This window comes from Caloenas nicobarica, chromosome 3 (assembly GCF_036013445.1).
Source record: "Caloenas nicobarica isolate bCalNic1 chromosome 3, bCalNic1.hap1, whole genome shotgun sequence".
In the NCBI taxonomy this organism is placed as follows: domain Eukaryota; kingdom Metazoa; phylum Chordata; class Aves; order Columbiformes; family Columbidae; genus Caloenas; species Caloenas nicobarica.
The window spans coordinates 41,778,317-41,850,405 of record NC_088247.1 but is presented as its reverse complement, the minus strand read 5'-3'; the positions used below and the strand labels follow the sequence as shown (position 1 = coordinate 41,850,405).

The following is a 72,089-nucleotide window of genomic DNA, read 5'->3' as shown; positions in this document are numbered from 1 at the left end:
AAGAAGGGTTCACATGAAAGGAGCTATGTGATATCAAGTGTTGTGGGAGGATAAAGATAAACCATACATAGTAAAAGATCACTGAAACATTGGATCAAAAGGATGTTAGATTACTCAAGACATCTTTTTTTCATTCACTGTTTACACATTATAGCAAAATAATATAAAAGCCAATTTATCTCACCTTAACCTCACTGATCTGCTAAGGCTGTAGCCAGATCCACACAGAAGTCTCCTGCTCCTGTTTTTTCATGCTGTGAGCAAGACACAAACATGAGAAGCACAGAGAACACAAGCAGGATGCTAGATTGATTCTGACAACGGTAGAATTTTCGAGAATGATCATATGTATACGAAACAAGAGCCAACAGAACTGTTTGTAAAGAGAATAGTATGGAAAAGGAGAACTTGGGGTTAAGGTTATCCGAGTAGTGGGATCTAGCCTGGGTCTGGTGAAACATTTATTGCAGTGCTTGTTGAATTGTGCTGACAGCTTCTTGTTGTTGTTTTTGTTGGTTTGGTTTTTTTTGTTTTGCTTTCTGGTTTTGTTTGGTTTGGTTTTTGGTTTTTTGATGGTTTTTGTTTCTTTGTTTTTATATGATGCATGCTGGTATATGGAAAGCTTGCTTTCGAGAAGAAGTTTGCTAAGCTATGGAGGAGCACTTGAAAGCTCAGGAAAGTAAGGAGGGTGACAGAAGCGGAAAGGGTTCTGAGTGGGTTGTCTTTCAAAATAGGTTGTACATATTTAAAGATTTGATTATACAGATGGCAATATAAGACAAGGTCAAGTCTAGTGTACATTTCAATTTTAAAACCCAAATACATTGAAATTTCCTTAGGAAAATGTTTGGTTTATGCAGAAGTGTCAGAGGGTTCTGCTGCTGTATTTTTTGTTTAGTTTATACTGTAGTAAGTCACAACAATATTCAGGCGTGATATATTTCCTTAGAAGAATACCCTTTTTTGGTGAACTTCATCTTTAGACTGATTAAGAGGGTTTTGTGAGTGTTCTTTGCACATCAAATGCAATGGAGTAACTCTAAATCATGGCTTTTGGGGGAGCTGGTTTTCTAGAAGCAAGTATGTTGGTCTTTGTTTATCCTATTTGATGATGCATACCAACACAGATCACAGCATTCCCTCTTACAATAAACCTCTAAACATGTGCATTCCAGAATTTCATCTAGTGCACAAAATGGCATCCTCAAAATTACTTGGATAAAACACCACACCCGCTGTGTACTAAAATGAATTCACACATGCAGTCAATACGGGACATAAATATATGACTTCCACTTGGAAAAACTTGTTCACAGAGCAGATACTTAATCTTTGACAATTCAGTCATGATACCCAGAGGAGACTAATAAAATACTTTCAAAAGACAAACCTGGGAACTAGAACTCATAACGCTACCAAATACCTGAAGTCATAGGCCCAACATAGATCCGCAGAGATACTTTTGTCAATGTAATAAACAAAATTTCTTCCTTCTATTCCAATCCTGAGGTAATTCCTCAATGTTTCACATGATTTAGGTGATACTTCTTGCTCTTTTCCAAGACTGGGACCTAATGACCCTAGCACCAATTCTTTTTCAAACTGCCTGCTTTGCTCTACACATGCTTATCAGAATTGGGTCATACCAATTATCATATGGAAGTTTCAACAGAAACCACTTATTCTTGCTCATCATTCAATTTGAAAATTTTCTGTTTCTGCTTCCAATCTAGAGAAGAGACTGTGTTTTTTCAGGCTCTGTCAGTTGGTCTAATAAAAGATATTATTTCTTTAATACAAACTAGTTTCACACAAATTTTTCGACAATTGTGGTTATAGCAGTACTTCTGGCTTCTTTATTGCTTATTATTAAATCATAACAAGGTTCATATATACTAAATAGTCCTGTGACCAAATATAGCCATTCATTATCCCGATAATTACATTGTTAATGTATACATAGCAATCTTCCCATCCTCTGAACTTGTAATATTTCATGGTTTTATTTTCGTCTGGCTTGTTCCTTGCTCTGGAAATACCTTTCTAATTTTGTCATGAAATACCTGTACCAAGAATGCAAGATAACAAAGCCCACAGGCCTGATCATGGCACTGTCTTCCACAAGGTCTGAGCTTTGCTGATGCCTCATTTAGTGCTATACCTTTTAAAGTTGTTTAGAAATGAAATCATTGAAGTGAAAAATACAGTACTCTGTCAGTATGCCTGCCAGTTTATCATTGACTCTGTCTCACTCACGTGAACATACCTATGAGCAGTAAGTCCCCTTTTTTTCACCTTATGTTTAAAAATATATTCCTATTTTTTTCCTTCACTGACTGTTGCTCTGCATCCCAGATTGCTTAATTTATCAATGGTTCCCATTTTCCTGAAACCTGCTTATGGGGAGACATCAACATAATAAATTCTTCACTAGTTCAGAGATCTTTGGACTGAGAGATCATTACAGAATCAGAGCTTTGGGCTGTGAGATATTTTACAAGGACCTTTTTCTACAGAGACCTCTAAAAGAACCTGTACTGAAGTACAGCTTCCCTAGGACAGAACTACTCAGAGATTAAATGGTTCTTACAGTGGCTGCCAGCTTAATGAAAAGACGCTGATTGATAGGCACCTGCCACGAAAAACTGGTTAGATAGAAGCCCGTCTTTATGAACCTCCAAACACATTAAACTGGCAAATGCAAAGTATGTCTGTGTTGCACAGTCAGACAGGACACTTTTCAAAGGGAAGAGCGGATAGAATATTGGTGCTTTGCATCGCTGGTGCTGTCAGCCAAGATGATTAGCACTTTGATCTATCTGCAATTATGACTACACATTTAATCAACAGGATTTTAATGCAGAAAGTGTGCTGCAAGTTGGTTCTTTCTGTATGCATGAAAGAATGGGAGGTCCTTCTAAGAAACCTCTGGTATATTAGGGCTCTCTGAGCACCTCTGAAATGGTGGTAACTGTTACATAACTCACTCTGAAGTGTGAAATGCAATGAATGTTACATCAAGGCATAGGATAAGGGTAATGCAAACTTTCTTTTCTTGACTAAGTCCTTCTTTACAACTCCCTGTGTTTTCTTATATTAAAATGCACCTGAATCTGCCTATATGATAGTTTCACGGACTTGTGAAATTGTAGACTTGACAGAACCCTGTTTCTACCTGAAAATCACACAGAGGAGTTGTAGGGTGTTTGCTTTAAGTCTCCATGTTGCTTCTTCTCTGGAAATAGATTAGTCATGTGCATCTTTATTCTCCAAGTCAGAAGCCACTTGAACATCGTTCTTTCTGCTTGCCAAAGGGTTTTCATTATTGCCTGCCAGAAGAGATTATTCTCTAGTGAGATGGCATTTAGTGTCACCACTCCCCAAAACAGTCCTTTCACTGGGATGGAAAGCGCAAGCCTCCATTCCTGAGAACTCTCTAATTCTGCCTCAGTAATAGACTCGCTGACAGTTGCCAGTTCACCCCAATAAAAGGTTGATTGTCCTCCATTTGTGAGCGCACTTGGTGATAATGACTGTTAGGAAAAAGGAGTTTAAGAAAAAGAATAATTCAATTCTATCTACCATGACAAATAAACATTCAATAGTAATAATAAAAGAATAAAATTTATTTCACTAAATATTTAACTATAATTAGACCACCAAGAAATTGCGAATAAAAGACTTTTCTCAAAAAAAAATATTGTTTCTGCCCCAATATTAGCTCTATTCACTTTCTAGTTCAGGATCTTTCTACAATGGTGGTTTTGAATTGTTTAAAGCAAGGACAATGAATTCCAGCTAGATTCTTTTGCTCTTCAAGCCCCTTTCCCATGGAGGCTGCACCTTAAAGAACTGATCAGAGGTTCTCTCAGCTCTTCAGAGTAGGGGGAAATCCTTCAGCAGATTCTCTCTCTTCAATGTTACTTTTTGGACATGAACTTTCTGTCAAGAATGGGTTGTGTGTAGGGGCATTAAAAATGTAGATAGCTCAAAGGGACTGGAAACATAAACAACACAACACTGGGGATGAGCTATGAAGAAAAGTTCTCTGAAAGCAGCATTTTTCTATTACACAAAATCATTACTGGGAATGCTGCAGTCTCAATACTCTGAGATTTCTCTCTCTTCCTTTGCTGAAACTTGAATGAAACTATTTTTTAACCACTGGACTTTACTCCATCTAGCATGAGGATATCATACAGAAAAGCAGAATGTGATGAAATGAAACATGATGCATAACGCTATACAAGAGGACAAGGTGCCTGAAGGGTGAAATATCTATGTAATCTGTATGAGTCAAGGACCATTTTCGGAGGATCCACTTGCAAAAACCAACAATTGTTTTTAGCATTTTTATGGTAGGTCCTCCGTTGGAGATCTCCAAGCAGAATGACACAAAATATTGTTACTTCATTTTAGCAATGAGAATACTGCCCTCAGGGACAAAGGAGAAGAACAGAGCTGGCAGATCTTTTAGGACACGTTCCATAGAGTGCAAGAGCTCTTGATCCCCAGGTGTAAGAAATCAGGAAAGGACGGCAAGAGACAGGAGTGGATGAGTCAAGACCTGCTGGTCAAACTAAAGGTCAAGAAGGAAACACACAGCCAGCGGGAGCAGGAACAGGTATCCTGGGAAGAATGTAGGGACACTGCCTGGTTGTGCAGAGATGGAGTCAGGAAGGCCAAAGTGCAGCTGGAGCTGAACTTGGCAAGGGCTACAAAGAATAACAAGAAGGGCTTCTACAGCGTAGGTCAACCAGAAAGGAAAGGTCAAAGTGTGTTCCCCCAATGAGCAAGACAGGTAAACTGGTAAGAATGGACGAGGAGAAGGCTGAGGTACTCAACAACTTCTTTTCCTCAGTCTTCCCTGGCAAGCTCTCTTCCCACACTTCTCGAGTAGACGGAATGCAAGACAGGGACTGGGGGAGCAAAGTCCCTCCCATGTTGTGTATTATGTTCTTATCAGTGCTTTGTCAAGTCTAGAACCTGTACCAGGAGAGAGGAAGGATAACAGCTAGGGCACATTTAAAGTGCCGATGAGAGTGGCTGTTTGTAGATGTTACTGGCTGTGGAGGTGGAAGAAACAACAAAACCTCAGTACACAGATTTTATCTACCTTCACCAATTTACTGTGCTTGCATGAGATAACATAGGCATTACGGACTAACTTGTGTAACTAGAAGGATCTCAGCTTGTCAACATTATATTTTCTGTCATTTATGCAGAAGCAATGCAAAGCAGAGTTGCCTAATATTAAGCAGATTTTTTCCGGGGAGTCCTACGCCATTGGAAAAAATATACTTCATACTAAAGAAGCAAGTAATCCAACCTGGACAGGTGTTTAAATGGGAATGACTTAATACTTGTCCGACTGGGAAACGGCTGTAAGTTTCTCTATGAGCATTTCTCCATGTGAACGGAATCTGGTAAAACTGACAGAGATGTTCAACATTTTTTGTTTGGTTGGTTGGTTTGGTTTTTGGTTTGTTTTGTTTTTTCCTATTTCCATTCAAATTAAGGAAACAAAGAAGCTTCCTTTACATAAAAGCGTAACAGACGTTAAATACAAACACCTAGCAATAGGAGATGTACTGTTCCTGTGGTCCTGGCAATGGAGTGCCATTGCCACTGGCCAGACTGTGAAATGGATGGAGGGTGAAACTACTGCAGCCTCTGATTAGTCTTTCAGGTGGCTTTTCTTCCTTGCTAAACATCTAGATAAAACAGCTCAGAGGTTTTCAGTACCCAGTAGCCCTGAAAGCATTCCGACAAGAGCTGCGACTGCCAAAGCACTCCAAAAGTCTATTTGTAACTTTAGAAGAATTCACGGATAGACACATGGCATAAGGAAAGGGGGAAGAACTGAATTTCAGTTCTGAAAACAGGGAAAAATTAATGCATGAAGGAGCTCTGATGGCTAATGAGATGACATCAACCGCACTGAAAAACACAGATCATTCCTGGGAAATAGCATCATAAAAAGAAGGAAGGTATTGCAACAATTCCCATGGACCCATCGTCAGCTGAATCTTTCGCAAAAAACCTGAAGTCCTGGCTGCCTTCCTTTAGTGACTGAAGTAGCAAATACATGACAGAAACAAACCTCCATAATTAATTTCAGGTCCCAGTTACATAAATCTAGATGAGTAATTAGATTTTAATGAAACTGAATTGTAATTCATTAGATTTTAATTGCATTAATATACATTTTCATATGACATATTGTCTATGAATTGCATTCAGATAGTACCTGTATTTTAGAAAAAACATCATTAATCATCAAATCACCTTGACAGTTTTATATATTATATATTATTTATATATTTTTCATATTATAATTCCCAGTTCATTTAATAAGTTAGAGATTTATCCTCAGGCTTTGTAAAACTAGATGAAGTATAGACCCTCCAACCTGAAGTAGCCTTTATGAATTTTCTGTGTCTACCTGCATGGATAGGTATACAGATATGAAACCAGAAATTATCATTAGGATGATCAAATCTGAGCTCAGATATAACATAAACCTTTAGGTTTTCCTTGAATTAATTATGCGTGAAGTAGGACACAACAGCTAGAAAAAAATGACCATTCCAATCTAAGATTAAATCTCATTATTCTTTAAAATGATGTACAGACACAGTTTTGCCATAACAATATTTTTCTTCAAAAGAAGAAATTAACAATTACTTTATTTCATGTGGCAGGAGAAAAAAGATCACTGTTTCTTATAATCTTAGAAATGCCAAATTTGTCATGAATCAGTGCAAGTCCCCATCTGAGCTGACATTTCTTTGCTCATACTGATGCCTCCATCTGTTTCTCAGTGCTGCCTATTATACCTGAAAAAATATATACCTACAGAACTAGAAAGATACAGTTGCCAACTGTGATGCTGGTCCATAGTGTATATATACCATTCTCGAGAAAGAAAATTAACTATTCTTGGCTTAAGACCTCCCTAGTTGACTCCCGGGAGGCAAAAAGTAATATTTAGTTTGTGGGCTTTTTCCTTTTTTTTTTAAGAAGCCTTAGAGAAGCTATGTGTGCCACATGAAGCTCCAGTTTGTCCATGAAATAAAACTGCAAAGCAATCCTATTGTAGTGGGACTGATACTGCTTAAATAAAAGTTGATGGTAACCCCCCATTAAGTTCTTGACTTAAGTGAAATTATCATTATTTACTTAGTTCTCACAGAACTGGGACCAGAAGAAATTACCAAAGTGAGGAATTTGCGTTGAAAGCATGGCCAGTGTCTGAGGGTCCCAGGTGATTTAACTTTTATGTAAATTTGTTAGCAATAAGGCATTGATGTAATAAGGAAGAAAAAAGTGAACCCCCCTCCCCCATGTAAATGTCCAGATTTCAGATCAGGGTAAGTCTGCGGCCTTAAACTCAAAAACATTAGTACAAATTTTCTTAACATTTTCAAGGAATATTCTCCTCTGTCTCCACTGTAAACACATCACTTTAAAAACAAGGTGGTATTTCAGGAGTGTGCAACAGGACATATAATATAAACTACTGTTAGACTTTGACCTTGGTTCAGGACTCTGCTTAGCATACCTAGAAAATGGGTGGCTTAAAAGTGAAGCATACCCTTCTGAAGGATGGCAGCTCTGGGTTGGATGTCTTCCAGAGAAAACACAAGATGAGTGAACAACATCAATTGGCAGGTCCAAAGTATGGACCGTGGATATTATTTTTCATTCAGTTTGAGGGAATTTCTGCCCAAAAGATGGGGGTCTGTCATATAAAACTCAGCATATTTTATGGTTGCAATCTTGTGTGAAAGTCTGGGTCAACTAAACACATCTATGGGTGGCTGAGATAAGCAGGCACTTTAAACAAATCTTCACTTCAGAAGAAAAAGCTGATAACATAGGTGCCATATGGGCTTTGATTCTGGGCATTCCTGAATATTGAAGAAGGACAGACTGTAGTTTACAACACACTCAAAGCAAAAAAAACCCCACACTGCACATCTGCACTGGCCTGGAAAGCCAGAAAATAAATTACTAATAGCGAATTGCACCTCTGCTTCTATTTTGTTTGACGAAGCAGAGGAGGAAATAAGCATGTTCAGCTCTTGCAATGCAGCAGCCTCATTATCTTCACAGCCAGCGCGCCCATGATGAAGAGCAAGTGCTCTTTGTGCCACTCATGTCCTGCGTGTTCACAGAAGGGGATGTGGATCAAATAGCTCCTGATATTCTGGCTTAGAAGAACGTGTTTGAACAAGACCAAGCAGTGAATGCGTAAATGAAACGGACTCTCCTCTTGTCCCAGGCTATGTAAAGTGTGGTGACAATCCCGTCCTTTCCTGCTAAATATATGAAAAAATCTCTTCTGATTATATCTTTGTGGAATTTGGCACACAGCTTTATCTATGTTTTTTCTACATTTTTGGACCAGATAGAAACAATAACTAATACTTTTTTAAAAGAAATATTTTTAACTATCGATATATCTATTTTTTGTTTGGTGTTTGTGAACCCTTTACCAAGAAAAGACAAAGACGTGCTTCACTTGGAAAAAATTGTATAGTTCTAAAAACTCCTTCTATTGTTCCCCTTATTACTCAAAGGTTTTTGATTTGAATACTTTCTGAGAATGTCCAGCAGATTAAAACACATCCATGTAGATTGCTTCAGCACTCAGTTTTTAACACTGTTTGTCATGGCAGCTTGGCACAGGTGGGACAGGAGCCAACTTCCAGTAACAGCCTCTGGAAAGTACTGGTCAGGATATCTGCTCAATAACTTACACAAGCATTATCAGAGAAATTGACCCTAAATATCCCAGGAGCACTTAAAAAAGATATAAACTCCTTAAAAATCTCTATCTTGTTCATCAAGAAGTACAAAGAAGTAAGAAAATTTATGGTTAAGGTTAAAAATGCAGGGCTGTTGTTCTTCAATTTTATGTTCTTTAATTTCATGTCGTTGCTGTCGTTTGATAGCACTTTATACATGTTCTTCAATAATAGAGGGTAATGCTCAGCCAGCACCTTTGTGAAAAGGCCAAAGTCTCTCTTAAGAATGACAAATAAGATTTTGAACAGGGCAGTGTAAAGGAAAGGTCTTCATATACGCAAACTCTGCCATTTATGCTCTTTCTGTGGTCACTTGGAGAACTAGAAGTTTTAAAACAACATGGATTCATGTCTTCGTATTAATTTTCTTGCCGCTTTCCCGGTCTTTTGTTTGGTTTTTCTTTCCTGTGGATTTGAACATTTCCCAGTATTCCTACATAGTTCTCTATGATAGTAATTTTTCTCAAAGCATTCAGTAAACTAATGATTGTGCAATTCTCTGCTCATTTTGACCTGATTTTAACCAGCAAATTAACATTGTATGAAACTAGGGTGAATTATATAAATCTACAAATCTGCCTGTGAACAAAATACGTATAGACCTCAGTGCTGACAGAGTATAAAGACTGCTTTAAAATCGTGTTTTAAGAAAATGGTATTTGCATACTGTGTTAGTGCCATATGGCTTGTGCTTGGAGAAACAACAAAGAACAATGTATGTTTAACTTCTGATTTTCTAAAAGCAAAGTGTCTCCAGAGTCAACAAGCTTTTAAAATGACAAACGTGGGCTTGGAAATGATCATAGACATCTTTAGCTCTGTGTACAGGTAGAGATTCATGCTGTCCTTTGCTTCACAGCTTTACCCAGGCATGGCGCTAAGGAAAGGCTGACACTTCTTTAGCGCCCACACTACTTTCCTGTGGAAACATTGTGGGGACTATTCTGGGATGCTTCAGAATACAGGGCAGCTACCGTGCTTTTCAGTAGCCTCAGCAGTCTCTGTGTATCTATTTGTCAGGGTTCTGAGTGTATCTTGCTCCTTGCTGTGTCCCTGCAGACGAGGGTGCTGCCCTGCCAGCCCTGCTGTCAGCCTCGGCTCCTGGCTCACCCTTATCAGGGAGCAGGCGGGTTCTGCTGCCTCCTGTGCTGTTTGCCCTTTTGACATCACTTTATGAGGGCTGGGGATGGCTCCCTGCAGCACCCTGGCACGGTCCTCCTGCGGGATAACCTACAGCCGCTGAGAAGGCGCAGGGGCTTCGCAGCACTGGCTCTCCAGAGCCACCTGACCTGCAGAGCATCCCAGGATTTGGCCCCTCCAGTATGTATTTTAATACCACCTATTTTGTTTGGGTAAAAGCAAACATATTTACAAGGTCTTTACCTTCTGAAATGTATCTCTTCTATTTGAAAATACAGTAAATAAGCATGCTTTGATACAGTACCATGGAGATCAAGCTTACAAAGTGCAGCAGTTTACCTCTTATAACAGGAGAATGCAAATAAACAATACGTAAACTCCTCAAGGACAACATTTAATTATGTTGCATACCAAACAGGACACTCACTGCTACTGCATGATAGATGGCAAAGCTGCATGAGTTCATTTTAGCTCTTACCTCCTAATCAAATTTAGTATGATGATTGGCAAAGTCCATTGTGTTGCTGGAGAAGATAGCAGATTAGATCATCTTGGATTTGTAAATTAAGCAGCACAAATTTTCAAAACAATATCTCTGTATTATCATGATCAAAGGATGTATTTGCTTAGGAATTATGACTTAACAAACTGTGAACAACAGGCTCTAAAATAAATGCATACATACAGTAAACTGACAAACAGAAATGGGCCGGGCAGTGGAAACTGTAAGGAAAACTATCCCACATTTAGTTAGAGTCACATAATTTAAATATTGGATAAGAATCTACCATACTTGCTCTCAAGCAACCTATTGGACATCAGGTTTGTGGGTTCACAGGCAGTGCAAGGTAGAACAGGGAGAAGAATTCAGCCCACAAAGCATTACGAGTTCAGATTTTCCAACAGCACTCCTGAGCCAGGCTTAGATATTGCAGAGAATGTTTACTCAGTTACTGAATTTTGTTTGGATCAATGGTTTAGGAATTGCAGCCTTCTGAAGATATTTTTATAAGGACAATACAATTGTTCACGTTCAAATCATCCAAAAGTAACAAATAAATTGATGCTTGTCTCACTAGACTCAAGTGAAAATTCAGTTCTGCATATTTTACTTCTTATTTTGAATAGGTGGTATGTACAGTGGTGCTTCAGGGGTATTCAAAGATATGCCCTGTCTTGAAGGCTTTGTTCTGACAACGTGTATTTTCATCAAAGATCTGTTTAATAAACTTTTCACTGTATCTGACTGCTCAAACTGTTTGATCAAACACTTTGTTGCATGTTATTTCTGTCAGCTGTTTAAAAAATAAAACCCCAATTTCCTGGGCAAATATTGCAGAATGTGAATCGTACGGTTAGTTCACGTGACTGGCTAGACATACGAGTTTTACATTTCCTTTCACAGGTTTTGTAAATGAATACAGAAAACAGCTATAAAGAGATGCAGTCAGAGGCTTAACACAAGTTCTTCAGCCACCTGGACCATCACTGCCGTAGAAGGACTGACTGAGGGTAGAAAAGATCATTGATTCAACATACGCTGTGTTTCCTTTCTAGGCTACTTGTTTTTATTATGGCACTCTTTTTTTTTCTATAAAAATACTTTTGATATTTTTAATTAAACATAGATGGGATGTTGGGGTTTTTTTGCCAATTTTAGCAAGAAGGAGCATCTTCTTTCCTGTTTGGTAATGAGAAGAAATAAGATTTTTCTGTGTCATTTAATTTAGATGAGAATATCCACAAGCTTGTAGCATTACAGGGGCCATGATAGAGGCACAAAGAACTCTTCATTGCATACATATTCATTACTTTGCATTTTTTACATAAGAGGAAAAATTCCATCTGTCACCCTCACTGTAGTTTACGTTCCCTGTTTCATATTCTCTATTTTTAAGCAAATAGTGAAACTAAGACGCCAACAGTATAACACTGCATAGATTGAAATGAAACTATGCTGCCTAAACCAACCTAATATAAAGGAGAGTGTTTAGAAATAGAATAGCATTGCTATTCAAGTGATTCGTGCTGACATGGCAACATCAGCTGAATCCAAGGGCAAGAATTTCTGCAGGCTCCTTGGAGCACACTGTTTTTAAATTTTTGAAATGCTCATAGGTCTGACATGGTTGCCCCCTGAGTTTCCTTGTAGCTATGTCACTACAGAGAGAACCAGGATTTTACATAATGTTTAATACAGAGTTCAGAGAACTGCTGTGTGGCTGTGCTATATCTAGAGGAAGGGTCCACTTAAAACTAACACCTGCAACAGAAGCCCTGAAGCACTAGACTCCTTGAAGGCCTCCTTTAGGACTTTGGTTCAGCATAAAGGTAGAACCGATTATCCATAGAGCCCCAGAATAATCACAGACAAAATATTCTTTATTTTATTTGCAAAGTAATTCTTAAAAAAAAGTCCAGCTGCTCCATATATCTTCTTTGGCTGCCTCAGGACAAGAACCAGAATAAAAAACCAACCAACCAAACAAAAAAATTGGTCAATTTACTGGAATTTAGGTGGAAAATTGGTATCAAAGGCCAAAATTACCTCCCTTACAACTGTGCTTTGCACCTGTCAGAATTCAATAGGCACCTGACTTCTTATTAAATGAACTTTAATGTTCAATCCGCTGCCCAAAGGCATCACCCACTTCCTTTGCTTGATAGATGGTCTGCAACATTTTTCCTCCATGATGTCCATGATGCCTTTGACAAAATAATTAAAGGAAGGAAATGGCCCGTCTACCATGCTCCCTTGTGGAAGTTCTTCTCCCTGTTAAGCCCAATGAATCTTGATGCCTTTTTTGCTCTGAGACATAGCTTTAAGAGGGAAGGTAGAAAGTGTCCTTTATTAATTCAAACAACTTGTAGCACAGTACTAAGTATGTCTTTCTACAACAATGTCGGTTACATGGCATCCTCAGAAGGGCTGGTTCTCTCACTTTCTGGGCAAATGTTTAACTAATAGGCTGAAAGGGAGTTTCAGTGACTAGTTTTGGAAAAGGAGAGCAGTTTTCTCTCCGGTCTTGTCCTCAAAACAAAGCAGTTGTCATAACCACATTTTTAAAGCAGGCCAATCCCTCTGCTGTGTCTTAAGGATGCTCTGAGATCTCTCCTTCTGACAGATCCTTTTGGACACTGATCCAAACTAGGCACTGAACTAGTTGTCTATGCCATGGTTAGTGCACTCTGCTCACACAAAAAGTGGGAACTTTAGCCAGTACAGAGGCTTGAGGATAAAAAAAGAAACAAAATGCATGTTTATTCATGCAAGATTAAGCAGCTGCCATTTGGGTGGAGGAAGGGGAAAGGAGTTCAAGTTGCAGTTTTGAATCTGGTGCCTAGCTTTGCCATAAGAGCATCTGCCCTGTTTCTGGATTTTATTTGAAAGCTCTGCCCATATGACAGAGTTTCAGTGGTGAAGGCTCTGAAACCATGATTGCATCAGAAGAAACCAGGCTCCATCCCCAGGACTGACCCAAAGCCAGAAGCAGCTTTCCTGCTATTTTATGTCTCTGACATAAACTTAGGAAACAAACAACCAGACCTTCAAGGGAGCTTTGGAAACAGTATGATGTAGTGAACTCTTCATACCCTCAATCAATATAGCTGAGTTGGCAAAAGCTCTGTGGCATGGCTTCCCTCTGTGCTCTTGATAAGCAAGATGACCTGAGCAGTGGCTCAGGAGACAAAGCCACAAGTACTGAATGGGCTACAAGAAACAGCAATAGATATTTATAAAAATATTAAAGGAAAGTAAGATGAAGGGAAGAGTGGGTCATCGTGGGGGTACTTCTGGTCATGCTTAAGTGCTTAACATACAGTGTTGTCCTGAGCGCTACATCTAAGAGCAAAGTGGAAAAGGCAGAAAGCCATGCTGTTACTCTGCCTCCAGGCAAACAGGACTTGAGAAATTGGTGAAATTCAAATGGAAGAAAAATCTATTTCTTGGTATCAGCTACATGCACCAGAGAGTAGGAAAAGGGCAGAGAGAAAGACAGAAATCAAGCCTGACACATTGAAAATTCATTTGGGATGTGCAGACAGTATGAGAACTAAATGTTATCTTCAGCTAGGCTGGCTGTACAAGCTCAGCCTCAGCAGTCATTCCCAAACAGCAGTCCATTAGCTGTCCCACCGTCATGGACAGACGTGCACGCATACACACACGCATAAACAAACACACTCACTTGACAGTGAACATGAAAATAAATCACAGTAGGGAGTTAAAAAATGACAAATCACCCTAAATCCTGCAGGTGTTCAAGCACAGGTGCAAACTGTGAATTTCCATTTTTGGAATAATGATCATGGACAACAGTCCTGGCATCTGTATTCTCTCATGCTACAGCGGAAGACCATACTGCATCTGAGCAGTGTGGTGACTGAGACAAATAAGAAGTGACATGCTCTAGAGAATGTATGAATGTACAGAGAAGGTCATCTGAGCACTCCTGCTCATCCTTCCTCAGAGCCTTGCCCTCAACAAAATGGGCTGACCCCATATTCAAAAGTGGTGAAAGGAATGTGCTTATATACAGCAGCACTAATCTGACTTTGAAGCAGAGTACAATGGGATTTCAAATGCTACTGTAAGAATAAAAAAAAAAAAATAAATAAACCAGGAGCCAGTTTAAAATGCCTGGTGAATTCAAACCTTTATGCTCCTTTATGCTTTATATATCATGTACTAATTGCCTGGGTTTAAAAAGAAGCTGTTCTGTATATATGTTGTGGTATTGTTATGTTATTATACTAATAATTATTCATAATATTATAATTACAAACACTTATCTTATGATGAAGCTGTATATGTACCCCTAGTATCTAGGACAGGCTGGATATACTATTCAGAGGAATTTGTTTGCCTTTTCCTGCATTTCTTCTGCATTTCTGCTATACACAAGATTTTTCACAAAATAAAAACTGGTAGTAGAAAATTAGTACCCAAACAAGCAGACGAGGTTCTATACTTTATGTGCACATTATTTTCATTCAACTATTCAAAACTACATTTCTCTGATTTACAATTCTATTTTTTTTTTTAATATTCTTCTCTTCTCTTCCCTTCCCTTCTTTCTTCTCTTCTCATTTTTTTTCTTTTATTTTCTTAGACACAGGGCAGATATTGGTAAACTTCAAGGAAAGGCTCCAGTGTCATACTATTCTATTTAAATATATTTCAGGATTTACCTCCTATAACATGCAAATATTACTTTCATGCTATGATATTTGCATTTGTTGTACTCTTAAATGCCAAAACTTCATTAAACATGGTTCTGCAAATGTTGTTCAGCTTTTCCCAAAGCCAAGAACAAGGCTGAGCATATAATGAGGTCATCCACAGAAGGTCATCTGACCAGAAGGTCATCATGACTAACGAGGTCATCCTCTTTGATGTGAAAGAGCATAGAGGGATTCAAAATGCTACCCGAATATTAACAAGTTTATTAGTGGTCTCTGGAGATAAACTAGATTTTTTGGGTTACTGTCAGGAATAAAGGTTTAAGTGAAAAAAATCTGCAATATTGCACATGAGCTTGGGAAATGGTGAGTATGGGGTGTCTCACTCAGTTGCACACATTTGCTATCTCCATCTAATCACGATTCAGAAAGTCAGGGCTTCTCAACATGACCTGAAATGGAAAGTATTTGTTGCCATATTTGGCCATGAAGTTCAGAGGTCAATGCACTTTCTTAAGGGATTTTGCTCTCCTTAGTCTGAGCTCAGCCTCTTACTTCACTGTGAAAATTGATTCTCTGGCTTGAAAAATGAAGATGTACTTGGCAAAAGAAGGTCTCTAAAATATCCAAATGTAACCTCTACAATCAGGACCAGAACACAGGATATCACCAGCCCCTATCCTCTCTGCTTGAATTCTGTGTGACTTGATTTCAAGTGACAAATAGCTTTCCTCTCAACCCAAGATATGTTAATAGTCTGGCAATTAGAAGAGATGCCAAAAAACCATGAGAACAGGTTTGAAAACCAAACATTCAGAAGAAACTAGATGCTAAGGCTCTTTCTTCCTGTATGAATGCTGGAATTATAACACGCTTAAGTAAAAGCTGGTGTCCCTTCTTCCACCTATGCTTTGTGTTCGAATGAAAATCTGTCTCCACCAGTAAACAGAATACACTCACAATCCTTGTCTGTTACTGCTGCTGGCTGACAGAGAATGGCCTGCAGCCATACTGCTAAATGTTATCACCATCCACAATAAGGTCACACCTGAACTACCTTTGCAAATGTTCTACTGATTGTGTTGATGCTCGAATTATGCCCAGAAGTTGTTGGGGATATGGAAGCGGTAGGGACTGGGAGGCAGAAATTAGCAATGGCCAAAACTGTGTCAGGCCCACCCTAAGGCATTAACACCATAGGTGATCAATCTGCAGCACCTAGAAACGCTTCCTAATATACTTCATTTTACTTATACAGCACAGTCTCTGAGGGCAATTTGGAAATGGGAGACTTCAATTTTTCTCCATTGTCTGTAGAGAGGGTGCAGGGAATTGAGGCTTAGCAAAGTGCCTATGATGAGGAATTCCTCATAATGAATCCAGGCTTGGCTGCCTACTTTGAGATGGGAGCAGCAGACCAGGACATTACAGAGCATATGTGGGATCTTAAGGTCAAATATCTAAGAAATTTTGCTGACTTAGGCTGAATTTTTTTAATTCTGTGTACACTTAAGAGTGGCCCAACTGCCAACAAGCCACACACTGAGGTTCAGTCATGACTGTGCTTTGTCAGATCCAGAAAGCATCTTCTACCAGTGATTGAATTTGGCAGATGTTTTCTGAAAACTGTGCCGCATGCCCAACATGTCAACCCTGCTGGCAGGTGATGTTCTCTCTCTGAGACAGGTTTTGCAGCCCATGCAGAGCTTTGTGCCAAAGCAGCCAGCCTGCAGTCCTGCGACTGCAGCACAGATACACCTCAGGGGAGCCGCAGGTAGGATGTTTTCCTCACCAGTCTTACCCATTTATTTTACTAGACAAATGGATTAACTAACTCTGAAATACTAAAGGTCTCTTTGGGTAGCACACTGCCCTTAACTTCACTGGTTTCTATGAGAATTGACATTGCTCAGTATCTCTCTGGGTTCGCTCAGCACCTTGCAGTACTATGTTCTAAAGATTCATCATGAGTGTGAACTGAATGCAAAGCAAGACCCGTGACATTACGAAATTTATATTGTAGATATATCTTTTCGAGATGTTACAGAAGCAAATGCAATCTATCACAATATATGAGAAAAAAAGAGACACCTTGTCTTGACATTCACATGTGTCAGAAAGATCAGAGGTGGGAAGAACAAATCTGTAGCTGATGTTAAGTAAGCTATGAGCATTTTGTCAATAAAAGATTGAATGACCTTCAAATCTGAAGTCAGGGAAAATAGAAGAACACATGTTATTATTAGGGCCTGGACATGTGACTGGGACATAAGGATTACCAGAAAAAAAAAACCAACCCAAACTTATAAGAACTAAAGCTTCAGACAACAGCAATCACAAGAACTACCTATGGCAGAAGTTTGTTTTTAGATACACTCACACTTGAAAAATACTTTCTACACAATCAACAGGGAAATTTAATTTATTATAATGAAAACAAAGTATTCTAAATCCATAATAATAATAATAATATTATTAAGAACTCTTAATTAAATAATATTATCATAAATCCTGGGAAAGAAGTGTAATAACAATACCACATATCATTTTGAGTTAGCTAAAGCTCTAGTTCAGAATTTAAAGAATAGGCATTTACTAACTCATTTTGCATTTAAAATCAATAGCTATTTTAATTAAAGCAGCCAAATAAACAGTCAACTGAATTTTGTTTTGATTTTCAAAAACCAGTTGCAGTTCAGCAAATATGAGAAAGAATCCATTATTAAAACAGTTTCCCCTTTCTATCCTTATCTCCCACTACTGGATTGTGCTTGCTTGTGCCTCTACGTATTCATTCATTCCTGTAAGCTTAGACCATTGTTTGCTTAGCAGCATAGCTGCTTATACTAACCTGAGCTTAGCCATGTCCCAGCTTTCTAGATAATTTCTGCAGAGCAAAGCCAGTAGTTTGACACTGCTCCCCCATACAGACAGGTAGCTGAGCTATATAGCTGAGCACATGGTAAAAAATTAACCACATCAAGAGGGACTGTACCTCTACTTGTGACCTCAGAGTAAGAAAATATGCCGAATATGCCTTTTTTTTTTTTTTTTTTTTTTAATTTAGGGGCTTTCTAACCATCTTTTCAGTAGCATGACACATATTGCATCCATCAAGCTAAACTCTCTTTTCAGCCCCTTCAAAAATGTGGTCTTATTCGTATTTTCTATTGAGAGCAGGTTTTGGCTCATTAGTCTCCAAACTGTGGTTAACGGTGTATTTACAGATAGCTAAACACAGAGAATTCTGATATTCCAAGTCACAATTCCTTCATAATACAGTCCTTATGATGCAACACTTATAAATTAGCTTTGGTACAAAGACAATATAAAAGACTGGAGATGAGGATTGTGGTTTTCTATCTACTGCTATGTGATCTAGCCTTCAGTCCAGTTCAGTAATTGTCCAGTGCTGCAACTCCTGTGTGTGTGTTTTTTTTTTTTCTTGTGCAAAAATCCTGGAACAGCAAGGTCTTACAACACGGACAGATGCAGCTGAAGTCTGTACTCAGCCCTAGAAGCTGGGAAGTACTCTAGTCCTTCAGCAGCAACATGACATTATGGTACTGACTGATTGACAGTAATTTCTAGTGTAATAAACTAACATTGCAAGCACAGAAAGCAAACACTAACAAAAAAAATAAAGTTTTTAAATACAGAGGCTAGTTCTTGATGCATTTTTTTCAAAGCCTTGAAATGTTTGTCTGTGGTCACTGAGATGTTCCTGAAGTCCATGAATAGGATTACATGTAAGCCTATGGATCTGCTTTTATCTTGGCCTCTGCAACATTTACAGTTGGTCGGAAGTGAATTTGGGCACATCTCACTTATAACATTTACATGAGCACTTCCAGTAAAAGGAGATAAAACTAAACAGGCAAGTATCTTTTTTCTTCCTCTTCTTTCTTGCCTTAGCTCATTATAAACAGTGATGCACAGAGATTTTTGTATGCCAGGCTCTGCTTCGCAGGATATTTCATGTACGGTAGACTTTCATATTTTGTGATCTGTTTATAAACCAAAACTCAAAGCTTCTCCCAGCAATTTCTCTCTACCTCTGACTTGAGAGAGAGTGGTCTACATAGCATGGTCTCATATTACTGTGTTTTTATTCCTTTAACAAAGTAAAACAGGCCAGTTATTAGTGTAGTCTGAAGATTCATAAATAATGTAATGATAGCTCAAGGAAGTTCCCTGTTTATTAGATAATAATCATACTGAGGTTAATCTCTGAGGCCAAAAGCCTTACAGTTTATTAGAGCAGGATAGGATTATCACTGCTAAATTATCAAGAAGCAACCTCAAGCTATTATTAGGATGAAATTTTAATTAGATATTAAATTTCAAATGACATTAAAAAGACGTGCAAAAAATGAACCATCAGATTAGAAAAGAAAGTAAAACGTAGTTTAAACTCTAATTCTATTTTTTGTGTTTTATTTTGTTCTCATCCTATTTTCTTCAAATTTTCTGTATTTATTTTCCCTTGATTTCCATCTCTTTATGCCATTCACATTTCTCTACTTCTCAGCTGAGCCGTTTCTAACCCAGGAAAATGTAATATACTTGGAATGGGATATTCATGGAAACTACTTTCTTCTGAAGCTGTCTGCTTTTACCAGTAACTGTGCAAAGAATCCAGGCAACAAGATTTTTTTAGTTTCTTCATAACACTGTTTCTAGATATGTAAAATTAAAATGATGTGAATATTCCTTCATTATTTATCATCTGAGCTGGGACATAAAAGCTAGGATTTCCAAATAAGACAAAATACTGTCAACAAAGGAATGCTTTTGCAAAGCATCAGTCATCTGTAGATCTCACAGTGCTGTATAAAGGAGAATCAGTATTATTAGACTCAAATGCCTGGCCAAATCCTGAGGCACAAAGTGGGAAAATGTTTTTCCAAAAGCCACGCTGAAGACCAGTGCCAGGGTCAGGAACAGGGTACTTGACTGCAATAGTTCAGCCCTGCAAACATGCATCGCATTTGATGCTTCCAAGGTATACACTTGTTTTCTTACCCCTCCACTGAATGGCCACCTTGCGTATGTGCTATAAGGCCAACGCTTCCAACAGGCAGCCAATCTGTAGTTTGTATCCAAGTTCACTGTGTCATGTGTGTGCCATTAACACGGGTACTTCTCTGAAGCCACAGCTACTGTGTGCACATGCAGTAGACTTATCATGTAGAACAGGATGAGCTGCGGTATGCAGTCTCCTCCTCTGTGAGAATAGGAGGTGATAAACCTACTAATGTTTCTGGAACAGAAAATTGTAGAGATTTCAGTCAGACACTACAGCCCTAAAATACCATGATTACAGCAATGAGTCGGCAGTAACAACTTCAACACGTTAGTTACAAAATGAGCTACAACTGCAGACAAAGCTTCATCTGGACTCAGTAACAAAACCAACAGAACCTGTAAAACCATCAGAATTATTTAAAATGAGAGAAAGTAAACTGAAGCACTTGGCTGTAATTAGGAGCAAAATAAAAAGCTGTAGGAAATACAAAGAATTAAATGAGTCTCTGTATCTATATAAAAAGTCTATGAGAATAAGGATCTATGTGTGCATAAAGCTATTCCACATTTACGTCTTAAAAATATCATTCATTTAAAAGCTTAATGAGCAAAATTGACTATGTTTACCACATACAACCAATGATTGTCTTCTTACAGTATGTGAGTGTAACATGCTAAGGACATTTAAAAACACAGTACCCAATGACCCAGTCATTCAGTTCATAACCTACGCTAGGAAGAAGGAAGACAGTTCATGTCTCAACCTTATCCTACTCCCTTTAATCTGCTTCCTCAGATCCTCCCCACCCATGCTCTGACAGAGTTTCTGAATTTCACTGCACAATTTCTTGTCCATAACGTATTTATCTGATTTGCTATCTCGTGAGCTAGTTTTGTTCAAGCATTAAATGCTGCCTGAGGATGCAGGAAGGACCCATGCTCAAAATTTTGTTCTTACTGGCAGGTTAATATCTAACCAGAAATTTCAAAAAAGCAAACTATACTTTGGTTTTAAGCTGCTGGCAGTTCAAGGTCATTTTTCATCCTGCACTTAAAACTGGATTTGTCTGCGAGCAAAGTGCTAGAGTACAACCTCTTACTTTATGCACTGCACCCATAGGATTTAGTTTTGTAGCTATTTGCCTGGGTAACATGGTGCAGTCCAGTGCTGAGGCATCTTCCACACCTGCACATCACTCCTCAGTTCATACATTGCTCACTGTCACTTTTCCATTAAAGAAAACAGAAAACGTTATTTTGAATTTTTCTCAAAGATCTGCTCCTTCACTCCAGAAGCCCCTCCCTATTATTTCTCACTGAAGCAACCTTCGCTGTTTGAAAACTTAGAAAATCTTAAGCATGGAGTAACTGCAAAGTAAGCAGGAAGCAGCAAGAGTGGGATTTGGCATGGGGCAGTGAGATAGGAATGAGAACCACAGAACGGATAGGTGTTGTAAGCCCTCTCCCCCGTGGACTACAGGAGCAGGGCATGAAGCAGATAAGTAAGAAAAAGGGAAGTTCTTCAGTCACCTGAAATAGTCGCTACAGTTCTGGAAGAAGCAATTTTGAGATCGCCTTTTCCTCATGTGATCAGCACATGCAATTTGCAGTGTTCCTTGAGCCCCTTTGGGCCTCTCATGTCTCTCTGGCCTAAGGGAACTGCACTATTTACTTGTCACCTCCCTCAGCAGCCCAGTTGGTATAGCTATAGTACCTGCTGATAAAAGAATTCTGCTAGTATCTTTTTTATCTAGTTTAGGGAAAAAAATGTATTGCTTAGACAACCTACATTCTCGTGCAGCTGCATCTAAAGCTGAGCTTTAACTGCTCTAAATACAAAGCAGAAACATCAGGCATCGCCAGACAAAAGCCTTGTCTGAGAATTTTAGCTTATAAAGACAGCTTATATTTTAGCAGCATCTGGATAAGCATGTGACAGTGACAGGGTATCCATTGTGCTCTGCACACAAATCAGCATAAGCAACAGCCTTTTCCTGAAAAAAATACTTTTGACAACTGAATAAATCAGACAGCTGGATCATAATAGATAAGGAATATTACTTCTGTTTTACACATGGGAGACTAAGGCAATTGCCTGAGGCCAGCAAGTTTCTGTAACACAGCTGGGAAACGAATCTTGTATCTTGAGTCCCATTCAGAAAAAAAAAAAAAAAGTCACCCTTCCTCTAAGAATCTCAACAAAAGACATTTTGTAGTTATTTTTCTGCATCTGTGGTACAATAAAATATGCAGCTGTAAAGATGGAGAGAAAGGGAAGGGCTTATGGGAAACATTTATGAATAGCATAACCTCTATAATTTCATGAATTTGGGTTAATAATGGAAAAAAAAAATACAACAACAGTTCAGATCTAAGCTCAAAATTTTTCCACACATCTTACCGTAACACATCTCCAGTACCATTAGATTCACATTACATACTGACATGACCCCACATCCTGTCAGTTCTGGCAGAGAGGGCAGAGCTCCACTTCCCTCCATCAATTGCTTCAATTCCCATCTGCTCTACAGATCACTCAAAATCAGCTGCTCTGCCCTGCTCGTTACCAGTTTTCCCCGTTCTCTCCCGAGGAGTGCCTTCTCCCCACCTCAGCTGTTTCCCGTGTGACAAACTTCATGTGGGTGTGCGTTGGCTTCCAGAGTACATGCCCCAAATACATTCGATTCTTCCTCCTGTTTCTTGTGGAACTGAGCTACAAGTTGATGATTTAGCAGGGCTGTTTTGCACAGGCTACATCTTTTCATCCAGTACTCTGTAGCTTGCACAAGAAGTTAGCTACTGGGAAAAAAGTGCCCGTTCTTGTCTCAGTAGAGTGTTAGAGCTTGCAGACTGCTGGTGACACTTGCGTTTTGTTCTGCTGATTTATAACTTTGATTTCAAAAGTACTGAATTTACTGTATGCTGTCTCTAATCTGGATGTCACTTCCCTATCGAGGCTGCTCTTATAAAGGTGCTGGCTCAGGTAAGACAGATATCATATTGTTGCTCTGTCGTGTGGATCTGTGACTGACACCTTTGAACCTGTTATTTGTGCTAGGTGATCTCTCTTTATGTATACCTTCTCAGGGCTTTGCCCAATACCAGTGACACCAGCAAGCAGTAAATGCATAAAAGCTGAGCATACTGTCATTACATGGAATAAGGGCTTAAAAACTGAGATTTTAGGATTTCGGATTTTACTGTAGTTTAAAACCACAGGAACATTTCATCTAGCCACCTCTAGCTTTTTGGTCACTAGAAAGGAATGATTAAAAATAGGGTTTAAGTAAGCAAAATAAACATTTATACTATTTATCTTTGCTCTGATTTTAAATGCTTTTTAGTTGTTGCTGCCATGCTTTTATGCACAGCATGTTAATATTCTTATCACCCAAACATATATGGTGGTTTCTCTGTTATTTTAGATTTTGGAAAATCCATTTAGGGCTTAAATCAAAGCTCAAAAATCATAATTAGGCCCTAGTATTCCTATGGACTGTACATGCTACAGGTTAACACTTTATGAAGTCTCAACTAAAAGAATGATTGAGTGTGTAGGGTTAAGGAAACAAATTCTATATCATATGACAGCCTTATTTTGTAGGCTTCAAGCACTGGCAGAAAAAAAAAATTAAAAAAAAAGAACAAAAATCCCCATATTCTGCCTTCTCTGCTTGTTCACTTTTTTTCTCAGAGGTTTCTTAACTAAAGGCTGAATCCTGGCAGAGGAAAAAGCTTTTATAATTATACCAAGTATGAACAATTTGCAAGCTAGCTCCAAGCTTTTTTTTTTTAAATGTATTTCAATTAGTCTTACAATTTAAAATTCTTATCTATTTTTTGATCAATACAGAATTGCCAAAGTACTTTAGATTCTGAATTACAAAAAAGAGATCTAAGTACCTGTGAACATGTATTATATCATTTCGAAAAGAATGCAGAAGACAATATGAATATCATTGGAGAAGTACATTTCTTCGGTATTGCCACTGTTTATGTGTTTACCGAATAGACTTGGTTGTACCATATTTAGTAGGATATTGCTGCAGTGAAAATTTGTTGAAGCATTACATTTTCAGAGAGATACGTATGAATTGATCTCTGTGAAATGAAAAACACCCCCTTTGTTCCTCCCCCAGTCCCATGTATTATACATATTCAAGCTGCATCTATGGGACATGCAATCCATTTCCCCTTTCTGATAGAAATAAAAATAAACCAATATAGATCCCTGTAATGAACAAAGAAGTACTTAGACTCAGGAGAAAACATTTGGACCTGGGAAGAAGCAACATAAAACGTAAAACTAAGAACAAAGGCATTTTCTGCATGAATCAGTCTCAAACGAAAAAGGAGAAAACAAGAAAAAAACCACAACAAACCAAAAACGAAGAAGGAACTACTTCATCGCTGAAAAACACTTTACAGATAAGCTGTAGTAAAAATTAACAATGACATTTTCTAAATTCTTAATAAGCATACATTTCTGTTACAGATAGCTATGCAAACATTCCTTCCCAAGTTTTGGAAATTGCTACGATAGTATTGAGTGGCATTTTCAGAGATTATTGAAGGAAACTGTTATAAGCTCTCTCATTTTTTCCTTTGTGATGATGGAAAATTTCCCCATTAAATGTCAGTGTATTACATAATAAGAGCTAATTTACACGTTTTACATGCCAGCTGTAGTATTGCCATTCATATAACTAGCCAACTTCTCTTTTTTTTTTTCCTATTTTCAGTGTTTTATAGGAAAATTATTTCCAAATCTGTGACTTAGTTGACAAAGTTGATAGCCTAATCATTAATTTTTGTAGATTAATTCAAACAGCCTTTGGATCAATGGGAAATACGGTTGAAAAATCTCACATTTAGAAAGAATTTGCTACTTCATGTTACGTTCATAGTTTCACATCGCTCCTGTAAACCTGTGTTCCAAAGACCCGTCATACTTCCACTCCCACTGAATTAATTTAATCCAGTTTCTCACCTCAGATGTAGCTGAAGATGGCTTCAGTCACGTGTTTTATTTTAGAGTAAAATATCCTAGAAGTGATTCCACAATGACCTACCAAGCTTTGTCACAAGTGGTAACCAGCCATCAGCAGACCAAAGACTTCTGACCATAGTAACTAAAGAATCTATTTATGCTTTTCATGGACTAGGATCAGTCACAGGCCAATTTGCAGAATGGCAAGAACTCTCTAAAAAGACTTTGAGACTGAACTTTATAAGGAAATAAAAAAGCAGATGAAATTCAATGTATAAACATAAATGGGTACATAAGGGAAAAACAGTTATTAACTTGTACAAAGTTCTCCACTACTAATCCGAAGAGAAATCTGGGGGTTTATTAAGCAAATTACATACTGACTTTACCAAATCACAGTCTCTAGGCTGGATCCCCTGGGAGTCTTGTGATTAGTGCTGTGGTTTTCCCCTTCGTTACCTCTATAATCTATATTCAAAGGCCCCTAAAGCCACGGAGGCTCTTGCTAAGCTCCAAAACTTGCTGCAATAAAACAGATTGTCTATAGCACCAGGTGGAAGAAGCTGGACAGGGATAGGCTGAATTTTCCTACAACATGCGGGGTCTATTACCAGCCCCTCCAGAGTTTACTTTTCATGGTAGGCAAGCTGCAACACCACATTCCTTTAATATATTCAAGAATAAAAGGCTTAGCACAGGATATTCCTATGATGTTCCACAGTTTCAAGCTAACAACATTCAATCTCACACAAACAAAAAAATATTAATTAGTTGCAATCGAATCACAGTTTCTTGCCCTCTCCTCTCTTTTCTGCTTCCAATTTGAATATCCTTCTTAATTTCAGAGACAGATTAAGACATTTTTTTCTTTCCATACAGAAATGAATACAGACATTGTCTATCCAAAATACCTAAAGTAGTATACAAAATAGAATTCATACTCATATTTACTTCCATAAATACTTTTTCTTGCCTTCTGACAATAAGCTGTTTAGAGACTTCTTGAGGCAAAAGTTGTACCTGGACCACTCTGTTAATGTAGGAATAGTTCTATGTGAATTTGCACCTACTACACTTTCAATTTCTACAATATCCTGTAGCAATGAGTTTAATAATTTAACTGTATTGAATAAAAAAAAAGACAATTTTCTTTGTTTAAACAGGGTATCTGAAATTAATTAGATGCCACTCTTTTGTTATAAGTAACAGAAAATTGTTCTCTACTCATTTTCTTATTGCTGTTCAATGATTGTAGTCCACCAGCACATTCTGAAGAATTATTTTTCTCGAAGCCGAATATTTTTAAATGTACTTTTTCCTTGTTTTGAAGCATTTTAATCTGTGATTTTTGTAATCCTTCCATGTATCTTTTCCATTTTTTTTTTAAATGGGGATAGACAGTAGTCCAGACACAAGCACAATGCAAATTTGTAAAATGGTATAGTGATACTTTCATTTTTATTTCCTGATAACGGGAGCTTAGTTTTTTATAGACTGCCAAAATGACAACCAAATCTCTATTTTAAGCAGTAAGAGACCACTATCATGTAGTACAGCCTTGTGTATATGTAGTGTTTACTGATAGGCATCTGTCAACATTGTTTTTCCAACTGCCATTTTATCACCCAATTTATTAGTATTACATAATTACGTTTCAAATGTTGATTATCTTCAAAAAATTTATATCACTGGCAAATATATATATATATATATATATATAGGATTACTTTCTGAACAGCTCAAATGCCAATACAGGCTTATTTGGGACCTAACCAGTACCTGCCCACTGCTATGAAAGTTAAACGTTTTTATTACCTGTTTCTTAGCATTTACTGGCAGTTAATCTATTAAAGATTCCTCCCTCTACTTACTTAACAATTTAGTATAATTTGAAGGGCAAGTACTTTGCTGAAAGCTTTCTTGTCCTTGACCACATTTTCAACTGCATTTTCAAAAATGTAATCGATTTGTGGTGCATAACTTTGCTTTGTAAAAGCCATATTGACATTGTCCAGTACATCTATCTTAAATGTCTATTCTTGCCTTTTTTTTTCTTAATCCAGCATGAATTTCAGAATTGTCTACAGTTCCCAGCATCCCTCCTAGAAGTCTCTTTAAGATTAATACCATATTAGTCCTATTTGCCTCACATAACTACCCAAGTTAAAAAAAAAAACAAAACAGAGTATACAATATTTTTAACAGTTTAACAATTTCATATTTGAATTCCTTGAAATCCTGAGTGAGTACTATTCAAAAATCACTTGTATGACATTTCATCTTAGAATACTATTTCAGATTAATCACTAACAAATACTGAATCCAGCATGGAAAACTCTCTAACCTCTTCTACAATAAACATAGGTATGAAACACTTCAAACTTCTTTGCTACAGTCCTATCTTCTTTGAAAGCTCCTTTTATTGCTCTGTTACCTGCCAGCTCTACCAGCACGCTACCAGCTTTCTGTCTGCTTGTGACATGTTTTAGAAATATGCATTAATGATGCCTCTAGTATATAGGTCTTTTAATGCTTTTTTTGCCTTTTTCTTCATCTTAATATTGTATTATATCTTGTTGCCTACCATGGTTTGCTATATTTTCTTTTGGGGAGAGGGAAACAACAAGGTTCATTATTATTTTTGTAGGTTTAGGAAGTTGTTCATCCAAGTTTGGTGGGGGATTTTTTTGGCCTACCTTCATTAAGTGTTAGAACTTAGGCTCTTTACCAGTTTTACCATTTGGATAGAATCTTCATTTGAAAGATGTCTTTTGTTTCTAACACTTTTCTTTATTTTGTTGTTCAACTACATGGACTTCAGTCCTCTAAAAATCTTTTCTGATTGGTGTCATAATCTGAATATGGTTATATTGCCTATATATAGCCTACAGAAATTTTATCACTTTGACAAGTCTTATCTATTTTCCTCACTTCTATGCAGCTTATCTTTTTCAATGTCATGTTACTACAATGGAATTTTAAAATTTTTTGTTTGTGCTTGTTCTCTAATGCTTTCATTAAAAAAAAAAAGTACAAATATATGCAACAAATTCCAAGTGCTAGCAGTAGATCAGGAAGCTTGCCAAAGGCTGGACCTCAATAGCAAAGCAGATGTACTTTTAGTATGCTAATAGTATGACTAACACTGATTTCCATTTATGCTTTCAGAATGTATTTTTTGAAAGTAGATCCTTCACTCAGCTGGAATAAAATTTGTGTACTCACCAAGAATCATATATGAGGCAACATAAGGACTGCTGAGCTTCTCACAAAGTAAATGGCTGGCTACTTCTTTCTCCCCTGAAAAATCTTAGCATTGCTACTAAGAGATTAACATTAATTTCCGAGGTTATTGGCTTCTTTTGAGCCACTGCGTTTCTCTTTTAAAAAGTTATTAAATTATTTTGATCAGTAGTAATAACATTATGAAGTATTGTATTGTTGAAATATATCTATTGTTATTATAAATTCATACTAATCAAACTTTAACTGGCTATCTGATCTTAACAAGTAGTCAATCTTAATGGTAAAAGTATGTTCTACCATAGTACATGAGAATTTTCTAAGAAACTTCCGTTACAATCACAACAAACTGGCAGCTTAACTTTTTACTAGTATTTCAAAACCCACTGGAGTTCCGGTTTGTTCTTTATTTGTTGAATGACACTGCAGTTTGAGAAATCAGTCTTGAGAGATGTGTTTCCATAGCAATGACTTCAAGTTATAAAACCAAATCTGAAGGCCAGGTCCTGGTCTCATATGCATAGTGCTCTCATTTCAATATATAAAGAAAAAAATAACAGACCACCTGTTATTGAGTTAGCTATATGCAGAGCTAGCAACACACCTCCTCAAAGTTTAAAAAAAATCTCTTCTAAATAAATAAAAATGTGTCTTTTATATATTCTAAGTAGACATAAGGTGCAATTTAAAGCCAAAACTTTTCTAAAAGTGGTAAATCAGGTCTGAATGTGATAGCAGACATCAACATTATCTAATAAAATAGATTTATCCAACATAGATGCCAATGTACACTTTTGCTACATTATAATCTGTCTTCAAAGCAGTTCCATTTTATAGAATCACAGAATTGTTTTGGTTGGTAAAGACCAAAATGATTCTATGAATATCAAAATTCTCTAAATATGAAAAGTTCAGTAAATTTATACCTATACTTTTATCTAAAAGATTGTGCAAAGTGAACTTGAATACCTGATTACTTCTGACTATCCACACTGGTTAGCTGCTAAGATCAAGAAGAAAGTAATGCCAATGAACACCAACAGGCAGATCTGGGAGCTGCTTAAAACTGCACTAGATTTCCTCCATCATACAAGGACAGCTATATTTTTCACGTAGAAATAGGGGAAAAAAAACTGCACATACATTTGCACATATTATTCTAAGATCAGAATTAGTTCTTTAAAAATTCTCCATTTTTGAATGTGCTAAGCCAGCTTTAAATAGTAGCAATAATTGAATATACAGATTTTTCATCACTTTCAGTAAGATCATCACACTGTATGATGACATAAGTATGTTCTTTCTTGACTTCAGCTTAACAGACAGTATCTTTCTTCTAGTAAAATACTGAAATGATGATAGATGCAAGATATTTTTATTCCAAATGTACAAGTAAAGTGGGTCAGGGAATTAATTTTTCAAATTTTTATTGTAATAAATGTCTGGATAATCCATTATTTTCACAGTATTTATTATTATTTTTTATTATATATTTATTATTGTGACTAATATGAAGTTTAAAAAATGAAAGCTATAGGTGCTTTCTGTTGTATTGTTTCCTGTATCTACTATGCCTAGCTGAAGAAAACAAACGTGAATGTAGTCTTTGTTGTCTTTCACAGAAAGAATTTATTGAAAATACATTCCCATACAGTGTATAGAAAGCGACCAGATTAGATAAACCAAAAAGGTTTCATTGTTATCTCTTATTTCTACTAAACTCTCATGAAGTGATACGAAATACCCTAGGAGGTATTTTATCTACTGAAATGCAGAAGTACTTCAGTTTCCTAACAAAGTGTCCATTACGGACACATGTCTAAGTCTAAATTTCAAGTACACCTTATGTTGGTTACCTATTGCATTTCTTGAGACAAGACATTTTCAGGAAATCATTTGCATCATGGAACAAAATATTCTACCTTAATTACAGGGAAGAGTCACAATGTGATATACAAAGGAAATATTAAGTGATGAAATTAATCAACATTTTAAATACTTTTGATTCACATAGAGAAATACACAGCACTGACTGTGTGTGTGAATTAGCTTTGACTGCTACCAACGTAGTTAGTTTGCTGGGAATAAGACGACATATTTTTCAAATACCAAGAAGGTAATTTCACATTTCTGTGGAACTTAAGTAAAATGGCAACCTTTACCTTCCAGAGTTTTTATACCTGAACAGCAGAATATACTATCAGAATGCAACAAATACTACTTTGATGCCATTGTAGTATTCATTTGTAAACCATTCTACTGTAAGGCTCATTATTTGTGCGCTCATCCCTCTTAATCTTCTATATGAACTATAAACTTCAGTTTTACTTTTTCAAAATACAATTGTACCTCGAGACTCAAAGATACCCACAACACTATGCACTAGTGACCTCACTTAGCAGCCTAATAAGATGTAATGCAAATAGGCCTAAAAACTTCAGGAGTATTGTCTGTTCAAAAAACATTGTAGCATGCCTGTTGCTTTCAGTCTAATTAAAATCTACATACATACTGTAACAGAAAAATAAAAATTCACTTTCTAAACTCATATTATTTAAAAAAAACCCCACCACACACTCCATTTGAATCCCATTTTTTGGGCGTATATTTATTTTTCATGAAAGTAGTCATACATAAGCAACTAGGTTTTTTTGTAAACATCATAGGGAATTAAAAACATTGTTACTTAAAAGTAGCAGAATCCAGCCTGTAATTTTAACACAACAATATGGTACTTTAAAAATAATGACTTCATTATATGCACATATATAATATATAAATAGACATACACACACACTTGTTTTTATATAGGCATGTAAGCAAATGCATCTCTGCCACAGCCAAGTAGGGTATTAAATGTATTTTTTTTAATTCATGTTCAATACATAGCAAAGATACACTATCCATTCACAACAAAATCATACCTATACAATATCAAATTAATATCTGGCTTTTCTGCAGTGCCAATAATCTTGTAGATTCTCTTTACTGACTATTACAACTACAAAGTCTCAAGTTTATGCAACATTTAACATGCTGGTCAAAAGTAAAAAAGAAATGAAATAGTGACACTATCTTAAGCAGGTAGAAAGATGAGGACCAATACTTGTAAAATACTTTAAGACTGGGAGAGAGATTTTCATCTTACATTAACTGGTAAATAATTTGTCTGTAAATATTTTTTTCTTTTTAGGTACACAAGATTCACAAAAAAGTGCCCTTAACTACAGTATGTCCTTGTCCATGTGCCCAGAGATACATTCTCCTACTAGCAACACAGTGCTGAAAACACTCCTGTGAAACGTTCTCAAGAAAACCCGAGAGCCATGTGTAAAACGTGTTAATTCAAACTATGCAGAGTGCATTCATATCAAGTTTCCTAATAAAAATGAGTTCACTAAAGACCCTTCTGCTCCAACAGCCTCTTAGGAGACAAATCATTGGCATCTCAAAAGAAAGGCACTAGACAAACTTGATGAAAATCAATACAAAACTACATTCACAATAATCTACAACTTGCCACTGAAATAGTAACAGCATATGCACGCGTTCTTTCCCTCGAAATTCAGTACAAGGTTATAGATCTGAGAAACATGTGCTACTACACAAGATTTAATAGAAATTATTATTTCAGAGATGATGTATTAAGCTTCAGTTCTGAGACAGGTCACCAAACCGAAACAATTTACTTGATCACAACTGACAGAAGCAGAAATGAACCTATAGATTTTCTTTTAAAATTAAGTTCTCTCTTTCCACAAAGACTTGCTACTTGTCTCAGAAACCATTTACCCTCTAGGGATACTCAGTCAGCAGTGTGTGATCAATAACTTCAGGTATTTCTATATTTGCAGAAGCATAGCATGGCACAACCTCTATTCAAACTTCCCATAGTGTTTCTTGCCTGATCTATATAAATGCAGTATATCACTCACAGTACTATAACATATTACAAAAAGACAGGTCAAATGCAATTAATCAGTGTAAAAATATTAAGAGTAATCATTACATTTTGTTTTTTCAATTAGTCATGAAATAATAGGGGTGTGAAGCCAATTTGAAATAGGATCTAGATATTTCTTAAACTCCATTTCAGATTTGAAACTCATAATATTCCTCCCTTCCTCCCAATTTTGGTTGCACACTGAAGTATTTTTTTTTAATTTACTGTAACTGTAAAGCTTGGAGCAATTGCCTTTTAAATACATTCACTTTTCTCCTCTCTCACCCCAGTAACCGTGCACTTGTAACAATCTAATTCCTTTGCTTTCCTACAAATCCTCTCCAATAGACCTATTTTTATTCAAATTTCTAAAAACTATCACAACTGCAGTAGCAGTCCATCAGCAAGATCCTCCATTCCCTATAACAAGAAGTAGCACTAACATTTAAGTACAGAGAAAGTATTGGGCAGGCAGGTGGGGTAGTTCTAGTAGCTGCTATTCCGTCAACTCTCTGTAGAATCATCAAATTAAATTTTAAGCTCTGAAATATTTTATCAGGTTACATGTTTATATTTTGAAATACATCAAGCACATAAAAATTCAGTGAGTGCTCAGGGGCAATGAATATCTAGGCACTCAATTTTCATTCTTTTCTAACAGAAATTCTGTACATTCTTCTAAAAATCCCATCAGACACCAGTGTGACACCACTTTATAGCAAGGACTAAATGATACCTTTATAGTAATTACAGAAGTCTTTTCCAAGTAATGAAGATCCATTACACTGTTGCCATTAATTATATTTTAAACAAGATAGATCACCTCAGTTGTACAATACTCTGCAACACATGTCAAATGTTTCTATAAACAGCAGCAAAAGGAGCAACTTTTATAGACACAGAAAATAAACTGCCACTGGCAGAAAGTAATGAGCTGAAAACTGAGTGCAAGGTTGTCAAGACTAGTAAAGTGCTCAGACAACTACAGTGAGAAAAGATCGGTGGATGACAAAAGTTCAAGCAAATGGAAAACAAAGATACTTATCCTTTCAAAAGGTTTGCTTTCAGAAGTTTTTTTTAATAACACATGAAATATTTATATGCAAAAATTCAATCATTCCCTCACATTTAAAATAAATATATGGGCTCTTCAGGCTGTAAAAGCATAAACATTTAACACATTACAAAAACAAATTATGTACAGCTATTTAAGGGATTTATAATAAAAATATATAAATCAGTTTCCTTAATAAAGGGATTGAGTGGTTAACTTAGAAGTGGTAAAAGTCTAGCAAGTGCTTCATGTGTCTCAGACATCATGTTGTGACCGTGGTCATACCTATACTACACTTCAGTTTATCCATTTGAGCCTAAATAAATCAAATTAAGCATTAGTAAACATTTATTTCAGAAGCACTTTGGAGTTTGCAGAAATGCAGTAGGAAAATGCAAAAAACTATGAGGAAATATTAGTAAGACTCCAGTAACTCTAGAGATGCACTTCAACATGCCAGGTTACATATCTGTCACCCAATTTCTGTATTTTTTTTCAAGCAGCTGAAGGCATTATATGACACCTCATCTCTTTAACAACTGCAGAGAAATGACAAGAGAATTAAACCATAAATAAGTGAAAGATACATAAATGAACCTTTTTCATACCAGAAAGACTCTAGAAAGTGTTAGTAGTAAGTGGCTTATATTTATTTGGAATGACAAAGGTTTCTGGAAAAAACATGCTATTCTGGTTTTTTAACCAGAAGTCCTCACATTCACTTAAAACTTCATAGAAGATTACTGTGAGAGCCGATTAAAGAGTGTAATTTCCACGGGTCCTGCTGCAATCAGTGGAATTCTAGTGGTCACAACAGTTCCAACAAATGAACTAAACCACAGGAACAGCACCTTGTATATAAATTAAAAAAATCCAAACCAAACAACTAAAAAAAGCTACAGATTAAACACTTGCTGCAAATAAACACAGCAATTTCTACTACTCAAAAGTTGAGGACTTTTCTATGAAGTTGTATGAAAATGCCAAAAAAAGGATTGCTGAGGAAACAGATCCATGTAACTTGATACTTTCAAGCTGCATTAAGAAAAACAGTTAATAATCACAACATTATTCAAGATGAGACTCTTAGGTCTGAAAGTACTCATTTCCAGCCACAACACAGGATTAAAGGTAATGTTGGTAGGGAGCTTATGTGAACGATAAGATTTTAGTATCTACTGTTCTGAATGCTGGAACAACTAGATGAACTATATGAAAAGAGAAATATCAGATTTCAAAATAAACTAATGGGTAGTTGCTGTCTTTGCTACCAAACTAGACTGTTCCTACAACAAAAAAGAAGTTCCTAAAATTTATTTATTGTAGTACTAGTAAGACATTAGCTGTCGAATCCTTAAACATTTTTAAAAACACACTAGATCTGTATCTGCGGTCAATTAGCAGAAAAACATAACAATGGAAACTTCAGCATATTTTTTGCATGTTTAAGGGTGTTTCCCCCTCAAAAAAAGTCTCTTCCACTCTCAGTTTCAAACACTTTTAAAAAAAATTTAAAATAACATAGAAAAAATTATGCTGCACCATGTACCAAACAGAACAAATGGAAGTAAACTAGAAATCTTTCAGTGGTTTTTTGGAACTCAATCTTTCAAATATATATTTTTTTTTTAACAAAACCCACTAGTTTTGCATCACATATACCTCTTCAGTGTTTTAACCACAAGCTAATCGAATGTTAAGAATTACTTGTGTGCAAAGTATTAAAAATGGTAAATGTAGATTATTCCACACACTACAGACACACATCCTGCAAGAAGCTATCAGGATAAAAATTTAGATTACAGCATTACTTTGATTAGAAATGCAGCTACAAGAATAAAGGAAGTAAGTACAACTATGCCAAATTTTTCTTCTATTTTGGTCATGTAGAATTATGTCATGCAGATGTTCTGGAAGCTCAGCATGCAAGTTACAAAGTTTAAAAACAAACAAACAAAACCCCAGCATTTTCCCTGAATATTCCTGAACTACAATATCCAATAAGACAGAAATGCCAATATTCTTATCTTTTCACTGTTCAAAATTCAAATTCAGTAGTAGTGCATATACATTCAAGAGATAAAATATAAAGACATTTAATAACAGATTTTCCAACTTTCAGTTTGTCAATGTAGTCAATGCCTTAGGAAACAACTGCAGCACCAACAGCTCACATAAGCCACTGTTCTTGTTCTTTTCTGTATTTCTCAGACCACTTCTGAGTAAGCTCTAGGTAAACATTTGGTTTATGTGGCTTATAATCAAGGTAAACCATCTGTCCAGTCCGTTTGGGGACAGCTTTTTCAATCTGAGTGCCCTCATGCCATTCATTAAATGACGTAATAGAAATAACTTCTGGTCGCACCAAAAGGGCCGCACTGAAGGCAGTCTCGTAGTACTTCCCATTGACACGATTACGGGTGTTGTGGTTGTTCCACGGCCGGATACTGGTATCAATATACCCTGGCCCCACACTTGGAATAAACATTAAGTTGTTACTATCACAAAAGGCTTTTAAACTTGCCCAGTTATGATGAGATGAGCCATAGGAGAAGCCATTGGTGGCAAAGTACGTGTACATTCCATCAAAGCCACTTCTGTGAATGTCATGCTTATGTCTTTCTTCTACAAGAAGTGCAATGAATAATGCATCATACGGAGTATTTCGAATAGTCTGGGATCCAGAAACAGTTAAGAGATTTGCCCATATTTCGGGAATTGTTACATAAGAATCATAAACATAAAACATGGGGAGAAATCTGCCTGTGCTGGTCTTATGTCTGTAAAAGGCTGGATGGCCTCCATATCTATAAAGCAAACGAGTATCATTAAGACAAAATTTGCCATTTGGAAAATACTGTTTTACAATGTGAGCTTAAGGCTTTTCGTAACAACTACTTTTAAAAGACAGTGTATGCACTTCAAAACATAGCAATTCATATCCATTTTCAGTCTGATGTTTGCTGAAGTATTAAGCAACAAATCTGTAAAGAACCTTTAAATTACTACAAATTAGTAACGTAGTGTCGCACTGTGCTATAGGTATTAGTTTTCTCTGAAGAGCAATTCTCTAATTCAGTATGAAATAAGACAGTCTAAGTAGCATGATAAACAAAATAACTAGTAGCTGTACAGAATTTGTCAAACTGAATTAAAAATCATTAGAGGTCTAGCTGCTGGTTTGTCACTATCAAAATGTATGTTTAATTTATCACGTAGCTAATACTTTAATGGCTTTAATATGAAGTATCATGACTTGTGATACTAATGAATGTTGAAAGCAATTTACATTTGAGTATCTATGTAAAAATCATACTTCTATATTTAAAAACCAGAATGAATTTTGTACAACAGAAATAGAAACAAAGTTTCTTATAGTTTTCTTCAGTCTCAGTGCACATTTTTATATATTCTTCCAAGTTTCAGATAACATACAGAAGTGCCCTAAACCAGTATGTAACAAACTCCAAAGGAAACCATTTTGAAAGCACTCACTTGTCAATGATGTATTTGACATTGTGGTACATACTGCGATCATCTCTGTCTTTGTAAGGTTCAATATGAAAAGTGACCTGAGAGATGAAAACATAGTAAGAGCAACACAGATGTAAAATACTGTTGAATACATGGGCACTGCATATTATATGAAGCAAGTATGAGTCACCTTAAATATAGTTCATCTTTACAGAGCAAACATTTTTGTTAGTCTATTTTGAGAATAATCCAACCCTAATGCAACTCCTGTACTCATAAGATTAGAAGGTTCAGATCCAAGGAAGTTTGGCAACAGAGTAAATATTTATTTTTTTACATTAAAACAAAAAGTTGCTTTTGTTTTCCCTAGGCTACAGTGAGTTACAAGCGTGCTTCAGAGAACTTAGACTACAGCAGAAAGTAAAAATTGAAATAAAATATTATCTATCAAGTGTCAACGGATTAACCAATGAAACATTTGAATTTCTAAGCAGTGTATTACATTTGCTATAGATAATTCTCCAAGGAGAGTTTTCAGTGTCAAAACAGATTTTAAGATACGGGATATGAAAACTTTAATTTAAATTTTTATAGAATTTATCAACGGCAATAAACTCTTGGAACTAAATCTAATATAATGTTCTGCTACTCCTCTGAATTTCAAGCTTGAAGCTTATGGAATTATTTAACCTATACATGTGAAGTCATTTCAGTGTACGGAATGTCATTGTTTTCAAAAATACAAATAAATGGAAGATTATATTAATCAAACCAACTAGTTTTTCAGAACCAATTTTAGAACAGAATGCATTTAATAAAGTCTTCAATAACTCTGCAATAGTAGCAAATTTCCACTGCAGAGCCAATATTTCTCTCTATTAAGTACAAACTATAGAAAAATAGTGTTAGACCAAATCACTAGGACTGACAGGACAGGTTGAAGAACACTATAATTTCATATTTCATTTCGGACTATCAAACTCAGGCAAATAAAAGAGAAATATCTTTTAGCAGAAATATTAGAAATGTATTTTTTAAGTTAGTTTTGGTCTACTGACATTCCTAACACTTAACTGTAATAACTTACTCGTGCAAGAATGTTTGAAAACGTTACACTAGTAATTTCCTGGTAGTATCTATACATAATATCTGTATTCCAGTAATTATTCCAAGCAGTAACAGTTCTGTCCATATTCCAATCATCACCATACCACTACATGCATTTTCCTTGGTAGCTTATTTCATTTTGCCTTGGCTCCTTTGATAGACTTGAATGTTAACAATTTCATACAATCACAGAATCCTAGAATGTCCTGAGTTGGAAGGGACCCACAAGGATCATCGAGTCCAACTCCTGTTCCTGCACAGGACAACCCCACAGTTCACACCATGTGTCTGAGGGCGTTGTCCAGTCTCTTCTTGAACACTGTCAGGCTTGGGGCTGTGACACCTCCCTGGGGAGCCTGTTCCAGTGCTCCACCACCCTCTGGGGGATGAACCTTTTCCTAATGTCCAACCTAAACCTCCCCTGGCACATCTTCCTGACATTCCCTCAGGTTCTGTCATTGGTCACTAAAGACAAGAGTTCAGTGCCTGCCCCTCCTCCTCCCCTTGTGAGGAAGCTGGAGCCGTGATGAGGTCTCCCCTCAGTCTCCTCCAAACTGAACAAACCAAGTGACTTTAGCAGCTCCTCATACGGCTTCCCCTCCAAACCCTTCACCAACTTCGTAGCCATCTTGTGGACACTCTCTAGTAGCTTAATATCTTTTTTATCCTGTGGCGCCCAGAACTGCACACAGTGCTCCAGATGAGGCCGCACCAGTGCAGAGCAGAGCGGGACAATCACCTCCCTCGCCCGGCTGGCAATGCTGTGCTGGAGGCACCCCAGGACATGGGTGGCTCTCTTGGCTGCCAGGGCACACTGTTGGCTCATGTTCAACTTGCCATTGACCAGAAGCCCCCAGATCCCTCTCTGCAGAGCTGCTTTCCAGCATCTCGTCCCCCACTCTGTATGTACAGCCAAGGTTGCCGTGTCTCAGGTGCAAAATCCATCACTTGCCCTTGTTGAACTTCATGTGGTTGGTGATTGCCCAGTTCTCCAATTTGTTCAGATCCCTCTGCAGGGCTTCTCTGCCCTCGAGAGCGTCAACAGCTCCCCCAATTTTGTGTCATTGGCAAACTTGCTAAGCAATCCCTCAATTCCTGTGTTCAAGTCATTTATGAAGACATTGAAGAGTGCTGGCCCTAAGAGGGATCCCTGCAGAACCCCACCAGTGACTGGTTGCAAGACCAACATAACCCCATTTACTAGAACCTTTTGAGCCCGGCCCGTCAGCCAATTGCTCACCCACCGCATTGTGTGTTTATCCAGCTGTATGCTGGGTATCTTGTCCAGGAGGATACTGTGAGAGACAGTATCAAAGGCTTTGCTGAAATCCAAAAAGATGACGTCGACAGGCTTCCCTTGGTCAACTAGGTGGGTAACCTTGTTGTAGAATGCAATTAAGTTGGTCAGGCAAGACTTTCCCCTCATGAACCCCAAGTTCTTTTAAGTGAGAGAAAGCTCCATCAGATGATCTGAATATTTTGGGTAAGCATAATACTTATTTTTCTTTTTAATAATTAACTATTACATATGTGCAACTTATGTCACATAATGCAATTCACACAGCATTTTTAACAGTTGCAAAATTACTTCTGTATCTGATTTAACCTTCCTGCTTGTCAAAGAATCTGCAGTTGCTACTACTGACAGGAAATTTCTCTGAGAACCTGCAGCTGGCATGACCAACTAAAACCAGAGCAGTTGAACAAGCTGTATTTTCAGTCTGCAGTACAGACAACACTCTGCAGAGATGAAATATATACAGCTACTTAGATAATTTTAAAACTCAAATTTATTACTCGGCAAGTCTAAAAGGCAATGCGTGTATTCTTTATCCCAAGGAAAAAGACGAGTTTTACCCTAAAAATAAACAAAATCAAACCACGATTTCAGTTTACACTGATCAATCCATCTAATCTTTAACTGATTTGATATTTCACCTATTTCAGGAAGCTGGTAATTTAGCCTTTCTATCCTTTCATGCCCTGGGGTAATATAAAGTCAGAGCAGCACCTCTCTGACCTTACTGTCCAAAGCAAGTGTTCCTGATACCTTCTGGAATAAAGACATCCACTCAAACTAGAACTTCTAAATTCTTCTTTATTACTCATAGATGCTTGCTCTTGACCTCTATGATACATTGCCCACTAGTTATGCAGTAATGCAAAAAGGTTAGACTTTCTTCTTTCTCAAAGTTCCTTATAGATCATTGTATCCCATAATATTTTGAAATATGTAACACTTCCCATGACTCAACTGAAAACAACATACAGTCTCATTTTAAAAACTGTTTCCTAAAAGGAAAAAAAAAAAAAAATCCATAACACCATACTCTAGATTCAGTAAGCTTTAGATCTGAACCAAAACAGAAAAAAGAGAAAGCAGGTTATAATATTTTTCTAGTCAAAAGGCAATATTGCTTAGGTCTTCTCAAAATTCGGTGTAATTCAAAGGGCACTTATACCTGCTTCTATGACCCAAAAGAAGTGCAACATGACAAGAGACAGAAACTGAAGCCACCATTACATGACAAGCCTCCCTGCTCTACACCATGAGTCAAACGTCGTAAACTCTTAGCAAGGCTTACTTTCCTAAGTAGTCCTATTTCATGCATCTTAAAAATACTTTACCTTTAGATTATACTTGTGTGCATAATCCAAAATAACAGGCACCAAATCATCAGTTGGTTCTCCATTTTCATCAGCCATACCTGGTGGGTACCATGAAAGCACTATTACACCTGAAAATAAAAAACTTAAGTTTTAAATCATGTTTTTTAACATGTAACATGTACATTATAACATTGTCATGAGTTATTATTGTTTGATGTGAAACATACATAATATAAATTAGAATTTCAAATTACTTTTTAACCAATTACAAAATCTCAGTATTCTCATAGCGGATTTTAACTCCTCTCTTTGTTTAAAAGACAACAAAACAGTGGTGAGATCATCTGTCAGGGGAACAGATTTGTGCTCTGTGTTCCAAGCCTAACACTTGGAGCCATTCCTTCCCACTTTTCAGCACAGCATCCTAACCTCCAGGTTGTACCAAGAGGATGAGAACGCTTCCAACTAAGGCATTATAGCTATGCCACAGTACAGCCAGAGAACATCAAGATACTTAGGGTTAGAGAACACTCAAGAGATGAGGGCTATGCATGTGCTCAAAGAGATTCTTTTATTTTATGAAACTTCATTCCCCACCACATTTCTGCATTGTACCTCTGGCTCCACTACGAAACAACCACTTCATACTAGAAGAAGTGACTGTAATCTCACAACCTTCCGTCTTGCTAAATGAAGTTACTGTGCTGTAGTCCACCCTTCCAACTCTGTGAAATTAGGTTTTAAATTTATTAGCTAAAAAAAAATGCTTGACTAACTCTCAACAATTTAAGGATCCTACTATTCCTGTCAAAAAGGATAACAACAAATATTATGTCCCTGTGCTGTAAATTTTTCTGATGCTCTCCATGAATGCAAAAGAACACATACCTCTTCAAAAAGCTAAACTCTTGCCTTCCAGAATTAAAATGCTGTCAGATAAATAAGTTAGATCTTTTATGTGTGCAGCTGGAAATAATATTGCAAATAGGTAAGACAGAAAAAAACACATGAAACAGTGAGGTAGGAATATTTTCCTAACAATACTATTTAAAACACATGGAAGAACAAGTCAATGTGGTTCTTTTTAACTAGGTAAAGATTTAAGTACACAAATCGGATTGCTGAGATAGGGTAGTATATACTCTAAGTTCCATCTATTTTAGTAACTTTTTAACATTTCTGACTAAAAATTTCAAAATGAACAAGTCCAAAATTATGAAAAAGAAAGTATCAATTAGAGTGAATACATAATCGTCTTGTAATAACAAAACCAGAAATCTGAGCTCACTAGACATAGAAGGTAGTTCAGCTTCCCTCAGCATAATCTCTCCACATTATACCAAGAATCACAAATAACGGACTATCACAAGAGATAATCCGCTCAAGGACAAGAAAAACACAATATTTTACCACCCTATCTTTCATTTCAAACAAAAGGACAAAATTTCAAATGAGTCAAACGTAAAAAACAAGTAGAACAGCAGCAATAAACTCAGGTTACACTCAAGGTACCTTGAATATAACATCTGTCAAGACCCCTTTCTGTACCTTTAGGAAAGAGGAAAAAGTTCAAGAGACAGAATTGTTCACCAAGGAACCTAAATTCACATTTGCATTGGTCTCTCCCTGAGAAAGACTCCTTAATACTTTATCTCCCATGGTTAAAATAATAAAGTTATCTACCACTTCAGGAGTATAAAAGGATGGACTTGATGCCAAAACCAATAGCATAAACATGTTTAAAACCAGAGTAGAGTCATTCAAGACAAATTAAGGACTTCAAACTGGATGACCATGAAAACAGGCTGGTACAAAAAAATAAAATCCATTATGCAATCAGAGGAATAAAATCTATTGTATTAGACTGTTAAAAATTAGGAAATTAATAAATAAGGAACGAATTGTAAAACATAAGAATACAAGGAAGCATTGCATGAGACTCCTGCTGCTCCAATCTCTTATATGCCTTTGATCACCACACAATAATGGCTGAAAGAAGCACATGTTTCTGCTTTTGTGAGATCCTTGATAATGCCTCAAAAAAGGCTAGAAGAAAAATTATTATTTGACAGAATGTAAATTGCAGTCATGGATTAGACATTGGCTAAGAGATAAAAAGAAGACACTGTAGATATGCAAAAAAGTATAATTCTTATTAAAGAAGATGCAATATTTGAAGTAATGATCCGAGGAAAAGAAAGTTGATTACTTATGTTGGTCAAATCTAGATGGAAGAGAACAAATTCAAGTGTACTTAAATCCATAAATCAGAATAACAGCAGAAAAAGAATCAATTTTGACAAGTATCAGTAATATTTTACAAAGAGTATGCCACCAGAAGCATGAACTACTCATTCACATCGCTGAGTTTTAAATGGAAAACTAACTTAAGCTACTAAAAAAACCCCTTATTTTGCAAAGCATTTTTCCTAGTATTTGGCATGTTTTCCACTAGCCATTTAGCGTTATTAGACATTTTTATTAAGAAGAAGAGAAACATCACAGATTCTTCCAATGCTATGAGAGCCCTCTGTGCTTTCATCACACTACCATGCATTATTCTGCTTTAGATAAGACTAAAAAAGTGCTTACTGGGAACTAATACCTGAGATTTCTCTGCAACAGTTGTCCCACTGTTGCTGGTGCTCCTGTTAATAGAGTTATCGTATTACTGAAAGGGGTGAGAAATTTCCTGTGTTTGTATTAACCCTTGTACAAATTACAGATTAGGTTAAAAACCAGGAGAAAACAATAACCAGGAATTAAACATTATGCAAGTAAACACTACTAAAGAGAATATAACAATTACATCAAACCTTAATGATTAGGTGAATGGAAGTGATTTAATTCAAGGTGATTAGCACCCTGAAAAATGCTATGACCTCTGGTCATTTTGCTCCAACTACATTTACACAAGCTGTTCAGGGTTTAATACCAGCCTATATGACTCCTTACTTTAAAGGTGAACATAAAAAGGACCATAAAGTCCAACAAGAAAAAATGACAGCAGAAATATATTGAATATTCTAATGTATATAATTAATCTTATTTAGAAAAAGGGAACATTGATTTGTATCGGAAAAAAATATACTTTTGGACAAAGAAATGAACTATAATTAGCTACACTGAAACTATTGTACCCAAATTCAAGAAGGTTTGGATTAGACATTTCCATAGTTAATGAGAACGCCTACAAATACACTGCATAAAATATAAATTGTATAACAGCTATAATCCTACAAGCTCTTTGACATATTAATTCATAATTGTTATTATACACAAAGAATTCAAAAGAAAGAAAAAAAATGCTATTTGAACAGATGGCTCCATGGCCATGTTAATATGATTTTCTGAAGCCTGTTCTTAAAACTGAAGTATACATCTCCAGAAATGAAATACACAGACAATATATTCTAGCAATGGTTTTTGTATTTTCTACATATGGTATCAGTACTTAACAGTAAGTCATGAAACATATGCACCTACAGGATTACAAATATAATGTTTCTGTGCTGTTACATCCATCAGACACAGCTTTGAAGATGTGGGGCTTAAAACTCAGAAATACAAAGATATTTACTAGCTTCAGACACTTCCAGAATTACATAGAAAAACAAAAGAATGGGTCAGTTGTGTTCATCCACATATTTAAGGCTGGATAAATGAACAACATGCTGAAACATTAACATTCATTACCAGTTGAAGCTGAACGCATTTGTTTCATGTGGGCTTCTATGACAGAAGGGTCTTTGGAACTGTAAGATCCAAGTTCAGGGTAAAAGTTGGCCCCGATGTCCTCAGGGGGATTATGTCTTCCCTTTGGATAATTGTTTGCAATTTTGGGATCCCAATGTGGCAACAATGGATGGTTCCAGTGAATATATTTACCATCAAACTGTGGATTCCCAAACCAACTATAGTAGAATATGTGAAAGTTATAATTCGGAGAAGACAGCTCTTCTTCCAGCTTGTTGACAGGAGGCACAGATGCTTTCATCGTATTGACTGCGATACTATGCAAATTACTGACACGCGTCACAGGATCTGCTTGAACCCTGTTCAGTGAATTCTGTTTACTGTCTAAGAGCACCGTCCGTTGTTGAAGCTCGGGCAACAAACCAAGTCCAAATGGATCCCCAAAACCAGCTCTGTCAGGTCTCAGAGTCTTCAAAGCCATCATTATGGAGCAAATAAACAAAATAAAAAGCAACAAAATGATGCATGTTCTTCTGCGAAATCTTGCCATGATGTCATAGTTCAGAATCCAAACAGAAGGATTTTGGCCGCAACTGATCAAAAGACAAATATTTTAAAGTCAGATTTCTTATTACCTAATTCAGCAGTATGAAATGCTTCATAAAATTTTTAGCTAATAGAAATAATACAGAGAGAAATGTGACGCATACACTGACTGCATAACTAATAGCCCTTTGTTGTGGGGGGAGAGGAACAAAAAACATTTCTGCATTTGAGAACTTACGTCAGGTTCTGAGGTTCTACCACCAAGGACTCACATATTTTATAAAACCTCTTACTTTTGAACTTCATTGTTTTCCTAAACCAAATAAATCCCATAAAATGAAAATTCTGGTTACATGATTTCAGAGCTATCATGTTTTGACAAGTCTGATAGAAATAGCTACACAGAAAATAGAAGAAAAAAGCGGAAGCCATGAAAGCAGAATAACGCAGCAGAACAAGAGTAAAGGACAAAATAGGATATGACAGAAGTACAGCTTATGTTCAGAGGTACAGGTTTCATTTACTAACCTATTTAATGGCTTTGGACCAACCACTTTGTGTTTAGCTAACCAATATACGGACTAAATACTTTGGCAAATTAAACTCAAAACAATGATGATTTGCAACTTCACAGACCTAAAATTCTGTTTTGTTTTCTGAATTATGTAAACAACAAACCAGCATAGCATTAGGGATGTACCTCTACCAGAAAGCCTGTGAGTTAGCAGCTGGCAGCCTGTTATTACAATGTCACTGCTGTGTGACACTTCATGTAGGATTCCAGGCTTAATTTAAAAACCAAGACCAATACTAGACAGCAAGATTTGAGCCCTGAAAGTGGGGCGGGTGGGGGGGGAGGGCGGGGAATCAATATAACAGAATGCCTGATTATTTATAACTTTAATTCCTGTAAAACATTAAATGCAAGAGAGCAAGAGAAAACGATTAACGAAATTTAGGTTACCACAAAATTACATTGAACAAGATCATGCATAAAACTGACAACACTGAACTGGAAAATGTTAGAATAAATTTCTGATCCAACAGCCACTAGACATAGCATAGTTGTGACTGGGTATTTCTGTCACTGACCTCTAAATTTTAGAATCTTACTTTAAGTTACTGAGATGTACATGTTGTTTTAAAATACTTACAAAATACCTCACCTTAGTTTCCTACCAATGTTCCTTACTACTGTTAAAGTGCATTAACATCTAGCTCAGTTACCATAACACTCTATTTGTTACTGCTGTCATAATTTTAGATAAGGAATTTTAGAATATGCCTTTTAACAATACAGCCTGAATTGGATTAACAGTATGACACTGCCAAAAAGGAAAGTTCTCCTTCCAACCCTAATCCATTCATCCTGCTGTCTACTTTTAGTTTCCTCTGGAATTCATCTGATTTTCACAGGAAGGTTAGTCATATACTTCAACAGCAAAAACCCTGTCAGCAATTAAAAAATAAACAACAAAAAACCCTGTACGCACTTTGTAACGTTTCCTTTGTTAGAGAGCTGACTCAGCTGAATGAGTATCACAGCACTAATGCCAACAAAAGAGGTAATAGCATAGATGGGGGAAGGGAAGAGAACAAAAATGCTGCTGCTCATTTTGCCCAACTGGATCGTGAAACCATACCTTCGGCTACTATCAGGGAAAATTTACAGCATATACGCTTATAGAACTTCATTTAAGACTTTTCATTAACAGATTTCACATCACTTTACATAAATTACAGGGTTCTTTTTCTATAGCTTATAGTCTACCCCAAGATATTAGAATTTTGTCAAAGAGATTATTTGGAGTCCAAAATATTTTTCTTCTAGTAAGAAATTAACTTTAAATACATTTAAAATACATTTAAACTATTTCTACTATTTTTCCTGACCTTTTCAGCCTTCTTTCTAGTCTATCATGCTATCCCTCTCCCTGTGAGTTTAACTCAATTTTCTGATTAGGCAAAGTGAAGTTTTCTAAAGGGTCAGGATCGTGGTTTTTCTGTGTGTTTGATGGTTTTGGGTATTTTCTCCTTTTTTTTTTTTTTAATAAAAACAATCTTACTCACCTGACTAATGTATTAAGGTATTCCGTTTAATTTAAGTCAGATGCTATTGAGCCTCATCAAACAAGATACAGGACTCACACTGATAAATTACTTCTGTAATTATTATTTTATCTCATCTCTTCTGTAAAAAAGAATTCACGACTGTATTGTCTATAATTAGAATGTTCATAAGGTCTTTCATTTGGGCTTTCCTATTCCATATTGAAGAAAGCATTCCTTTTTATTCTTTGCTTGACATATCTGCTACTAAACTTCTCCTCATCAAGATTTCACTAACATAAAACGCTTTTTCTGAAGTGTGAGGAATTGATCTTAGTGCTCCACATTCTTATTTCAAGAAGTATTTTTTCAATGGAATAGTTATAATGAAATTATTTTGAAAAATGAGCAGCACACTTCCTAAAATTTGACTAGCATCAGAACAGACCCTGGTCTACCATTGCATATTATGAACCTCTAATATGCTTATATAGAGGCTCAGCAGCAAAGTCCAAAATTTCTAGAAGTGACACTCATGGTAAAGGCTTGTGTTTTGGGGAAACATCAGTCTCAATGATGACATAATATAGATGCCTATACTGTAAAAGCTGCATTGAAGAGCTACAGGTTGGCAATGCTTGCATTATGTCAATCTTATTCAGAGCTACTCTGTAGAGACAGTGACAGATAAATTATGCTCATCAAGACTAGTGCCCCAGCAGAACAGTAATACTGGGGGAACAGACTGAGCAAACATGCCACGTGAAACAGATACCTGAAGTTACGTCTATCCTTGGCACTGGAAAAATCTTAGAATGCAATTCTGATTCAACAGCCATTAGAGATAGTACAACTGTGATTTCGTATTTCTGTCATAGACATCCAAATTTTAGAAACTGATTTCAATATACTGAGGTATACAGGTCATTCCTACATACTTAGGAAGTATTCTGCCTTGGAATGTTGGGTGCATTCGGATCTAACAGCAATTCCCTTTCTCAGCAGGAAAAAGTCACCCTGAATAACTTCAGCTTTATGCAGATTAAGATCTAACACACAGTTACTCTGACTCGTATGATGACTTGTTAACTAGCAGCAGCTGTTTGATTCCAACCCCAGATCACCAGTCCCTGCGTACTGGCAAAGAACAGGTCCAATGTAGAGCAATGCTTCACCTTCACCTGAATAGTGAGGCATCTTCAGCTATTTTGGGGATCAGAGACTTCCTGAACAAAAGGTCATTTACTTGTACAATGTGGAAAACCACTGTCTGTTTAGAAACTCACCTGCTAGTTTAATTTGATGCCCCCAATTCTCGAACTAGAAGGGACTTGAATACAGTGTGACTTTCAACATGCCTTTTTTTTTTTTTTTCCAATTTTGCTCCATGTCCCTTTTGCAAAAACTTCTGCTTTCTGTCAATTCAGCTCACAGCTAATGCAGATAACCTGACTATAGAATTACTATCATCCCTAAATCCAGTTCCTGAGTGGTAAAAATAAGCTCAGAGGTCAATAGTGTGAAAATAAAATTGTTTGCTTCACTCTGTCCACTACTTTTTTTTTTTTCTTTTTTTAAGATCTCTTTAAATCACCCAGTCACACTTTACCTGGAAGTCCTTTGGCAAATTTTCTACTGGAAGGGGCTTGAAGTCAGGATCTTCAGTTAACTCTGGCAATGTACTCTGCACTACCACACACACTTTTCCAAATCATAGAATCATTTCAACTGGAAGAGATTCTAGCACTGAACCGTGTCCCTAAGAACCTCACCTATACGTCTTTTAAATACCACCAGGGATGGTGACTCAATCACCTCCCTGGGCAGCCTGTTCCAATGCCTAACAACACTTCCCATGAAGAATTTTTTCCTAATATCCAATCTAAACCTCTCCTGGTGCAACTTGAGGCCATTTCCTCTTGTCCTATCACTTGCTACTTGGGAGAAGAGACCAACACCCTCCATGCTACAACCTCCTTTCAGGTAGTTGTAGACAGTGATAAGGTCTCCCCTCAGCCTCCTTTTCTCAAGGCTAAACAGCCCCAGTTCCCTCACTTGCTCCTCCTAAGACTTGTGCTTCAGACTCTTCACCAGCTTCGTTGCCCTTCTCTACACTCTCTCCAGCACCTCAATGTCTTTTCTGTACTGAGGGGCCCAAAACTGAACACAGTATTTAAGTCGGGGCCTTATCAGCGCCAAGTACAGGGGGATGATTACTTGTCTAGTCCTGCTGGCCACACTATTTCTGATACAAGCCAGGATGCTGTTGGCCTTCTTGGCCACCTCAGCACACTGCTGGCTCATATTCAGCTGGTTGTCAATCAACACCCCCAGATCCTTTCCCACCAGACAGCTTTCCAGCCACTCTTCCCAGAGCCTGTAGCGCTGCCTGGGGTTGTTGGGACCCAAGTGCAGGACCCAGCACTTGGCCTTGTTAAACCTCATACAATTGGCCTCAGCCCAGTTATCCAACCAGTCCAGATCCCTCTGTGTGTCCATCCTACCCTCCAGCAGATCAACACTCCCACCCAACTTGGTGTCATCTCCAAACTTACTAAGGGTGCACTCAATTCCCTCATCCAGATCATGGATAAAGAGATTAAACAGAACTGGCCCCAATACTGAGCCCTGGGGAACAACACTTGTGACCGGCCACCAACTGGATTTGACCCCATTGAACTGAATCATGAATTCTTACCTTCAGGTCTAGACCAAAGGCACAAAATTCAACTGACGTCTTTTGTTTTCTCCTTTTATGACTACACACACTACAATATCCTTCACTGCACATTAGAAAAATATGTAACTTTAAACATGAAAGGGTAAAATCTGTATTTCCATAACATTCAGTCCCATTCATCAAAAAAAAAATCTTATTCAATTATTTTTCTTTCACTTTGTAAGCTGCTATATAGACTTAAAGCCCCCAAATAAATCTAAGTATATTTATCCCTCTATGACCACCTCTGTTCCAAATTAATTTGTTTCTTATGTAGGAATAGATTTTATGAAACTTATCACAGTAGTATGAAATCTCCAGCTGTTTTTCCTAAAACAAGAATTACCTCCATTAAAAAAAAGGTATCTGTGAAAAAAGCTGAAATATTTTCTAAACTGTTCCTTAAACTCAATAGCAAGCCTGCCTCAAGGATAACCTCTCCCATTCAATCTCAACACAGTGGTGTTTATTTTGCTCCCTCACTGCTGCTTTTTATACCCTTAAGCTATCCTGTTTGTCCTATCCTTCTGTTTGTCCTTTCCACTAAATGAAGAGTACAGATGGACAGATGACAACAGAGGTTTTTTTCTCCCCATCACATTTCTCCAAATAAGGATATTTCTTTAGTCAAAAAAAGGGGAGGCTTTAACTACTCTAGATCATTTTGGTCATATGATAACTCAGTTTCAATACCCCTATATGTTGGGGTTTTTTTCCAGTTTTACTGATTCCAAAAGAGAAATACGCAATGCAAAGTAAATACGTTTGGATAAAACAGATGTATTTATTTTAGTAAGACTCAGCAAATACTAAAAAAAAGAAAAAAAAAAAATCCACGTTAGTTTTTGTGTTCCTTAAACATAACAAATAGAAGTGCAATACAGAAGAAAGCTCTGAAAATCTGTCTTTCCTGATTGAAGGGTAAGATAATCCAAAAGTCACTTTGGTTGGTAGCTCATGGCTGGTATTAAAGCTTTCCAACTAAGTTTTCTAAGCTTAGCTTCTGCTAAGATTTCTCAGCTTGAAGAAACTGAAAACTCCCAAGTGACAGACCAGCACGGGCAGCTGCAGAGCCAGGCTGTTTCACAACAGCCTAAAGTAAGAAAGAACAGCGAAGCCACCTCGCCGCGTTGCTCCCCCTTCATTGAGCAAGCCACCAAATTCCGAGCCTTCACACTTCTCCCTAACACTGCCGAGCCCAGCGCCGGAGCCTCCAGCCCAGCGCCGGCCCCCTGCCAGGAGCCGAGCACCTGCCGCGGGCCAGAGAGGCGGCGAGCGGCCTTCGCAGGCGGGAGGGCACCGCCCGAGGGGCGCCCCCGGCCCTTCCGACAACGGCTGCGGGCGGGACGGGCGCCTTGCCCTCTGTCCCGGCCCCTCCCAGCCCCGAGTAGCGCTCCAGCAGGGTGCGACTCTGAGGAGCCCCAGGGCTACGCCGCGGCGGCCGGCCCGGCCCGTCTCCCCGCTGCCCCTTCCCCAGCCCCCGGGGTCGGCGGCGGCGCTAGCAGGGCAGCTGGGGCCCGGACAGGGCCGCCAGAACAGCTGCTCCACGGGCCGCTGCCGTTACTCACCCGCCCGACGCAGGGGCGCTGCCGGCGGGAAGCGGGGCGGGGTCGGTGGACAGCCGGGCGCGGCGGCAGCGGCCCCACAGGCCCCAGCAGCCTCCGGGGCGACCTCACGCCGCCCCGCCGCGGCGGTGGCGAGGAAATGCGCTTGCGCTAGCAGGCGCGCATGCGCGGGGCGGCCGGTGGTAGGGTCGGGGCGGTGGGGCGGCTGGTGCCCCGTTAACCGCGGCTGTGGCCGCGCTGTTGGTGCGCGGCCGTCAGGCCTCAGCGCCGGTAACTGCAGGCGTGTTGGGAGAAGCCGAGCTCGTCAGCCTGTCTGCGGCTGGGGGCTCGCTGCGGCTCCCTGGCTGTTTCCTCCCCGTTCCTTCTCCGAGGAACGGAAGTGAGCAGCTGCGTGCTAGAGCTCCTTAGGCTTTGAAATAGCTTTATATATATTTATTATTATTTTTTTTTTTTTTTCTCGAAAGGCCTACAAATTCTTCAGTTCTTTAAAATTCTTTGCTGGAAAGCTGGTTTCTTTTCAGAAGAACTTGCTCGATGGCAATGGCTGGATGGAGCCCATGGCTTACACCTCGTGGACGGTGCACGATGAACTGCTGTGGGTGGTAGTTCGCGTTCTGGATTAGAGCAAGGCATTCAATATGGTGATGCAGTGAGAAAGTCAGCGCGTGGGGGCGATTGCCCGTCTTTGTACCCTGTCAGCTATATGGGAATAAATCAGAAAAAAAGTACGTGGCTCAAGTGCGATAAATAATCCTATAATACAGGCATTTTGTAATTGCATATAACTGCAAAAATGTAAAAACGGTTTCACACGCTACAATTTCATGTGTGCTTTACTCTTTTTGCAAAATAGTGAAAATGGGCTATAAATAGTTTCGATAATGAGATTAATAACCAAATTAATGAAAAAAATTATACCCATTTTCTACTGTAAAATCAGACGGAGTCTGTCAAGAACACGAGTGCTTCAGATTGACTGAACACAAATTGTTGCAGTACGTAAACAATATGGTTTTCCCATAGAATGAAAACATTTTTTCCCTTTATTGTATGAAAAGTGACTATAATGAGTTGGATCCCTGTGGTGGTGTTTGTCTCTTTGTGTGTATTTTTTTTCTTTTTTCTCCTTTTTTTTTTTCCTTAGAACCTCTCTAAGCCCTGAGAGAAACAAACAGTGACCAGAACTGTGGTTTCATTGAAATCAATAGCAAAACTCCCATTGATTTCAACAGAGGCAGTATTTCACCTCATATATGGATGAAAAGACTTAGAATGAGTGTCTCGTACTGTAGGTATAAACAAGATAAACAAGTAAATTCAACAGCTCCCATGGTTCTCCTTGAGTTCTGAGAAAACTGACAGGCAGAATTGCCTCATGATGTTTTTCTTTGCGCTGTCTGATGGGAAATACATTTGCAGTAATACTTATTGCATGTATCTGAGTAATTTCATTAACAAGGAATACGTTGTGATTTGGGAATGTCATGCTTTAATAATAAATGAATATGGATAGACTGGAGATCGAAATTTGAAAGTTTGATATCCATTTAATTTCTTCTCAGTCTTACAAAATTTATCTTTCACTGCATTTTCCTTCTTTTGTTGTCTTCTTTCTTGCTTTTCCCTTTTTTCTTTTTTTTCTTCTTTCTTTTTGTTCTCTCTTTCAAAAGAAAAGGTAGTATAAATGTACTCTTCTGTTTTATGGAGAACATAACTTTAATTTTCACTTTACCATGTGGAAGAACTCCTACTGGAACTAAGAAAGTTTGTTTGAAAATAAGATAATCAGAAAGCTTAAGAGTGGGAAAAGTAAATCTGAAGCTTCTTTTGGTCATGTTTCATTAAGAGTGTGTGTCTACAGGATAAAAATGTATTAGGGTTAGGAAATTTTTTAAAAAGATTACCAGAGGAAAAAAAGAGCTAAATGTGTTGTTCTAGCATAGTCATATTATTTTGGAACACCTTTTGGTGAACAGACTAAATCTACTAGCTAAGATTAAAACCAAACAAACACACCCAAACACACAAACAACCAATCACAAAACACAAAATCAAAACCAAACCAACCAAACAAAACCCATCGAAACTGTTACATCACACAATTTCTCCAAGCCTTTCTGCATAGTAAGGAAACTAAGTAATTATGTTCAGTTTTAGTTTAGGTGGAACAAGGGAAGTTAATATGACTGTGGTATATTATTGGTTAACTTTCTTTTTTAATGTCTTGTGTTATATTTTTTTTTCCTTCTTGATCTTATGCTTAGTTATTTTTCTGTCTTAGATCAAGATGTACCTTTCCCTAGCCTGCCTTCAGTGTATGTTCTTATCTTACCTGCAGCTTCCATCATTTTCTCTCCATTATATCCTATAACTTCTCACTTGTTGTGTAGCAGACTGTTCTGGCTTCAGAAAAGACAAAAAAATAGCCTGTGCTTGTAGCCTTTCCTTCTATTCTCAGTAGTCCTGTCTGTCTCAAAATCATGAATCTCTCTGTTTTCTTTCCAGTAACCATTCTTAATCCAGAGCTCCTCCTTTGAAGTTTCGTGAATCTCTGCCACTTTATTTCATACATAGCTACCTCTTTGAATCCTTCTTCCCAAAGCCTCTTATTGCTGCATCCCACATTTTCGAGGGCAGAAGTTAAAGACAACCTTGCTTTTGTGCCACAAAATTTGGCAATGTGCTGGTCCATTTTTCACTCAAAGTTTTGAACAGCAGTAGAGATATTATAATATTTTTGTGGGATTTGGATAACTATACACTAATTCTTACAAATTTTGAAAGGTAATTTTGAAAGAGTAAAGACTTGTCACACAGATTATTTAGAGCAATGAAAGCTTTGATTACGAAGGCTTCAATAGTACAAAACCAGATTACCTGACAGCAGGCCAGGGACAACTGTAGATCTTCAAGCTGTGAATATAAACAAGCCTTATTAAAGGTCTTGCTCTTTTTCTGTCATGAAACTAAACCCTGGATTTATTTAATGATTCACTAAACTGGTGTGTGGGTGGAGGAGAGTGTGTGTGTGTCTGTGTGTGTGTGTGTGTCTGTGTGTGTGTGTGTTACAGATTTGTTCTGGCCTTTAAGAAATGAAATTGTTCTACACATATAGAGGTTATGTCAGAGTCTAAAGTAATTTTGAAATGTAGAAAATCAGTGTTTGTCCTTAGAAAACAGTGGGGTTTGCGTATTTTAAAATTTGTGTTGTGAAATTCAAAACGAAACAAAACAAAAGCCAGAATAAGCTAGAAAAAAGATTGGCATTGTAGCCATTGGAATTATACTGTGCTCACCTCAGAAAGTTCTATTTACTTTTTGTGTGTTTGGGTGATGCACGCAAGTAGAAATTTCCTTTACTTACAAAGAGATGTCATCTAATGTAGCTAATAAGTCTGTAACACCAAAATATTGTATACTTTTTAAATACAGCAGTGCCTACCGAGCTTATTGAACTGTGTGCTGTTTTATATCCTGGATTTGTATGGAGGTTATTTGTTGGGTAATGAATGCAGAAAGTATAGTGAACATCAGTTATGTTAGAATATATTTGGATATGCTTTTTCCTTCTTTAATTCCTTACTAAGTTTTAAGAACCTTTCTGGAAAGGTTTAGCCAGTTAAAATGTAATTCTTTCTAATACTCTTGTTCAAAGTAAACTTACATAATGGCTTAGAGAGTGAGGGGAAACATTTTTTTCTCTCTGCCCACAAAGATAATGGTACAGAAAGAATTTACATATTGTTTTCAAGATTTTCCGTGGAGTACTAATCAGTCTACAGGTGTGATTGATTTGGAGTCTCATCTCTTTCAGAAATTAGAAGCCTCATTTGTGCTTCCTCTCATTAAATGAACTGTGATGAGACAACGGTGTTTTCTTCTTCTGGCAGAAAATGTAATTCAGCCTAGGTAGTGTTATGCACTGGGGTTTTTTGGTTTGGTTCGGTTTGTTTTTTTTCCCAGCAGTGGCAGCAGAAGAAATAGTTCTTCAAAGAAAGATAAATGTTTAGGTGACAGGGTGATCAATGCTTTAAAAATATCTGAGTTAAGTGGTATTGGCAAGAAAAGGAGCCAAAGCAAGGGAAAACTTAAAAAAAAAAATTACACACTTATCCTGTGGGTAGTCTTTAAAAATATACCCATTTGGATTCAGAATGTTCCAATACCATTTAAGCATCCTTAGTTGGGTTAGTATTAATAGAAGAAATAAATTAACTGAATAGTATTTCAACATACTTCTAAGAGTAGCTATGCATTTCAGTTGCTAGTCGCACGTTAATGCATGCAAACTTTCAGAAGAAATAACTAAGTTCTTATTGACATAGAAGACAATTTGTATATAAAATGCAAATGCACATGCATGGATTTCCCTTACTGTATGTTCAAACAGGCTGTAGTCTTGCAGTTTTAAGAGATCCCATTTTAGAGTGCCCATTAGATTTCTCAGGATAGAGCAGCCTAGTGCTTTTCTTTTGTGGTCAGGACAGCTCTGCAAGATGAAAAAAGGTCTTCTAGTTTTGTAAGGGAACCAACAAAAGATCGAGATTCCATAACCCACTGCACAGTTAAATAAACTACCACCAGTGTTCCAAACTGTGAGGTTCAAAGGGACCAGGTGCTTAATTATATATGAATATTTTCGTTGGTAGTGTGACTTTTCTTTGTGGAATATCAGTGATGAAGATGTACAACTGTCAAACAATGTTCTGCATTTGCACTTCCAACTTTTTACTAGCTTTTATTTTAGTAATAAATGAAACACTAATAAATTTCACATTGAGACACGTAACTGTCATACTAGGGCTACTACATTTTTATTTTTCATTTTGACCACTAGGTACATGATTAATCTATCGGTGAATGAATAGTAACGAATGTACAGTTTGTATTTTTTTTTAAGGATTGTTGCTTGACATAAATTATTTGTCTCATTTCCCAGTAAGCAACAATTTTAAATTTGTAGTCTTATGCATAAATATTGGCTCAAAGTAAGTCAAAGTTATGCAGTATCTTAAACCACCAAGAGGAATTGCATGGCTTGATGATAGTAGTGCAGCTGTGGTGCAAAAAGGCTACAAAGAAATGTAAATTTTGGCTCATCAGGCTGCACTGTGAAAGGTGCTGGTGTTGAAAGAGTCACAAAGGAATGGGATGGAATATGTGAAATTAGACAGTGGAGTAAGGATTTCCAATAGTGGAAGCACTATGAAGTACAGATTTTCCTCATAAAGAAAAGCAAAAAAAGGAAGATTTGAGTTAAAAGTTTTCCTGTCTTCCTTTCCAGTTAGTTTGAGCTGATAAACTAGAATGGGAAGTGTTTTACCATTTTTATTACAGTGTTGTTCCACAAAACAACATTGTTTCCATCTGTATATCTGTGTGGATATAATTGAGATGCCTAAAACGTTAGGTGCATATTACTGACTAAAATTCATATTCTGCCTACCAAAACCTTTTCCTGTACAGGGGGTCTCATTTTGGAACATTGTTAGAATTTGGCATAGCAAAGCACGATCATAGAGACCAGGATACATTAAGAAGGTGCGTCAGTTCACAAAAATAACTGTTTGTACTGTATAGCCAAGCATTACTGCCTGGAAGGTTTCCAAGAGCACACAGTAATTTCCCTAATCATGCAGTTAAAACTGTCTGCATCATAAAGACATCTGATTAATTTGAGGATCTTATTGTTTTATGTGATGAGAGAGGGATGAACTCTATGCAGTTAGTTTTACACTCCAGACTGTAGGCAAACTTGGCAGCTGATTTATCACAAAGAGAAAAGGAAACCTCACTGAGCTATCAAATGATCGAGCACTGCCATTTTCATTGTTACAATCACTAACAATTTTTGACATTAGATTATTGTTGGAGCATGATTCTCTATTGTTCAGTACCTCTATAATAATAACAATAAGAATTTATTTCCTGTAGCATCTAATTGGATGAAAGTGCTTCTTAAAATAGATGAAAAGAGATACTGCCTATCCTGAGGGCTTAGAAACTTCTCAAGCATGATTCAGTGTGGTGTTAGAAGTGAGAGGCAGTCATAGACCATTAATGGCTTTATCGTGTCTTACTGACATTTTAATATTGTACTTCCAAAACTGGAATAAAACACAAGTTCTAGTTGGCCAGCGTCTTGTAGGATCTGCAGAATAAATTGTTGTGAACATACACCTTAGTGGCACTGCAGATTAGCTCAGGAGAAAACATGAAGAATATTGGAAAATATAGACAATTGCATGAATGAGTGTGGAAGCTGGTAGCAAAATGCCAACTGGGTGCATAGATGTTGTCAATTTTTTTGTTCTACTAGAATAAATGCAATAGTCAGGTATGTAGTTATTTCTGGTTTACTCTCAGGGAGCAATATTGTCAAGAGGTTTCATGGAAGTTGGTGCTCACTTGGAAATATTTAGATTACTTGATTTTTCTAGGAATATAATGTCCTTCTTTGGGGAATAATGCCTTTCTCTAGGATCTATTAGGAAACATCCAGACTGTTCAGTCTTAGGAGTTACTGTATAACTCACTTTCCACTTACTTCTTAAAAATCAGCTTATGTGAGCCAGTTAATCAAAATACAGGTCACAGCATAGATGATGGCTTGAAAATCATTTTATAGTTACTGATTTTCTATTGTAAGTTGTGGCTAATGATATATTGTTATGCCGCAGGCAATATGGAGGTTGATTGACAACTGTGATGCAGGACTGAATTCCTTCCAGGAAGTCCCTGGGTATAAAACAAGCACGTCTGAGGATTCGTATATCTTGATTAAAAACAATTCAGTACATTTCATAACTTCTGCAATTTTCATACAAATAATTAGAAGACCATGAGAAATTATGTTTTCTGTTTTGCCAACGTGGATACTGTTTTAAAAAGCCTTTTATCCAGAGGAGCCAGCAGGAGTTCAGGTATGCCATGAAAAGCTGACACAGCTGTAAAAGTGTTCGAATCAGCTCCTCAGCCATAGGCACATTTCAGCCTCTACTCTTGGTTCGAGGGCTTTGCTTTACGTGAGCTGGTAGCATGAGATCTGCACAGGTGATTAATCCTACTGTCTTGAAGTTATACTAGGGAGTAGTATACTTGTTAAACAGAGTCATGGATGCGCATCATACTATGAAAATGGACTTTTTCTTTTCCATGGTTGTTTTAGTATAATCGTAAAAAAAAAAAAAAATCACCCCCTCCCAGTCCCCCCCCAATTTAACTAGCACAATAATCTTTTAATCAAAGGGAATAATTTATAATCCATCTTGCAAAATGGTATCATGCAAAACAGAAACAAAGGGGCACGAAAAGGGAGGTAGAAGGAACAGTATAATCTTAGCTCTGATACATTTCAGTTGATCCTTCCTGAAAGCTCACCTTGTGATTTTGGTGGCCCTGTAGACTTCTGTTGTGTTAATTTGAGACTAGAAGCAACAAATGTGTGGAAGCAATTGTTTGCCTAAGCCTTGTGGGAAAGATACATGAGGAAAAGAAAGGTGAATGATATTTCACCATATTTACATTTCTTAGTGGTGTTTGAAGTGAACCATTTTGCAGTTGATTCTGAAAGAAGAAAATAGAAGAATGTATAAAAAGTTTATATATTAAACATGATGTATTTTGTAGTCATTCTTTGTGTACCTATTGGAATCAGAGGTCAAATGCACATTCTGACCATCTTTATGAGTGGTTAACAACATGCTGGGAACTAAGTTACATAACAGCGCATTAGAAAATAGCTCAAAGAAAAAGCCCTTCTACTTCTTAACTTATAATGCATTATTTATCAGAGAAGCCTGATGGACTGTAAGCATTAAAATTTTAGGGAGTAAAGATGATCTTTTTGTTCTGTACATGCAAACTATGTAGAATAATTAGAGTTTAATCCTTGATTATAGCTTTTACAGGCTACTGAAATTAAAATAGCGTGTTGTACAAACATGTTTTTTCCGTTATTATTTCACTTCGTTACTCCTGGTTTTAGCCTGAAGTACAAAATATTACTTTCAAATAAGACATTATCTAGTCCTTGGATACATTTCTTGCATGAAGACAGTGTATACTGTAATCCTTTCATTCTTAACAGATAGTCGTAAAAAATTTCCTTTAAAAGATTACAGGGCCTTCCTAAGAAACCTGTTCTAATTCTTACTGTCGTCATTCTTAAATAGATTTTAATGATTTCTGATTCACTTTTTCTAGAATTCTAGTTCATTGCATTTTTGCCTTCAGACTACACAAAGATGGATGAATTTTCTTCTTTGACACCTCTTCTTACATTCTTAAAGATTTATCATATATGTTGTAGGTCAAACTATGTATACCGATGATCATTTTATTTTTGGACTGTCTCCAGTTATTCCATATCCTTCCTGAGCTGTAGTCCTTCAAAATGCAAAAAAAAGCTAGCAGATGCTTTAAAGAGTACAAAGTTAACTAAAAAATGTATTCTGAATGTTTTTAGCACAACACTCTTGCATATAAATCCTAGAATTACATTTTCTTTTTTACCACAACAAAATGATATTTTTAACCTCTGTTCAGAGACTGTGGTTGCATGTAACTTCATTTTCTGCAGTACTGATGGCTACGAAGTCTACTCTTGCATTATTCCTTACCAAAATGTTAAGGTTGCTTTCTATCTAACTTGAAACCATCATTAGTGCTGCTTTGCTGGGGATCAGACTAGAGAATATTTTGTCCACCAGCAGCCTAACAGTAGTGAAAGTTTATTTTAGGACCTTATCTGTTTATTTTTAAGCTGAAAACTGTAGATTCAAATATATGTTGTTTTAGATCTCTCTGGAAGCTTTTCTGATTGTATCTCATGTGAACGTATTTGATGCAGTTGCATTTTGTAATGTAGCATTTAGCAATATTTTTGAGTTCAGAATAAAAATATCAAAATCACAAGTCAAATGCCATGTTAGTATAAGCTCCGTGATTTAACATCAAAGCAAGTAATGTCAGTATAAATTTTCAAAACTAGTATGACAGTGTATTTTTCAGAAATCAAATTGGCATTAATTTTATATCCTTCTTTAATTTTTAATCAATATGTTAAAATTATGTTGGCCTTTCTTACCAATGGAAACAAAACCAAAAACAAAAACAAAAAACCCAACACTAAAACAAACCTCAAACCCACGATGTTGTCTTTTAAGCCAAATTTGGAAAATCTACATTTTACATAGTAACTTTTTTTCTTTTTTTGGCAGGCCAAAATGTTCTGCTATTCTGGTAAATGCATCATGTATTTTTGATTCTTCCTAAAATGAACTGTCAAAAAAAATCACAAAGTTTAAAAAAAACTGTCTCTGTTTAAAAAAATAATAATTGCATTTTCCACTAAAAAAGACAGTGGTTGGAAAATGGTCCCTTAATTGTCTCCTTTCATTATCTGAACTTGTATAACTAGTATCTATGTAGCTAGAAAATATTTTCTGTCAGTACTAACTGGCAACTTCATTACTTTTATACTTAACATCTTCATTTTGTGCTAAATACATTCTCATCTTTCATGATTATTATTAATTCTTCTATTATAGTTTGCTGTTGCTTTAATAGCTCTATGATATTATAGTAAGGGTTATCAGACAACAGAAGGTGAGTTCTATCTAGGAGATGAGTTCTATTTTATTCAACAGCATGTAAGGAAGTTTTAATAATACAAGAAGCTATCACAGATAATTACACTAATGTCCGTCTAGTCTGGTATTCCAACTGAACTGGTAAGTACCAGAAATTCTGTAGGAAGAAATCAAATTCCCTGTTATCCATACAAAGTCTAAGAATATTTTTTCATAAGTCTCATAATGAATATATGGCTTATGTCATGAAAAGCTTGAAATGGCATTTTTATTTCAATGGACTTGCTATTTTAATAATAGATTCTAGTTTTGACTCTTTTTTTGACATTGAAATCTTTCTTTGTCTTCTGTAATGCATCTCTGAAATGCTATGACCTCACTGGGGTTGTGGCAATACGGTGGGATAGCTCACATGACTGGAGCGATGCAGTGGAGAGAGGCTCACAGGCTCCTTCGGAAGGACAGGCTGGGAAGATGGGGATGGGGAGTTGCCCTTTACGTGAGAGAGCAGCTCGAATGCATGGAGCTCTGCCAAGAGCTTATGGGCAAAACCTACAATGTGGTGGCTGGTTTCGTGGGTATCTGCTATGGACCTGATCAGGAAGAAGTAGATAAGGCCTTCTTCAGACAACTGGAAGAAGCTTCATGTTCACAGGTCCTGGTCTTCTCAGGCGACTTGAAACAACCTGATATCTGCTGGAAGAACAATACAGCGGGGCTCAAGCAATCAAGGAAATTTCTTGAGTACACTGATGACAACATTCTTGCATGGGTAACTGAAGAGCCAACGAGGAAAATTGCTCTATTGGACCCAATACTGACAAACAAGGAAGAACTGATCACAAATGCGGAAGTCAAAGACGACTTTGGCTACAGTGGGATGAAGTGGTGGAATTCAGGATCCTAACAGGAGGCAGCAGGGCAAAAAGGAGGATGACAGCCTTGGATTTCAGGAGAGCAGGTTTCATCCTCTTCAGAAATCTGTTTGGAAGAATCTCCTAGGATATGGCCTAGGGAGGAGTCCAGGAGAGCTAGGTCATATTCAAGGATCATCTCCTTCAGCCTCAAGAAAAGTCCATCCCGACAAGCAGGAAATCAAGCTAAGGTAATAGGAGGCCTGCAAGGATAAGGAAGGAGCTCCAAACTGAGCTCAGACATAAAAAGAGGTATGCATGAGGTGGAAGGAGGAGCAGGTGATCCAGGCAGAGTATGGGGTTGCTGTCTGATTTTTCAGGGATAGGGACAGAAAAGAAAATGTCAACCCGGAGCTGAATCCAGCAAGGGATGTGAAGGGCAACAGGAAAGGAGGTACATAAACAGTAAAAGAAAGCTACTGCTAAATGGGACAGGGGAAATGGTGACAAATGACACGGAAAACATTGACAATGTCAGTGCCTTGTTTGCCTCAATCTTTATCCATTAAACTGGCCTTCAGGAATCCCAGACCCTTGAGAGCAGGGAAGAAGCCTAGAGCAAGGAAGAATTACCCTCAGCAGAGGAGGATAAAGTTAGGGAGCACTTAAAATGAACATGCAGTTAATTGGGCCTGATGGAGTGCACCGTCAAGGGCTGAGGGAGCTGACTGATGTAATTGTGAGGGCACTCTTGAAAACCTTGAACAGTAATTGCAATTGAAAATGTTTCCTGAAGACTGGGAGAAAACTAATATCACTCCTATTTTCAAAAAGTGCAAGAAAAAAGATTCAGAGAATTACAGACCGGTCATTGCTGTGAAGGTGATGGAGAAAATCTTCCTTGGAACTATTTCTACATACATGAAGGGCAAGAAGGTGATCAGGAGCAGTCAGGATGGATTCATAGATGGGAAGTCATGCTTGACCAACCTGCTAACCTTGTCATAATGAAGAGACTGGCTTGGTGGATGAAGGGGAAAGCAGTAGATGTTGATTACATCAACTACAGTAAAGCCTTTGACACTGCCTCCCATAAAATCATCTTAAACAAGCTGACAAAGTATGGGTTAGAGACCAGAACAGTGAAATGAACTGTGAACTGGCTGAACAACTGGGCACAGAGGGTGTGTGTCAGCAGCAGAAAGTCCAGTTGGAGACAAGCCATAAGTGGTGCACCCCAGGAGTCAATACTGGGGCCAATACTGTTTAACGTCTTTTTTAATCACCTGAATTATGTGACAGAGTGAAACTCAGCAATTCTGAAGACACAGAACTGGGAGGAGAGGCTGATATGTCAGACGGTTAGTATAACCATTCAGAAGGACCTTGACTAGGTGGAGAACCACGCAAATAGGAATCTCATGAAGTTCAACAGGTGGAAATGCAAAGTCTTGCATGTGGGGAGAAATAACCCAAGGCACCAGTACATGCTGGGAAGGGTGTGTGTCTGATCAATATGGATCAATACCTGATGGAAGAGAATGAAAACGAGGGAGTTGGAGTCTTCTCAGTAGCGCCCAGTGACAGGACAGGAGGCAATGGACACATTAAACACATGAAATTCCATCTGAACACAAGAGAACACTTGTTTACTATGAGGGTGACCAAACACGGGGACAGGTCATGCAGAGAGGTTGTTTGGTCTCCATCTGTGGAGATATTCAAAATCTGAGTAGATGCAGTCCTGGGCAACCTGTTCCAGCTGACCCAGCTTGAGCAGGCGTGTTGAAATGCTGATCTGGTTGATCTGTTGAACTGGTGATCTTCTGAAATAATCCCTTGTAACCTAAATGATTCTGTGATTCTGTAATTTGGAGATTTTATAATAAGGAACCAAAACAATGACAAATCCTTATTTTAGTATTCATAATAGTTTCTCACAAAGTAACAAATCAGCAATAGGAAAGAATTTTTTTCTTTATCAGATATGTTTACATTTATATATCATTAGAGCATTGGAAGAGTTTTATGAATTGTGAAATTTATCAATTTTGTTTCTTAGACTTTGAAAATATACTGGGATTTCCTGTCTTTATTGGTGAGATTAACTACACCCTTTATTTCCTTCAAGGAAGAGTGTCTTCATTGATAATTGTTATTGCAACTATAACAAAATTACTTTTTGGTAAGCACATTTTTTTCCGTACGAGTTTTTAGATGCTGAGTTGTCTAAATTAGATGCAACATAGTTGTCTGATCTCTTCTTGTCATATGAAGTGAAATCCTGCTCTGGTTGAATTTAAGGATAATAATTTTCTCTGACTTAGGGCTAAGATTTTACCTCAGGTCTTTTTCCTTTGGTACTATTATCTAAAAATGCATGAGCCACTTCAGGTGCTTTTTGAAAGCTCTTATATTTTCTAAATGTTACCATTATATTCCACTTGTTTCTATTCCTCCAAGAGTTCTCCCGCAAGAGTCATTAAATCCTATTTCATTTTGTTTCCCAACAAGAACAAGCTAGTCCTTTGTGTAAGGGGTTGTTGAAGGCAGAACAGATTTTGCTAGCAAGGACTAAAGCATCTTCTATCCTAGTCTTGAAAACCAATGAAAGGTAGCAAATAACAAAGGTCAGAGTGAGCTGGGACACTTACTGCTTTGCTTATAATGGAAAGTGCTATAATTACTTAAGTATGCAACTTGACTTGCTAACTCATATAACTGAGCATTACAAGGAAATTTTTGCTACGAAATGCCTTTCTTTTATGTTCAATACCGTATTTTTTTTCCTGTCCACTAGCATTCCAGGAGAGAGTCGAAAATATTTCTTTTTCCAGATCCTGTTATTGACCTGTGAAATCTAAGCAGCTTCTAGTACATCACAGCTGTAGAAGACCAGCCCTGAATCTCATTTTAAGTCTGCATCTTCTCCAGTGAGCTGTGGAAAAAAAAAAAGGGAATCATAGCACATAGAAAAAAATTACCATTTCATACTTAGGAGCAGATATTTTTCAGCACAGGTGTAACTGTAGGGCTGTAATCAAGTGCACTGGCACTGCTTTGTATTGGTTCAGTCTAAGGCAATCCATTTCCATTTCATTTGAGTCAGCTCTCCTTGGGTTAGCTCTCCCCATGGAGCTGCTCCCCAACAGTCTGTGCTGCAACAGGACATTGCAGCCTTTTTCACATCATAGGTCAGAGCACTCAACTTTCATCTTTCCATGTGAAAGGCAAATCAGGCATTTGTAACTCTTGTTCAGTTTTATACTCTGCATTGGGACAACATTCTACATAATTTCTCTCTATAATGCTGAGGATTTGTATTCTCTGTTTTAATATAGGAGGAGAAATCAATTCCCTTCCCTCATTTGCCATAAGCAGGGTTGTATTTCCCCCTTTCCACCCACTGCTCCAAATTTGGTAATCTTTATTCAATGGGTGGTCCCACAGAGGACTACTGCTCTTGGAGGATTAGTATGTGGTATATACAATCACATGGAGAAATATCCAAAATGATCAATCAAGAATAGGAATAAAAGTAAAATAAATTAAATTATTAATCCCTGAGAAGTAAGTAGAAAATACATAAAATTAGACAGTTCAAATAATCTGTTTTCTATACTGACAAATACCTTCTCCCAAAGTAAGGAAATTCAACTCCTATGGTCGTTTTGGATGTATTTATCATAGGTTGTTTTATGCAGCAGGACCTTAAATCACTTTTACTGTGTAACAAATCTACTTTAAATAATTTCTAATGCATCATATTGTCCTTTTCTGTCATGATAATAAATAAGAGTAGAGTAAATTAATGTTTTGCTTTTCTTATTTGCAAAATAGTATGCCAACTAGGAGTAGTTTCATGCAATATCCTTAGCTCTCTAGAATCTGTACCTCATTTGCACAAATGACTAAGAAAGAGGAGTAGTTTGTATACAATTTGTGTGTCTCTTCCTGTCCCTAATGGTCAACAGATACAGTTTTTTCTTGTAAATTACAAATTTTGTTTAGTAGTACAGACTTCAGAGAATCTCAAGCTAAAGGTTTGAGGTGGGTCTGCCAGTTTTCCTGAAATTATTTACATAAAAAAGGGGTAGAGTGTTGCACGTCTAAATTAAGTTTTGTTAAACTAGAAAAGACAACTTGAAAAAAAAAAGCACCTCACTGTTGGAGTTTAAAAAGTGAGTTTACGAACAAATCTTTCCATGCCACATACCACTTTGCAGAACAAGTATTTTCCTTCCAGCTTGTTACTGGTAAAGTGACTTTTACGAGTTCTCTGTTTTGCAACAAACTCCTGACTATCCATTTGTAAACACTTGAATAAGTCTCTCTTTCCATGGCTTATGGGACTTGGCAATGACTGCTTCCTGCCAGCATTAATGGCATCACTTTTTTCACTTCTGTTGCAGTTTGTCTATGTTTTGGATATCTGCACTCTTGAATATTTTTTGATATCTCTATTGCCTTTCTTGGAACTTTAGATGGTGCTCCCAAATGAACATGATCACACACAGCAAAACGAAGGGGGTACCCTCTTTTGTATAGCAGCAACTTTGAAAATTAAATATAATATATACAGTACAATGCAAATTGCAAATAAATAAATAAATAAATGAGGCATCATTATTTGGGAAGCTCTCACCTCTTTTTTATTTCCTGATACCTGGGCAGGATTTTAAAAGTACTCATTGTGCCTGGGTTTCTTAAATACATGGAATACGAGATGAGGTTTGGTTCTGCTATGTGAGAGAAAGTCTTGGACAGTTGCAAAGAAGGGTGGATGCTGGTGGGTATTTGCAAAGCCTGTCTGAAGCAGATTAGAGTGGAGGACTTGGAGGAGAATAAAGAAGAGGGTTCTGTGACTTCTCAGCTGAGATACTGATGTTCTGAGGCAGAAAGATGGTGGTTATTGGGTAAATGAGCTTCAAGTCTGGGAAAGAGTGTCACTGTGTGATATCACTGCTTAGATGTCACCAGACAAATGGGCTTCTTGAACGCATGTGACACACAAGGCCAGGTAAAAAATGGGATGAAACATGGAAATAATTATTTTAGGAGGATCAGTGCTTGAGAAGTGGCATAAGAATAATGAATATGAATTGATACTAAAATGGATGAGAAACTAAACAATGTGTTCAAGGATGATAGCATATTAGTTAAGATTTCTGATGCAAGATAATATGGAAAGGGAATATTATAGCAGAAAGCAAGGAAAATGGGAACTGAACTATTCTCTATTCATTATCTTCAAAGAAGCATGTCATTAATACACAGGTTTAACAGTCTTCAAACATTCGCTGTATTACCTCTGTTACAACTGGCTCTCCTAATGAATAGCAACCTAACCCATTAAAAATTTTTCCAAATGTATGTAAACCCACAATATGGCATAAAACTGTGGATGATAAAGGGAATGATAAATGGATCATAGAAGCAAAGAATTTGCATGTTTGGAAAGTGTAATATTAAAATTTCTATAACCCAGTATTTACTCTGATAGCTTGAAAGATGAAAAATAGAGTATTGCATTGCCTATCATTTTCTGCAAGATAAATCTGAACATCTCTGCTGAAATTATAACTGTAATTTTCTAAGAAAAGGATCGTTCAAATCTACAATTACTGTTATTTCATAAGGTATTTCATAAGACATAAGTAAAGTCAAATAGTTCAATGAAGTCATAGTCCTCTAAGAAGCTTCAATACCTAACAACAGAAAATCTGTTTTATAGCAGAGTTTGATAATGATTTTCTAGGCCATTGACTTGAGTAAAGAAAGACCTTACATTTTCCTTTAGTTTTGCATAATGGATTTCTATATAAAGTGGACGCAAAGAAAGTATTCTATAACTTGATTACTTTTTTTTTGTACATTTTCAATCACACAGTGACCATGGTAAGAAATAACAAGTTGATTCTATCTGTTTTACATAGGATGCTATGCTATATTTATCACCGTAACATCTAACTATCATCCAGTGTTGCATTAAACTTGTGGGCAACATTTCTCATGTGCTGCTTGATTCTCTTTTTTTTTATTATATGAAAAAGTGTATGGTAGGAAGCATATTTTGCATTGTTGTTGGTGTTGCAGCTATGCTGCTGTTTAGTGCACATGTCACTTTGTACTAATTTAGGAGAAAATAAGGTCAAAAGAAAGTTCTTGTATTGCTGCCAAACTTTGCAATGGTTTTGGCTGCTGGGGAAAATTATTTTTTGCAGATCTGAGTGGTAAGCTTTGTGAGCAACACATACAACCTCCATGTGGAAAGACATCTTAAGAATCAAGCCTGAAATAATTTGAATTTTTTTTTTTTTGTACTGGGAGAGACAGTAATAGGTCTTATCAGTTTTATTTAGCTCATATTCTCTTTTTGCCAGAAACCAGTTAAGTACATGAATTGACCAAGCCTGCACTGAGATCTCTAGATCATCACGCTTGCTTCCAGCACTCATTTGTCTTGTGAATCAGAAACTGTATTCACAGCTTGTCCACCATTAATTTGTCCATTTACCTTTTGAATTCTTTTATAAATTTTATGCTATTGACTTCTACAAGTTTGTATGGTAATGTGGTTCTATGCTGCAACTACATGTTGGATGAAAATTACATTCTTTAATTGCTTTTTTTTTTTTCTTTAAACTGTTGCCTGATAATTCACAGATCTTTTTAGTTCTTGCATTGTGAGAAAATGGAGAGTACCTGTTCCTTTTGTATGCCATTCATGATTTTATAATAATTTATCTTCTCTCCCACCAGGCATCTCTCTTCCAATAGGAGAGTTATCATAAATTCAATTCTCCTTGTAAAGAAGCTATTTCATTTCTTAGATCATCCCTGTCACCTATATACTTTTTATATTTCTACTATACCTTTTCTGAGATGAGGAGTTCAGGACCCCACACAGTATTTGTCATAGGTACTCATCGTGAGTTTACACCATGTTATGATACTGGCTTTGTATTTTAATCTCTATTTTCTTTCTAGCATTCTGTTTGACTTGCTGAACTCTCTTGAGCAACAAACGTTTTCCATAAGGCTGTCTCTGCTGCCTCTTTCCTTAACATTAAATAGCTACTATAGATATTGGGTATGTATAGCTGGGTTTCATTTTTTTGTTTTGTTTTTGTTCTTTCCTTTTCCAGTTTTTCTTTCCTTTTGTTTCATTATTCATTTACTGACATAGACTTTCATCAGTTCTATTACTCCATAGTCAGCTATTATCATATGCAATTCTTTTAGGGTCAACTTTTCTTTAAATAATCTGTTCCGCTTCCATTGTGGAACATGCACAGTTGCATTCACCCTTTGCTTCCAATCTTGTAACTGATTAGTAATCAGTGAGAAACCTTATTGCTTATCCACAGCATAGTTTCTTCATAAGCCACTGACTCTGGACTTGAGCAAGACCTTGTAGAAATTCAGGTATACTGTACCGTTCTCCCATAATCAGTTTTCTAACGTCCTTTTCATCCTAAGCATGCTGTAGATATTAGCTTCTGATGCATTTGTATATTTTGTTACCTTAGCAAACAGTTACTAAAAATCTTTTTTGACATGTCTATTGTAGCTTTCTTTTAACTTGTCAGAGTTTGTGCTGTATCTTTCATAATCATAATTATGTTATAAGAATCTCTGATTTATGAAGGATGCCTTTTGACTTCCAATACACTTTTTTGTTTAACCAACTGCTGAAATAAGGATGGTACACTTATCCTTTAAAGACTATATTGATATTTTGATATTCACTTACTGTCAGCTTCTAAATGAGTATATTTGAACAATGTCTATACCAACTGCATTTTTTCCTTTTAACTAATTGCTTAGCTATTTTCTAAGATTAAATTTTTATCATTCTTTAAAAAAATATTAATATACTGCATTTATTTAACTTCTTAATTTCTTAGATGACATTGAATTTGACTATATTATTATATTGAAGTGTAGCATTCTCTAGCAGATCATATGCCATACTGAAGACTAATCTCTCCACTTGCGTGTTCCATCACTAATCACTTCAAGGAGTCATTGATAGGAGACAAAACGTCACATTGCCAATTGGCGTAACTGTATGCACTCTATACATGTCAACTAAATCTTTCTTTAATATTTTCTCTGACTTCATCACAAATTACTGTCATGGTTAACATCCTGGGTGTTTATGCAACACTATAACCCTAAATAGTTTCTTTTCTCCATATTGTTATGGGTTTCAGTACTTTTAGTTTCTGTGTTCCTTGCTGATCTGGATGATTTATAGTTAACCTGATTTGATGTGTAGCTCCTTTCTTCTACTGGTCTAATCTGTCTGTCATCTCTATATATTATACTCTGTCATCCCATTCATTATCACCTTGTAGTAAATTTCTGAGATGCATAATAAATATGAAATAAAGATACTGTTTTATAAGATCTTAAAATGCCTAAATGATAAAATAGATTCATAACATACACAGACTTTGGTCTGAATAAACTGACTTCTAAAATCTTTGAAAACTGGATTTGATCACTGCAGGCTAGACTTCTTCATTTATTGCATGTTTTAGCTGGGGAATGGTAAAACTGTCAGACAAAAATAATTTCTGTGGCTGGTTAAACTGGCCAAATTGAATACATCTACTGATGCCATTATATAAAACTGCATATAAACTCGATATTATCAGCACAATAATACCTAGCACAATTTGTAAGAATTACTGTGTGTTTATGGGTGCACTAAGGTAGGCATACGAAGAGTCTTCAGCAGTCACTGCTTTCTCCACCCACAAATATACCTATTTATTTAAGCGATGAATCCTTCTGTCCTTCATGAAAAACTGCAGCTCCTCTGAAGACTGAGAAAAGCCGAGCAACTCATAGTGCCAGTTTCACCCAGAACTAAGTGAAGTAGTGCATATAAAAATAATTTAAAAACCCCACAATGGAATGATACAGAAAAGATTAGCATGGCTCCCACTCAAAGACTGCATGCAAATTCTTGGATGGAGAGAAGTCTGTGTCTTCCCTGACAGCAACTGGCCCTATTCAGTTGGATGAACATGCTGAAAGACAGGTTGGCCAGATAGAAATGAGAGAAAATTGGATTTTGTAGCTTGGTCGGAGAGAAGGAGAATATTGACCTGAACAGGGAGTGGACACAGGTCTTGGAGGCTTGCAAGCAAAATCTTCTGAAGGCATGAAGGCAATTGGGTAGACAGAGAATAATACAACCTTCAAAGACACTGGCAGTTCTGAGGGTAAGGATTATCTCTGCAAACTTTCAGGCAGGCCTTAAAAAGTTATTTTCAAATCTCTTGTTGGTCTCTCTCAACTAGGAGATTCATGTTTTCTTCATTTAAAAGATAACTTACTGTAATTTGTATTCTAATAAAAACTGGGCATTAAAGATTCATAGGGCCTTTGCTGTGCCTACTTTCAGAAACAGTTGCTGGCAGCTCAGCCTATACATTTGATCTATACATAAAACAAAATCCTTTAGGGTGGAAGCTACAGCTTCTCGGTGTGATGATGTTTATTAATCCTTCCTAGCAGAAACGGCACATTGAAGCATTAGACATTTCACTGTGTGAGACATCATTTCAGTTCTGGGCTCAGGTAATGGAGTTTCTTGATTTCCTTAACATTCTTGGGTGCAGTACACTGTCAGTAAGCAGAGAAGTCTCTGAAGTAACTTAGACTGAACTAAAGTCAGCAGTTTCATTATCCAGATGAAGGTATTTAGATAATTTCACTGTGAGAAACCAGATTCATTGAGAAAACAGTGAGATGGATACTTTTTTTCTTGTCCATTAAGTCAAAGCTTTCATGCACAAGGCCATTAGTCTATTCCTGCATTTCACTCTGTTGTTATAGATTTAGTATAAGTTATATTCATTCACCCATTTAATGACCAGACTTGCATTATCAATACAGGTACGGGCATCAGCAAATTAACTTTTATCATATGCTTGCTTCTGCATTTTTTTATAAATATTATAAGATATTGTAAATGTTAGTTTGAAATCTCTATGTACCATCAATTTAGAACTGCTCTTTTTTTTTTTTTTTTTGGTGGGACGCTTTAGTATTTTTCTGTATATGCATAGAATATATTATTATTGCTGTGATTAGTATTAAGAAATTGGTTCCTGCAAGATGGCAGATATCATCAGAAGGACTAAGGCCTCCACAATATTTTTTTGTAGAAAAATACAAGTCTCTCGTTTCCCTTATATATGTTTTTCAAGCGGTATAAATCAACACATGTATTTTAGCACAAATTATAAATCAAATGATCCACACGTCCTTGGAAAATGATTGCTGTCATGCTTTGCAGTTGACATGAACTTACTGCAAATTATACTTCATTAACAGATGTGAAAGACTATATGTTAAAAGCAGTGCCGTTCCTTAGAGCTTTTAAAGAGTAACATGTCAGTTGCTAATGCACTTGCTATAATAGCTCTAAATGTTTAGAGAAGACAAAACAGCAGACTTAC

The 72,089-nt window shown here is 37.0% G+C and overlaps 1 protein-coding gene across 1 annotated transcript; it reads right to left on the bottom strand.

Annotated features, from left to right (window-relative positions):
* Positions 1-31,031: 31,031 nt before the first annotated feature.
* Positions 31,032-51,243, bottom strand: MANEA (mannosidase endo-alpha). Its single transcript, XM_065632462.1, has 5 exons — positions 51,165-51,243; positions 44,283-44,875; positions 40,605-40,714; positions 36,891-36,967; positions 31,032-36,202 (listed from the first exon to the last, which is right to left on the bottom strand). Exons 2-5 carry the CDS (start codon positions 44,830-44,832, stop codon positions 35,566-35,568), a joined length of 1,374 nt encoding a protein of 457 aa, XP_065488534.1. The 5' UTR covers positions 44,833-44,875; positions 51,165-51,243; the 3' UTR covers positions 31,032-35,565.
* Between the last annotated feature and the right edge of the window lie 20,846 nt (positions 51,244-72,089).

What these genes read in the sequence shown, in the direction of transcription:
- MANEA (XM_065632462.1), bottom strand. Translation starts at nt 44,832, where the DNA reads ATGGCAAGATTTCGCAGAAGAACATGCATCATTTTGTTGCTTTTTATT. An exon ending in CACACAAGTATAATCTAAAG is followed by an intron (nt 36,968 to 40,604) that starts GTAAAGTATTTT and finishes TTCATCTCTCAG; the next exon opens with GTCACTTTTCATATTGAACC. An exon ending in GTCAAATACATCATTGACAA is followed by an intron (nt 36,203 to 36,890) that starts GTGAGTGCTTTC and finishes TTTGCTTTATAG; the next exon opens with ATATGGAGGCCATCCAGCCT.